This window comes from Lycium barbarum, chromosome 12, assembly GCF_019175385.1.
Source record: "Lycium barbarum isolate Lr01 chromosome 12, ASM1917538v2, whole genome shotgun sequence".
NCBI lineage: Eukaryota > Viridiplantae > Streptophyta > Magnoliopsida > Solanales > Solanaceae > Lycium > Lycium barbarum.
In genome coordinates, this window is record NC_083348.1 from 96,056,681 (window position 1) to 96,128,769 (window position 72,089).

The 72,089-nt window shown below is 35.4% G+C and overlaps 3 protein-coding genes across 5 annotated transcripts; all 3 read right to left on the reverse strand.

Moving 5' to 3' along the window:
• Positions 1-14,539: 14,539 nt before the first annotated feature.
• Positions 14,540-16,771, reverse strand: LOC132622023 (1-aminocyclopropane-1-carboxylate synthase 3). Its single transcript, XM_060336530.1, has 4 exons — positions 16,432-16,771; positions 16,189-16,320; positions 15,915-16,075; positions 14,540-15,780 (listed from the first exon to the last, which is right to left on the reverse strand). The coding sequence occupies exons 1-4, from the start codon at positions 16,576-16,578 to the stop codon at positions 14,811-14,813; spliced, it is 1,410 nt and encodes a 469-aa protein (XP_060192513.1). The 5' UTR covers positions 16,579-16,771; the 3' UTR covers positions 14,540-14,810.
• A 20,142-nt stretch (positions 16,772-36,913) lies between these two features.
• Positions 36,914-41,909, reverse strand: LOC132621596 (probable pectin methylesterase CGR2). Of its 2 annotated transcripts, XM_060335925.1 has the most exons (8): positions 41,675-41,909; positions 40,899-40,995; positions 40,602-40,756; positions 40,406-40,445; positions 40,065-40,100; positions 38,904-39,278; positions 37,976-38,031; positions 36,914-37,448 (listed from the first exon to the last, which is right to left on the reverse strand). In XM_060335925.1, exons 3-8 carry the CDS (start codon positions 40,716-40,718, stop codon positions 37,296-37,298), a joined length of 777 nt encoding a protein of 258 aa, XP_060191908.1. In that variant the 5' UTR covers positions 40,719-40,756; positions 40,899-40,995; positions 41,675-41,909; the 3' UTR covers positions 36,914-37,295. The 2 variants fall into 2 exon arrangements, with proteins under 2 accessions (XP_060191908.1, XP_060191907.1); XM_060335924.1 differs by lacking the exon at positions 40,899-40,995 and having other exon boundaries at positions 41,675-41,908.
• Positions 41,910-43,020: 1,111 nt separating this feature from the next.
• On the reverse strand, positions 43,021-51,277 carry LOC132621381 (GTP-binding protein At3g49725, chloroplastic). 2 transcript variants are annotated; one of them, XM_060335631.1, is made up of 13 exons: positions 50,867-51,277; positions 47,809-47,874; positions 47,635-47,696; positions 47,345-47,434; positions 47,107-47,219; positions 46,856-46,924; positions 45,598-45,742; positions 45,459-45,514; positions 45,287-45,337; positions 44,578-44,632; positions 44,421-44,477; positions 44,095-44,214; positions 43,021-44,014 (listed from the first exon to the last, which is right to left on the reverse strand). In XM_060335631.1, exons 1-13 carry the CDS (start codon positions 51,216-51,218, stop codon positions 43,508-43,510), a joined length of 1,743 nt encoding a protein of 580 aa, XP_060191614.1. In that variant the 5' UTR covers positions 51,219-51,277; the 3' UTR covers positions 43,021-43,507. The 2 variants fall into 2 exon arrangements, with proteins under 2 accessions (XP_060191614.1, XP_060191613.1); XM_060335630.1 differs by having other exon boundaries at positions 47,635-47,700; positions 47,810-47,874; positions 50,867-51,276.
• Between the last annotated feature and the right edge of the window lie 20,812 nt (positions 51,278-72,089).

The window sequence follows — 72,089 nt, forward strand, 5'->3', positions numbered from 1 at the left end:
GACATATCCACAAGAGCATATAACGACCTTGTCACGACCCAACCCCGTGAGCCGTGACTGATGCCCGAGCTGGACACCCTTACACATCTACTTACCGAATCGACATATCTATAACTTATTCATATCCAACAAGTATTAATCATCACAGATATTAAGGTTGTCATATACAAGCAGTCATATATATGTACCTATATATACAAGCCGTTAAGGCTGTCATTGCAAATAGTGCTGCTTAGACGCAAATCACAGACATAACCGGACAATGACGACCCATGACCCACATATATGTCTACAGGCCTCTACCAAACATAACAGAATCATATGGCGGTACAGGGCCCCGCCGTACCTCTGAATAGTCATATACACATAAATATGTACAACGGAAAGATCTATACCAAAAGTGTGGGCTCCGGATCAAAGGAGCACTCCAAAGTAGCAGAAAGGGCACCCTAGACTGGCGGATCACCACAATAAGTGTCTGTACTTACGGGCATGAAACGCAGCCCCCGAAGAAAGGGGGTCAGTACGGAAAATGTACCGAGTATGTAAGGCATGAAATACAGAACGGGGAATCATAGCCAAAAATGGAAACTCTACAGAACCACTAAAACTGTGAAAAATCATCAATACGTTTCCTTTATGAAACAAAGTAGTAAATCTCAAATCATGAATCATATACATATACATATACATACATATATATACAACGTGTCCCGGCCCTTTAGAGAGGGACTCGGTGAATAAGGTCAGGCATATCAACATCACATACCGTATGTGCATATAACATGTCCCGGCCCTTTTGTGAGGGACTCGGTGAATAGAATCATGTATGTTAACATCATGTATAGTGTATACATATAACATGTCCCGGCCCTTTACTAAGAGACTCGGTGGATAGAATCATGCATGGCAGAATCATATATCATATATACATAACGTGTCCCGACCCTCTATTGCGGGTCTCGGTGGATAAAGTCATCACATGCCATCCTGGCCGTCATCCCCGTATCATCATATCATCACATACATATACATATAACCTGTCTCGGCCCGCAAGTGAGAGGGACTCGGTGAATAATGCAGAGAAGTGCGCACGATAACATGTCCTGGCCCGGGCTCAATGAAATACAAACTGAAGCTTGCCCGAACAGAATAATGCGAAACCATATGCACATAAATCAAGACCCGACGAATAAGTTTACTTACCGATCCCTGAAGGCTCAGAAACAAGTTTCGGGTCAATCCGACTTAGTATGCGAAAGTTACGAACGTTTGAAGTACAGAACGTTCTATAAGCATTTTAGAAGCCATTTTGGATAATCGAAGTAATAATCATATCAGGTATCTTTCGGATGTCGTATAGATCAAATCAAATATAACATTTGGAGTCATATGTGCATATCAAAGTATATCAAGACATTAATTATATCACTTATCTCTTAATACTAACTAAGGAACATATCAAATAGGTCTTTGGACATCATGCCGACATCATATATCATATATATATACATATAACAGATTCATGCACACATACTCGTAGAACATCGTACATTGTATTGCTGCGGAACGTGCAGCCCAATCCATGAACGTATTATATTATTATTGCCGAGGAACGTTCGGCCCGATCCAAGATTATATGCAAAAGTTAAAACATTAATACTTACAGAATCATTTTAAGGACATGAATTCTTATACTTGGTTTATTGTCAAATTATGCAATAATCCCAACCATACTACGTATACTCGTATCAAAAGGCCAATAGAAATCGTAGACGAACTTGGAAACTTATCAAATAGAGTTTCGGAATCATGAGTACGTATCGAAACCATATGAAACGGCTTATGGAGGTCAAAGATATTAGCCACCCTAATGGCTCTAAGAACAAGAATTTCTTTGAAATCATGCATATACCTCATTTGTTCATTTCATAGAGATCATGCCAAAAGAAAGAAAGGTACGCCTTACATACCTTGCCCGCTTTCTACGCAAATCCGAATTCAAGTCTTTGGCTCCACAAGATCTACAACAACATTAATGCGCACCAAACATTAGGTATAAACACTTAAGAATACCAACACCTTTTTCTACAGAAATTTCGGCAGCATTTCTCCTGTAAATGCTACCATCCCCGAGAATCCAACTCGGCTATATCATCAACAACAAATCCGAGAATTTAACTCGGCCAAAATATCAACAACAATACCAACGATTATTCCAATAACATCAACAATCAATCTACGACATATTCTAACATTAGTAACCTTATTCTCTACATAATTCATCAACATTCCATTCAACTACCTACATTTAAACCGATATCAACACTCACGTATTCATTACTAATCCAAGATCATTCAAACACAATTCAAGGACACTTTAATCAATTTGTACAATATTCAAACAATCCTACTAACACCATATTCCACCCGAAACTTCTACAAATGCGACGAAACTACGACGACGCATTTTCTTCTTTCAAATTCATCAACAACAACAACAATTTACACTTTAACAACTCCACTTCCGCAATTACATAAAAACAATATTAAAATCACATAATTCCCTACAACAACTTTCAACCAATTTCCATGCCAACTAGAACCATTAGCCTTCCATTTGCATCACAAAGCCACAACAACATAATTAACATACTAAATAAAATTTATTCACCTTCCTCTGCCAACAACACTACACGGCTACACACACATACACCCACAACACACAAATTTCATACTTTTCACTCATTTCCACATACTACAACATATATATAAGTCTTCCATAACATAAAAAGGATAGAATTTTTACCTTTTCTTAAATTTCCCACTTGTCACAAAAGTAGTTTTCTTGCCTAAAAAATTATACCACGTTGAAGAGGGTCTTGAGCTTAGTAGGAATACAAGAAGATTACAATTTTTGGACCCAAAATTGATGGCTCAAAATTTTTTTCTCCTCTTTATTCTATGGCCGAATGGCCCTTTATTTTCTCCCAAGTTTTTGTTGTCTTGAAACTTCTTGAACTATGATGAATTTGTGGCCCTTTTTATTATTTAACATATGGGTTAATTTAACACATGGGCTTGGCCCCTTTTGTCTTGACCATGGCCGGCCACCCTATAATTTTTGGGCCTCTTTATATATATATATATATATATATATATATATATATATATATATATATATATATATATATATATATATATATATATATATATATATTTTAGCCCAATTATTTGTGGCTAATTTTTGTAATTCATGAACCCATTTTTTCCAAATTTCCAATTTTGCCCTTAGACTTCCTCCACTTTTCCGCATCAATATTTTCCATGAACAACTTATGTATTACATTGGATCAAGAATATTGCCTCGTCTCTTACTAGTCACAATTATTTCAAATTTTTCGAATGTGCAAGATTACGGGATATAACAGGCCTACACCATGGTTGTCAAGGGAAATGACCTGCAGCCGAATGAGATTGAATCAGTCTTGATCAAGAAATTCAGCGGACATTGGCTAAAGGGGCTTTAACTTGGTATTCTCTTTCACCCAAACACTCCATTGACTCATTTGCTATGCTCGCAGATATGTTTATTAAAGCACATGCTGGAGTCCGGAAGGTGCGAACGCGAAAGGTAGACATCTTTCGCATAACGCAAGGGGAGATCGAGTTGCTCCGTGACTTTGTCACCCGGTTCCAAAAGGAAAGGATGTTGCTGCCCATGGTTTCGGATGAATTAGCAGCTGAGACTTTCACTATAGGTCTCAACCCGCTGAGTTTAGATCCTTTACGAAAACTCAAGGAAAATTTGCTAGAGTTCCAGGCAACAACGTGGGAAGATGTTCATAATCAGTATATGTCGAAGATTTGCGTAGAAGATGATCAGGTAAATATATCGACATCTTCTATGGCCTAGAATCAAGGTCAACTGAACTTTAATCGGAGGCATTCCAGACACCGGTTTGAACCACACCCGTTGGGACCACAGACTGACAAAAGACAGGAGCGTTTCCAGTAATGTCTATGAACACTGGGGACTGTTGCATCAAAGCAGTGAAAACCACATCAATAAGTACCGGAAGCATCTGAAGATGGCTTCGGAACAATGAAAAAAAATTTGTGCCCAAAGGCATCATACCAGAGATAGCCCGAATTGGCTCCAGAATAAATAAAAGAAATGGGCGATGCCAGATCAACCCCGAAAAAAATAAAAGGAACCAGAATCAGGAACCAGCTAGACCCAATAGATGTCAGCCCGACTATAGTTCTCTTGCAATGTATTTTTGTTCATTTCTTGTAAACTGTTGTATATGCAAAGTTGTAAACACTTGTGTACGTTCAAGGAATGGAATGAAGCAAAACCTGCACCTTCTAAACATTCTTGTTTATATCCGAATGAAACAAAATCATTCTTAAATTTGCTCACGCTTAAAAGCAAATAAGGATTACGAATCCGAACAATTGTGCCCAAATGAATAGGAGACGTCCTCTTCATAAGCACCGAAACATAAGGTCCCTCTCTTATAAAGCCATCCAGTCCAATGGCTAAGGTTGGATGCTTTGATTCCCGGTCTTAAAGTTAGCCGGACATGTTATTTCAGACATTACCAGAACCAGAAGATTTAAATTCCTGGTCATTAACATTCCTGGCCTCCAAAGCTGAGAAGTTATAAAAGTTTTGGGTATAACTAAAAACCCAAGAGTCAAATTCAAACATTAAAAGTTTTTGGGAAAACTAAAAATCCAAGAGTCAAAACTCAAAGATTAAAAGTTGCGGGTGAACACTAAAACCTGAGATCAAGCTTTCTGTGGTGGTGGTACTTTTTCAGCACCAACTAGCCGTTGATGGTAGAATAACCAATGGCGGAGACATGAATTTCTAAGTACTGCACTCTTTTTCCCTTCGCCAGATTTTTGTCCCAATTGGGTTTTTCCGGCAAGGTTTTTAATGTGGAAGTCACGAGCGTGACTACATGACTTCCCGACAAGAAGGAGAAAATCTTCCACTTCCCGGTCACATCTCAGCGACTAACCGGAAAGTGGGGGAACTATCTGTATTGGGCAAAATCCGTAGACACCAAGTGGACGTATTAAGAGATGACACATGACAATGGTGACAAGCCAGATTCGACTCAGCAAGGCTCCGGGAAATCATACGAAGCTCCGGATAAGTAATTTGGTAACCCGCTTCCGGAGGTAGAAACTACAAGAGGCCCGGAGAAGCATGCCAACTCACCAGTCAAACGTCATTTAATATGTGACCGTTACATAAGACCCCAAGTTTCCTCCAGCCTTTATTACCCTTTATTACCTTTTATTGCAGCATCAATGTTGGTAATTGAGAGGGCATGATTTGTGGATCATGCACCCGAGAGCTCTAGTATAAATAGAAGCTCTCATTCTGTTGTAAGACATCTGAAACATTATACAACAATACAAAACATTCATATTATTCTTAGCATTCGTTTTTTCTTGCTTAATTGGTTGAGGTTATAGTGATTCACCGACCGGATAGTCTTGCTCAAAGTTTCTCGAAGACCTAGGCTATATAACTAGGTATACTTTACTTTCATTTGTCTTGTTAATTATTAATTGTTATTTCATAATTTTAATTACATTGATTCACGTGTCCTTGACCATGAGCATAAATTCAACTGTATCAATTTTTCGTGTAAACACTCCTAATCCAATGTTACTTAAGTAAATACTCAAATATTTTTGGCTGTATGCCTGTATCGAGTAGCCTCATTTATAGCTAGCTATTCAACAGGGACAATTTTGTAGATTAGGCCTAGCTTTCTTTGTCTTATCCTTCTGTAATGAACAATATATGACCCCTTAATTTTTATTGTTTAGTACGGTTTGTCAGACTAAAGTGATTACTGTCTACATCTGATGGTAGAAATTCCATATATTATCAATAATCAATTCCATTAATCAAAGGAATTCTTGTCTAGGATGTTTCAACATGTCTCCACGCAAAGCCATTTTATTAGCAGCATGCTTGTTGACTAATACTTTTCTTCGGCTTTAATGTCTTTGCTAAGTTGTAACTTTCCAATACAAAGGTTAATGCAGGGAAATTTCGTTGTTTGGAACTTTTTAACTTTTTCTCCCGCTTTGTAGCTCCTTTTTTATAGCACAAATTCTTATAATGTATTAATGTTTAGTCGACTAGCTAGAAAACAAAAAGTTTTCATCTAACTTCTGACATAAAAATGTTTTGGTTTGTTAATTTATGAATTCTCATAGTTGCTCGATGAATCAGTGTGTATAGAATCGTATCAGGTACTGAATGATTATAATTATTTCGTTTGTAAATAATACTAGGGATGATATAATAATATAGAGCCCGTTTGGATTGACTTATAAGTTGCTTATAAGCTGTTTTCAGTTTTTTTGAGTGTTTAGCTGGCCAGCTTAAAGTCATTTTGTGCTTAAAATAAGCTCAAAAAAATAATTGGGCCCATTTGACTTAGCTTATCTAAAGCAGCTTATAAGCTGAAAACAGCTTATAAGCCAAAAAAAATAAGTTAGACTACCCCAACTTATTTTTTTAGCTTATAAGTTATTTGCAACTTATAGGCATAAGCCCGTCCAAACAGGCTCATAGTCCTCCATAGTTTCCATTTTTTTTTTTTTTGGCACATGCAGATAGTCAACATGACAAAGATGGAAATAGTCCAAAAATCCTACTTGCGTTATTTAACTTATTTCAATCTTTTATTCCGTTGCCACCAACCTCATCATAGTCAGAAATATCCGGACCAAGATAGACTATAATTAGTTGCATGCATTAATGGAGAAATCTAAAAAACAAATTTATAACAATAAAATATATGGATCCCATATTATATTTATTGAAGTCTATATAATCTATAGACTATAGTGATGGGAACTTCAATTGTTTGCCGCAAATCAGGTCTGCTTTTTTCGTATTCTTAATGGCTTAATTTGGGGATCATGATTCCTTTTGAAGAATATTTCCTAATCTCGAATTGTTTGATTATATTCGAGATATATGATTTATTGATTTTGTGCTTATAGGCGTTATTAACATGGAATAATTTCAACCTCTAATTGAAATGGTTTTAGCAACACATATAGTTAGTATCTTAAAGGAAAAAATATGAAAGAAAAAGTAAAGCTTCCAAAACGCTCTATATAAATAATAAATCATTATGAGGGTGTTTGACTAATCTTATAAATTGTATAAACTAGCTTTTATAAGTACGTTTAGCTTATTTATGTGTTTGGTAACACCAAATGCTTATAAATAAAGTACATATAAGACAAATTAGTCGAAAGCCATAAGTTGGTCACTCCAAACTTATGATTTTATAGCTTATAAACACTTTTAGCTTGACTAAATCTTTTCAGTTTTATCTCTAATATCTTTTGTAGTCTCCAAAATACTCTTTTTAAAAAGTAGTAGCTTTTAATTAGCTCTTTATTCTACTAATTTCCATCATTCATCTTTTTTCATATGGATTCAAGGATATTTTCGTTAATTTTACGGAAAAAGTGCTTATCACCACAATTTTACCAAGCACACCAACTGTTTCTTCTCAATTTCATCACTTCTATCCTAACACGTAACTGTTATATATAAAATAGGCTTTAATACCTAAAAATGTTTTTCAACACTTGATATGTTTATCATCTACTATTAATTAGCTAACCCAAACGAGCTCTATGGGTGCGTGTTGTATGGAGGAAATTTTATTTTCCATATTTGGTTGGTCAAAATATTTTAGAAAATATTTTCTGTAGAAAACAAAAGAGTCTTGTAATTGAGGAAATAACTTCCGTCATGGAAGTAGGATAAATAAGTTTCATAAGTGGCATCAGTTCATTGTTTCCTCCCCACGCCCACAAATGCCCCCAACCGCCACCCCTTGACCATCCCTTACCCCACCACCCCCGAACCCCCACTCCCCACGTCATCCCACCCATAGTGTTTTGCTAGATTACATATAGATATTCTTGAGACAATATTTTTTTGCTTACTTATCAAACACTAGAAAGTAAGAAAACTCACCTGTTTTCCAAGAAAATATTTTTTTAGAAAAACAATTTCCATGGAAAACATTTTCGTTTCATACCAAATACACCCTATATATCTCTTTTTAAGAATTTAAACTTTGCATCATATTGTCACACAACAGATATGGCACCAGACTAATTATGGATACCGAGATCAAATTCCTTATCTTCACCCAAAGAAACTTGTAGAAGGCCTATATACACGTGACACGTGTCTCTTATTTGATAATTTTTTATCTATGAATATAGCTTAAAATTTAAAAAGGGAATTGTAATTATATGACAATATTGAATCCCAATGTAAATAACTAAATGTCCACCCTTTGATGGTTTTAATTTTTAAATGAATAGCTTAATTATTTTTTATAGATATAAAATTGGCATGACACAGTGATATAATATTAACCTTAGTTCCTTACTCTTTGAGTGTGTAATATAATTGAGTCTCATGAATTCCTTTTTCTTCTAACTGGTAAAGGAAAAGAAAGAGAAAGAACATTTTAGTTAGGATATATAGAAAGCTACACTTTTGTCATTAGTAAAAAGAGCAAAAAAAAAACGAATCTACTTTCGATTTTGTATCCTTTTGGAGAGTATAGACAATTACTTGTCGCGAATTAAGGCCACAAATTCAAATTAGGTGTAGAGAAATATAGCAGAAGAAAGGTAAATCGGGAAGACCTTCTGCTGACCCAAGATCGTTAACTAAGATCGGAAGATTCAACTAAAGAAGAAGAATTTATGAAAAGGAGAATTTGGTTAAAGAAGACTTTTTTGAATTGACTTGAATGACTTACAATTGGGTTTGATTAGAAATGTACAAGATCATCCCAATTTATAGTTATCTATGGATGATTCTAGATACTCTTCTAGATACATCTACAAGAAAATTCTAGCAACCTTTATCTTCTAGTAATACTCTAGAACATCTAGATATTTCTATAAGATAATTATCTAAAATGCTACACTAGACCATTTTAGATATTCTTCTAAATATCCATGATATTTATTCTTCCAAAAATTTAACTTTAATTTTTCACACTCCCCCTTAAAGTAAATTTTTGGGAGCTATCCTGAACTTGTCGTGGAAGAACTCAGACGAAGCTTGTGAGCGTGCCATGGTGAATATCTCAACAGTATTTTCTCAACACTTCTTCCTTCTTCAAATGATGATGATTTTCCGCTAATAATTGGGCCACTAAAGAAACATGAATACATCTTGATAAAATTTTCATCTCTGTTACGGTCAGACTTGACAATATTTCTTTTTGGCCTTTGCGAACCACGTGAACCATCTTCATGCTGAGATTCACATTTTTGAGTTTCCAGACTCCTCCTTTCTCTTAGGTCCTTGACAATTGTGTTATTTGGAGAAGCACCTGAATCGGTGACGATCTGACCATTAATTTCCTGCGAAGACTCAGCACCACCTTAGGATCCACTACCAGATTCCTTTTTCAGCTCCTCAATGAACTTTTTGTTAGCTTCAGAGCATCCGAGAACCATATTATCTGTCTCTCCATATGAAATTGGGTCTTCAAGGTCAACCTCTTCATTTATTTGACCGTCAGCTTCTCTATCTGCTTCCAGTATTTGATCTGAGCTAGTGATTGACTCTGATATGGCAGATGATTGATCAGAGACTTCAACTTCCACTACAACTCCCTCAATGCTTTCTCTAGAATGGTCACCATTGTCATATATAGTTTCAGAAACTTCATGCTCAGGATCTACTTCAACATTCTCCACGTCCAGAAATTTATTACTAATTTTAGGATCTGCTTCGTTGATTTCCTCGATAGCAGCTACCACGTCACTAGTCTGAACATCTTTGGAATCTGCTTGCTTTTTGTTGATGACACCAATGCCTTCCTTCTCCACGTAATGGACCGTATTATCTCTTGAATCCATGATCCAGTCTCTTTCGAAATTGAAGGAAGCCAGGGCATCTACTACTCGAGCCTCAGCTATGAAGCACCTTCTCCAGTCCTCTTCGTCTTCAGCAGTTTTCTCAACTTGAGCCATGTTGCTCTCTTTTGTTTGGCAATATCTTTTTATGTGTCCTATTTTACCACACCTGTAACATTTGAGAGTCTTCTTATAGTTATTAGTAGACTCTCTCTCCTTTTCTAGCGAGTTGAAAACACTTTGAGATCGAGAGTGTGGCGTATCTCTGAATGTTTTTCCTTTGAAGATCCTCTTGTCGACTACAAGAGCATTCACTTCCCCTTCTTTAAAACATACACTAGCCATCTGTTTGGCTAGTAGCTCCTGTGATGACAACAAATTCTCAAACTCCTCCAAGGATGGTTGTTGAGCCCATCCTTGAATTGATGTAATAAAAGGAATATATTCTGACTTCAAATCACGAATGATAATTCTTCTCATTCGTGCTTCAGAGATAGCCTCATCGGGGTTTAATAATGAGATCTCTGAACATAAGTTCTTAATCTTCAAGAAATATTCGGCAATAGAAAGATTACCTTGAGTGGTGTTCGCCAATTCATTCTCCAATATTTGAAGTCGGACTTCATCTTTCTTGTTGAACAAACGATCAAGGGTCCTCCAAATTTCATGAGCTGATTTGCACCTTATAATATGATCGAACAAGTTGTGCGAGATGGACCTCTTCAGGATGAACTCCGCCTTCGCATTAATTTGCTTCCACTTCTTGTATGCGCTGCTATTTTCAGGTCCGTCAATAGGTGGACTTGTGTCACCACCATTAACAACATCCCATAAATCCTCTCCCACATGGTATGACTCCATACATGTCTTCCATACCTTGTAGTTGAACTGATTCAATAACTCCATCCCCAGTCCATTAACACGGCCGCTTAAATCCATTTAGAGAAATCAGTTGAATCTACCACTAACCCGATCTTGAAATAAAATCCAGAAGCCAACTATGGTTGTGGCTCTGATACCATGTAGAGAAATATAGCAGAAGAAAGGTAAATCGGGAAGTCCTTCTGTTATCCAAGATCGTTAACTAAGATCGGAAGATTCAACTAATGAAGAAGAAGTTATGAAAAGGAGAATTTGGTTGAAGAAAACTTTCTTGAATTAGCTTGAATGACTTACAATTGGGTTTGATTAGAAATGTACAAGATCATCCCTATTTATAGTTATCTATGGATGATTCTAGATACTCTTCTAGATACATCTACAAGAAAATTCTAACAACCTTTATCTTCTAGTAATACTCTAGAACATCTAGATATTTGTATAAGATAATTATCTAAGATTCTACACTAGACCATTCTAGATATTCTTTTAAATATCTATGATATTTATTCTTCTAAAATATTAACTTTAATTTTTCACATTAGGCGTGTCTTAAAAAAGAGATGCCACCAGTTGATATCGAGTTAATTCTTTTACTTAATTTGTTTGTCATCTTTAGATTGTTGATGTCAATTCATTTACTTAATTTGTTTGTCATCTGATATCAATTCAAAGTAACCAGCACTATATATATATTCGTAATTTAATGAAAGTTGGACATTTCTCCAACGGGCAACTTTCAAGCTATCACATCAATAACTTTTTGCACATACATTATTGGAGACGTGCCCAACAAGGTATATCTCGAAAATATCTAGCGGAACAACCAAAAATTACTAAGAGCCCGTTTGGATTGACTTATAAGTTGCTTATAAGTTGTTTTTAATTTTTTTGAGTGTTTGGTTGGCCAATTTAAAACTATTTTGTGTATAAAATAATCCCAAAAATATAATTGGACATATTTGACTTATTTTATCTAAAACAGCTTAGAAATTAAAAACAACTTATAAGCCAAAAAAATAAGTTAGCCTACCCAATTTTTTTTTTTTTTACTTATAAGCTGTTTCCAGCTTATAAACTGCTTATTTTAATCCCATCCAAACGGGCTCTTAATCCGAACTTCCGTTTCTCTCCATAAAATGAAAGTATACTTAATAAAAAGTAAAGAAAAATAAAAAAACAGTATTAGGGGCTAATAATAGAGCTACACCTGCCACCTTAATACCGACCTACTTCTTTCAGTCATATTTTTGTAATAACAACCAGCACTACTACCTTCCTGACAATTCTTGAAAACAGTCAACAGAAAAGATATAGAGAAAAAATATTCCGAGAAGAAACTACTTTGTTAAGCAGAACCTGGAATCTTGAAGTTTTTATTCAACCACTATATTTTACTCTCCCCTATTAAAGTTTCACCTGCGGTAATCATCAAATTTGTATTTCTCTAATAGTATGTATACAAACAAAAATTTGGTCAAGCGTAACATGATTTCAAATAACGTGGTGGGTGAGAAAAATATATATATCAATTACAACTCAGCATAAAAAATAAACACAAATTTCCTGTCGTCCAGGTCCCAGGACAATAGTTTCGGTACATTTATTAATTAACGGAAGAGTTAAAAAAAAAAAATTAGGTTAAGTAAACTTTTGTCCATATGTAACTTTGCTGTTTTCAGAAGATAAAATCTAAGAATTATTGTATTAAGTACTCCATCTGTTTCAATTTATGTGAACTCATTTGATTGAGCACACAGTTTAAGAAAAAAAAGAGAATTTTTAAACTTGTAGTGTAAAATGAGGTCGCGCGCGCGCGCGCACACACACACACACACACACATATATATATATATATATATATATATATATATATATATATATATATATATATATATATATATATATATATATATATTGTGTGGCTATAAATCATTGCATAAAAGTAAATTGTTTCCAAATATAGAAATTGATCTTTTTTTTTGCACGGACTAAAAAGGAAATAGATTCACACAAATTGACAGTGGGAGTATAAAATAAGTCTCTTGTTGCTTTTTAGATTTTAAGAAAAGAAGTGATACAATTTGAAGACTAACAAAACAATAATCGTCTTCATATTAAAGGGAGTAACAAATGAATGAAATTTATTTAACTAATATACACGAATACTATAAAGAATATTTAATTTAGACTATCAATATAGTAAAACATGTTTTAATAGGTTGCCTGTCTTATTTCAGATTATATATATATATATTAATCTTAATTATTATGTATGTTACTTAAACTTATCTTTTTAGTGGTCCAATAAAACAAAAATGGCTACGATATAACTTTTATACATCAATCAACAGCGTAAAAAATTTCTCACACATTAGTGTATTTAAAGCTTTATAGAAAAGTTCTCCCATCTTTCATTCTTTTGTAAGGTTACCCATAATGTTTTTATAAAGATTACCTACCCTTGCAATTTTAGTCACTTGATGTTCAAACTTCTTTTATCCATCAATGCATAACTTTCACTCGAAAAAATGGATTTAAGTTATATATTTGAGTAATATATATTGTTAACAATGTTTTTCTACTCTCAGTGAATTTAATTTTAACAAATGATAACAAATTAGTTATCATCATTCTTGTCAGATTATCATTGTATTCCCTCCGTCCCAATTTAAGGTCTTACTTTCCTTTTTGATCTTGATCTGTTCTAAAAGAATTCTTCTTTTTATATTTAGTAAGTTGACAATTCAAATATCCTATATGACAAATTTAAACCAATTCAAATGATATTTTAGTACATTACACACATCTTTAATATTCATCAAAAAGTTACCTATAATTACTTAATAAATAAATATTTTACTAAACTCAAAAATAATTTATGAAGGCCGCAACATAAGCTAAGCTGTTGTGCTCAACTAAAGACGTGAGGATCCCAATACACATTAATCGAAAGGAGTAATTCTTTCTTGAATCAAATGATTCTCCCTCACAAGTTTAACACATTCCAAAGCCGATCTTTGTGAACCAGCTTTTGACAACACGATTTGTAAGTTCCCATTAATAGTCATTAACTACCACACTCAAACCCACAAAAAGTAGTACTAGTAGAAAGTTACAAAAGCTTAGAAACTTTGCAATTACTTGCAAGCAATCTACTTCCTCCTATGTATTGTAATTTTCAACTCTTTCACTTTCCTTTCTTTTTATCGTTTTTGTCCAAGAAGATCAGACGAGTTTAGTGTTATCTCATTGCTCTACCCAGAAAAAAGAATGATTTGGAAACCCTAAGAAATATTCCTCAAAGAAGACAATAAAAGACACATTTGTCTTCTGACTAATATTTCTACGTTGGACCCACCACCGAGAATGCTGCTTCTACGGATTGAACAACGTCGTATTTTTCTCCTACACATTCCTACGTGTATAGTATTTGTCAACAGGAAAAAAGTCGGTTGACGAAATAAAATATTACTCGGAAGTTAAGAAACCGGCCAACGTCTAACTTCTATAACGTCGGCATGATAGGACACGTTGTTTTGCCGTTAATTCCGCCTTTAGCATGTCGCATGTATAATTGCTATATTAATTTGTTTATTATCAGTACATGAGGAATCTACAAAAAAATAATGTCTAATATAGTGTATCAAAAATAGCACGTTTGAATATCAATACTCATCATCAGCATCATGTGATGTAAATAATGGACATTTCAAGAAATATTTATTAGATAATGTAATAGTTTGAACAGTTCAAGAAGATTCGATGCAAGATATCCAATCTTCGAGATGTTAATTACAAAATGATGAACAACCACTGCTCGTCCATCACATGGACAGAGTGCACCCTCTACATAAAAATACAAAAAAAAAATATATATTTTGATCATACAAAAAAAATATTCGGGGAACTCAATATCTAAATATTGAGTAAAAAATTCATCTGGAGACATGAAGGGAATGTTCACACTTGCAGGACTATCGTTCTCTTTGACGGTCATTGAAAGATAGTCGAAAAACCCACTTGGAGAATGACTTCTTCTTGTGGCTAGTTTGGTGATTCTGGTGACTAATTTGATTAATGGTATTGGTAGCAGTGGACTCGACAAAAGCCTTGATACGTCGCATGGCTAAGTTTAGCGTATCTTCGGACATGTTAGCAAAACATGCACGGAACCAGCCCGGTTCGGTACAATGGCATGATGAACCTGGAGAAATGTTAAGGCCAACATCGTACACTATCTTCTTCCATAAGTCCATTTCAGCGTCAAAAGTATTGGAGCTGAGTAGATGCCTCATGTCTACCCAGCAAAACAGACCGGCATTGCTTTCAAGGCAGTTGATACCGGCATTTTTAAGACCTTTAACAAGCATTGCATGTCGTTTCTTTAGCCTCTTCTGATTCTCAGAGATGTATTTCTTCGTGAATTTTTTGTCGGAGAGCATGCATGAAAGAAGGTACTGAGTTTGCGAAGAGACTAATCCGAAACTGGACATTTTTGTGGCCGCGGAGACAACCATATCATCGTTGGAATAAATTGCACCAACTCGAAACCCCGGGAGACCGAGATCTTTGGAGAGACTGTAAACAATGTGAACTCGTTCCCAAACTTCGGTTTTCATGTAGTTCTTTTCGATAAGAACTTCCATGACACTGACGAAGCCTGGCGAGCTAAAAACAGTCCCAGAATAGATCTCGTCGCTGATGAGGTGGATGCCTTTTGTGTCGATGAAAGAGAGAAGGAGCTCAAGCTCACTTCGGGTTAGTGTTGTGCCCAATGGGTTTGAAGGGTTGGTCACAAGAACACCTTTCACTCTAAGGTTGCGCTTTTTGGCTTCTAGATAAGCCTCTTCAAGAGCGGATTCTGTAATTCTGAAGCCATTTGAACTTGAGCAATGTATTGGCACAATCTCGGCCCCGGTTCTCCATTTGAGGTCTCTGTCGAATCTGCATTGCGCAAAGCAATAGGACCATCAGTAACGAACAAATATGGACATTAATTAGAGACAAGTACATTACGCAACGTTTGCGAAAAACACGATTTTATGAGTTTATGTCATATAAAATGAAACGCAACGTACCCAGGATAGTATGGAGTAGGAAGGAGAAAAGCGTCGCCTTGATCAGCAAGGCAAAACATAAGCGTCTCATTTGCGGAAGTTGCACCGGCTGTAAGAACGAGCTTGTTGGAATCAAAGCTAACTTTGTTTCCTCTGATTTCTGACATGAATTTTGTCATTGCCTGCATTATAATATAAAACATAACAACGTAAGATAATGATGTCACACATACGTATATATATTCATAATAATGAGAATAATTAATAGTCACAAGTTAGTGGTATGGACACGTACATTCTTGAAAGCAGGAAGGCCATGGTAATCTTGAAACAGAGCAAGTTCTTTGAATATGGATTCTCCATTTCTCTTAAACCCAGCTGCGTCTGGATTTTGTGCTAGCCATGACTCTAATAAATCAAAAGAAAGCTGCAAACAAAAAAAAAATTGTCAGAAGAATGAATGTGAAAGCCGACAATCGGAGATGGGAATTAAGTTGTAAGAACAAAACAGAATCAGGATAGTGTTATATATTCTAACCTGATTCTCTGCAAGACCCATCTGGATGATTCCTTTAGGATTCTGAATTTCATCGTATGGGTTCTTCTCGTACTCCTGCCATCCTAAGAAGTATGAAGAATCTTGTCCGTGAGAGTTACACGTGGCTTTCTCAGACAGTAGCTTCATCTTTTCTGGTATTATAAGTTTCTGGCTTTATGTATAAATATAGCCACAAAGCTTGACTAGAATATGTTAAGAACAGTTGGAAGTAACAAGTAATCGATCTGGAAATTCTTTGACAGATAGAGGACTGTTGAAAAAAGAGTTTGATTTGGAAAGAATGATCGAATTGGAGATTGTAGTTTATAGATAGAATGAGATGGAGATGTTGTTGCAATTTGCTGGCATATCCCATGGCTATATATAGGAGTTTTGTCAATCAAAGAAACAACACGTCAGCCATACTACCCATAATACTCTTTGACTCTTAAGCTCTTAAATTCCTTTTTAATTAAACAAATAACTCTTTTTTAAGTCTATGTCTAATTTGACGCGTTTAGCACCGTTGAATTTCAGTGTTTAATGTATAGTAATTTAAGGACATTTAAAGTTCCATGTTATCTAAGCGCACTAGTATACACTTACTTGGGATTTCAGCGTAGCACTAATGTCTACACTTTCCATCTAAAATTCGTTCTGTAATAGTACATTAGTTTTAAAACATTGAAAGCATAAGTATTACTGGCATCCTACTTGTATTTCCACGTTTCTAAATTAGCATATGATTATTGTGAAATTAATACTTATTATGTTATAGTTGTTTCAGTTGTGGGTGTGCTAAGAAGTCGAATGCATATAGAAGCAAGAAAATATCAAAGACAACAATTTCTAGAAGTAGAAATAAGCCCATATGAAATTTGAACCGACGTCCGACGGTGACCGTGCCATGGTCCATTTGCTCCCTGCCACTGGCCCATTATTACTGTGTGTCGGCCACTTATCTCGCCTTCCCCTGGTGGGGCTACAAAACCCAAAACTTATTTTCTTATTTCTAAAATCGTTTTACTACTTAACATTAAGTATTCTTATTATCCATCCTTCAAGTATAAAGCTAAATTCTCATCTTAATTTTTCTAAAACCTACCCCAGAGCACAAGAGACTGAGTAATTTTCTAATTTCAAGCAAGACACCACGTGACATTGAAGAATTGAAGTCAATAGTCGCCTATAGTGAAATGCGCTGTCCAGTAGTTCAGGTAAAGAAAGGAAATCTTACGTTAGTCATGCACAGCTGTATGCACTAGTTCAACTTGGTTTTGCATATATCGAGCATTCACACTGCTTATTGCGTTGAGAACCAAATTAATTGACATCCAAATAAACACATTCTTATAAATGGCTCAATTATACTTTAATTTACTCTATTAATTGGACTGATTGAATTCATATTCAACTCTTTTAAGTTTAATAAATTAAAAAAATCTGAAATTTGCCGCGGTTCCTAACAACCCGAAAGTTGGTACAATAAACTAGCGGGACGTAATTCCTAAGAATCTTTGTTTTTCAATTACAAAGCAGAATTATAAGTGCTATCCTTAGTGTTGTCTTGTTCTTTTTGCCTACTGCTGCTTTGATGTAAATGGTTGTTACTTGTTAGCCTTTGCTTAACTGTTTGGTTGCCATGCCAACACAGTGCTTGACTTTGTACAGAATGTTTAACACTTTTTGGTTATAAAGTTGTCTATTTGCCCAAAAAAAAAAAAAAAAAAATTGTAAGTACTAAATGATCAGGAATTGATATACGGACAACCACTAAAGCTCATAAATTTGTTTCACGGTAAATAAATGAATTCCGCCAGTAGTATTAGCCAACTGTTTGTTTGAAAATTACGACAAAGGTGATATGCCAATGTTAGGAAAGAGGTTCAGAGGATGACAGAATATTGAAAGAGCTTTGCTGAAATCGACACCTGTTACTTAAATTTGGAGTTTCAACCACTAAAGATCCGAAAATTTATTGCAAATGGTAAAAAAATTAATTCCGCCGGTAGTATTAGCCAACTGATTTAGCTAAAGATAATCTAAGTCAATATTTGGTGTTTTCGTCATAATCACATGGCCTGGGTGGCTAGAAGGGTCTGGTCGTATGTTGAATTCAAAGTGATCTTAAAAGATGTTGCTTTTTTGATCTTTCTGATTGCCTTAGTTAAATGTGCAGTAAAATCAAGTGAAGAGCAAAGGGAATCAGAATTTGTATCTTAATTAATAAATATAGTACGTACTACGTAGTAATAAATTTGTTCCTTAGAGGTATAGCATAGGATAAAAGGGTTGGTAATAGTGGTGCTACCGAAAGGGCGCTCCCAGATTTGGATCTCTTTTTGTCTCCTTATTACAAGTTTAAAAAATCTACAAAAGTGAAAGACAACTCATGATCCTTGCTGTAGCAATGTCCGATTCTTTATACTTTATAGGACCATTTCACTATGGAAAAACGGATTTGTGCTTCCGGTCGATGTCTTGACAAAATTAGAGGGAACACATTTAAAACTAGTGACAGAGATTCTATAAATCATGCTGATTTTTGATAAAACAATAATGGTGATTAATTCATAATAGGGTTCTCAACCACTTTCTATTAAACTAATAAAAAAGTTACTTTCAGGTGACTAGTTAGGCACTCTAGAGTCTAGACTATCCAGAAGAGGGGGAAAAAAAATGCTAAAATTTGAAATTGCAGGAATTAATTGATAAAAAATTCTATCTTTTTTAGGTGAGAAAAAGAAAATAAAAAGATAGAAACTAATCCTTGCCTTGTAGAAGAAGTAACAAGTCCTCTAAATTTTGTTCTGATTAAGTCAATGGCTCTCTCTGACCAAAAGCATATGACTTGAATAATTAATTAAGCAATGACATGTTGACATAATTGTTGAGTTTTAATTTTTATATACACGCCGTATAAAAGAATTTTTATACTCTACTCCACCAAATAATGTAAAATGACCTAATAAATAAGATAGATTATCTGGTATAACACGTTAAATACAATGAGTGTAAATTCTTTTACATTGTCCGTATATATAAGTTAATATATTCATAATTTAAATTAGGCATGCTGATTATATTGATGCCTGTATCCCATTATTGAGTTTAAGTCTGAGTTAATTGACTTATCTAGACAATTAATTAGGAATACGAAGGACGGATACGTTTATAACATGCTTCAGTTCTGCCCAACACTGAGGCGGACTAATTGGTCTTGCAAATGGTGGTCTCGATTGACTGACTCAACCTATGGATAAGCTTAATTAAGGGACAAGAAATGACACTATACCCAGCTATAACAATGGCCGGAGATTGTGTTTCCTAGGATTGACTGAGATTGTCCCGTTATGAATACAAGCTTGGTATATCTTTAGTTGAAACAGCGCATCATGTCGAAATATCTCGTCGTTTCTTTGATTCTGACTAGCTACATGTTTGATGAGCTAGCTCACATGCATCATGGTTATAACAGTTGATGCATATTTGTAAGTGAGTTGGAATTCTTGCCGGTCTACTAGCTAGCTAATCTCTGGACCACAATAGACGAGTCTTCACTTCTTGTATAGTTGTATATTTCAAGTATATTCTAATATTGAAATAAGTTGGACATGTGAATATTTGCTAAATGCATAAGATTTGAGCTTCTGTTAAAGAAGTGGATTCTAGGATTTCCCAAGATCATATAAAGGACTCCAATTTCCTCATTCCACCTTGTACGAGACTCAACAGACCCCGCACGCTCAGGACTAAATAAATATCTGAAGCGTGAATAATTTAGGGGGTTCAACATCGAGTAAACAATGAATTGGACTCGTATATCATATAAATGAAATGGATTTGGGACTTTAACTCAAGAAGTGAGGATTCCCCAAAATCATATAAAGGAGTCCAATTTCCTCATCCGACAATATGGGACTCAAAAACGTAACGTCTCACTGTGAATTACAGTTACAAAACCAACTTCGAATTAGTTTCATCTTTCAATTTAATAGTGCTAAAAAATTGATTTGTTTGATGAAATATCAATTTACAGCTGAGTGAAAGTGAAAGAAGGAGCATGAAATGATTGAGCGAGGAAACATGTGGTTTTGTTACAAAGGAGGAGTGATTAGGGCATGTGAAAGCCCTGTTTAAGTTCCCCCACAGAGCCCTTAGAGGTTAGAACACGTACATAAGAATTGAAGGGGTCCATTATATTGGAATAAGCTTAAAATGTAACTATCCATAGCCCTATAGGCTGCTCTTTGTGACAAGTAACGTGACAAATCACATTTAAGTCCACTCCTCCCATTCCTTAGCGGACTTCCTAGGTGACATTACCCATACGTGGACCATTTGTTTCTTGCCTCTAGTAACTATAGGGACCCATCCGGCCATTCTCACACACCAGGGGGGCCAATCCTCTGTCAAACTAAATATTTGCGACATACCTATATATCTATTCCAGGTATGTGTTATACTCAATGTTGAAGTATTTAAAGTCAACGATTATTGCAGTTAATTACCTAATTAATTTGCTGCTACTTAGTAAACGAAAGGATTTAACTTGTAGTTACTACTATTACATTATTAATATATTCAATTTAATCGATTGTAGGAAATTGCTTACCTTATTTTTCAACTTACTAATCTCATTGGTTGCTAAAAAGAAAAAATGATCTACTTATAAGATGTTACATACTTTTAAAGTTGTGAGGTCTTTCGAGGAAAACCGTAGAATTTGGCCCAAAGTACGATATCACACGTATTAGTGGTACTCTTGGACCGTTTTAGCCCAATATTTATTACAGATGGTTACATGTACTATATTTTAAGTGGTCTGATAGCCAAAGATGGATCCATAATTTAAAATTTATAGATTTCTAGAATGACCTCAAGTTAATATTCAATAATAATTTGACTCACAATGAAATGTTCATAGATATTTAGTTGATTTTTTGTGCAAAAGCTACTGGTGTCACTATTATTATTCCTTGTACACTCTCACTGTATAAATGTTCGAACTCCAAATTAATTAATGAAATTGGCCGCATAACTAGTAGTGCTACTCCGCTACCTAGTCAACACTAATCAAGGTTTTCTTCAGTAACCCGAATCAAATTGTTTCAAGTATCTAGCAAGCGCTGACCAGCAAATTGATCTGTCGTGCAAGTAATGTGGTTTCTTTGTCTTTCTCACTTCCACGTCCGACTAAGTCATCGTAGTACTTAGGATTAATCACACTAATTAACTGAGTTATTCTTCTAGATCTGTCTAATAATTTTTTTAAGAAAGTGTCGGAAATAGACTACCATCCATTACATACATATTGACTGATGCGGCTGCAAGTTACGTGCAGACGACTATTTATTTATTAGAGCTTAATCAGTCAGAAAATTTATATATGCTGTTCACTTTTATAGTAAAACCTCAGATCAACTCTTATGGTTTTCCACAATAAATTGTTATCTACAGATGCTGACATGCAGAATATTTTTTATTTGGACGTTGCGGAACCTTATGTGTTTGATCACGTTCAAATGAAATTCTAATAGTTGGACTTGAGTGCTACGATAACATTGCATATGTGATAACATGGTACATATGAGATATAAAATTCACACTCACGAAAGAAAATTTGGACTATTTTTGGTTGAACATGCTGCAATATAATACTCAAGTAAGTTCACAGTTCATCGCCGTGTACATGTAGTTTATTATTTGTTAGATTTTCCCGTGATTAATATTTTTAGAGAACGATGCATGCATGGGTCCATAAAGAAATACGGAGAGGTATGGGAAGCCATAATCTGAAAACAACGTCTGTTCTTGTCTCTATTTTTAGGGAGGACGGCTGGGAAAAAATAAAATATCAACAAGCTAGCTCTTTACTTCACTCGGACCAAATTGAATAATATGCATATCTCATTCCCTTGATATATTTGACAGTCCTAGCTATTTTAGAAGAAATTAGGTGTGATCAAATGGGGAATGGCCCATAAATACAGCCTACACATCTAATTTGCAGTTGATGTAGCCCACTGTATCACTTTGGTGTATAGATAATGTATATGTCTTGTATAGCTATCTATAAACATTACATATACACCTTTATACATTATATATACAGTGTGTTCTGTATAACCAAGTATATAAATATGTATAAACAATGTATCCACACTGTTATACACAAAATCTAAGGTGAAGTATGTTCTCTAGCTTCATCGATTTTTCAGTTGCTCGAATCGTGTTTTAACCAATTCCAATCGCCACCAATTTATTTCCGCATTGATATAATATAGCTGACCAGAAAGTCCTCTTTGAACTAAGAATCATCGAAAAACTGTAGCCAATGAATAATATATTACTAGGGATTGTATGTTTTACTTGGCTGTATTGATTGCCATGGGAACAAGCCCCAGAATAACAGCGAAGGTAAAGAGACTTTCGTATTTTTGACGACTCCGTTCAAAGAGAGAGAAGAGAAAGCAGAGAAGACGTGGACTGACTCTGTTATGCTCGCCGGCAAAGTTACCGGAGTTTCCATCGATGAGGTTTCTCCGCCGTGCATTTTTCGAAGAACGAGGCTACACTGGTAATAAACTAATAATTGGGCTAAAAATGTATTTGTAATTAAATCATGAAAACATGAGTTGTCAATGTCTAAGCCAATTTGACCCGCCCCATCTAATTAACATTGGGCTGTTTTGGAAAAAACATGTAGCACAAATTAACTGACGACAAACTTTATAAAAAATGTTGACGAAAAAATACTTAATTTTGTTTTCATATATTTTATATTACATATAATAATGAAAATAGGTTTTACTAGTGTGTGTTTGGTGATTAAAATAAATTATAAGAAAATAAATAAAGAAATTAAAATTTTGATAGTAATTAGGCTGGTTGAGCTATGACGCATTATTAAGCTCATCTTAATTCAGTTTCAATTCGCTCCAGGAGAAATGTTGCTCTACTATACGTATTCCATTTGTGGCGCTTGGGAACACTATGCAATTCATTTTTGGTTACGCAATGCCTAAATTTGTTGCCGTGTAGCATTTTCATTCCTCTGGAGACTATCAAACTTGTTCGAATTTCATTAGGCACGCAGCTTTGACAATTTTGATAGCCACACAGACGAGATTTAGACAGAACGGAACACATAATTGATTAAGATCCTAATTTTACCTACAAACTTGGACTATATAATGCTTGCCGTACAATATTTGAAAACTCATCATGCTATCTTTGTCCTCTCTGCTTAAGCCTTGACCCCACTAAATAGCTTAAGTCGACACAGTAACAATAGCCTGTTTTTAACGGCAGTGACCCCAGCCATAATTCTATCTAAGATGTTAGATCGGCAACTACAGGTCTTTACATTGTTTTATCCTTAAAAGTTAGAACTAAATTATAAATTATCCATATAATCTACAATGTAAATTTGTTCATATGATGTATATTTTAAAGCATGACGTTAAATCAAATTTGAGTTTGACTTCCTTACATAGACATTAAGGTAAAAAAGTCTTACACTATGAGGCCATCTAAAAGATAATTACAGATAATCAATTCATAAAAAGCGAAATTAGCAATCTGAAAATGAAAGTTAACTGGTATAACAGGTTGAAACATATCGATACTAGCTATAAAACTCCTTTATATTGTCTTACATATATAAGCTAAAATCTAATCAATTAAGAATGTTCGAGTAGTTGTGTATTTATGATATCAGGACCCATGACGAGTCTTAATCCTACAATGTTTCTTTCATACACTCTTTCTCCCTTCCATTTTATTTTATACATACGGACTTTAAGCTTGCGAGTTGCGAATAACATTTCTAAAATCTAAATAATACTAGCTTAGAAGAATTGCAAATATCGATGCCATGAAATTAATAAGCAGTAGTCCCAGCCCAGCTATGCATCGTTGGGCCCTTGGCTTAAATCCAGAATGCACACTGCCCAGTGTGGAGAATTGGGACTATTCCAGCTTAGCCTGAAAGCGATGAGAGTTTTTGTTGGAATTCACTTCAATGCTGTGTTTGTCTTTGCTGATGTCAACACCTTGACCTAGCTGTATTATTTCTCAAGGCCTAATTGCTACTTCCTACCCATCTCCTTACGCTGAAATTCGAGCTTAATATTGACTTTGTAACCTTATGGACCAATTTTGATTTTTTTTTTCTTTTAAGTCGGCACTAGTGACACTGATTGAGCGTCTCAATTTGTTTCAACGATTTGACAAATTGGTCTGTCGCAACTTGCGTGTCACTTCTACAAATCAAGATAGTATATAAAATGATATATAAAAATGGTTGGAGTAGTAAAGACAAAGTTGAAAAATGTCAAGAAGGTTTCTGTTGACTGCTGGATAAAAATGTTTTCAACAATTTGCATTAGGTTTGGTCCCAAGTTTTTAAAATGTTTTTTTGTGGTTAGAGATGTAAGGAGCTATTATGGTTAAGAGTTTGGTAAGCAAAGTATGATGGGACACTAAAATTGTTGGTGGAATAACAGGAGAAAAGAGTCCAAAATCTTTCTAGCACGGGCCCACGGGCCAAATAAGACCAAACCCAATGCAATGATTAGAAAGTCTGGTAAAACAATGTGTCCTATTGTGCCTCATGAGGGGAGGCACGTTGCTGACTTGCTGTTCTAGCTGGGGTGGGCTACCACTGTTGGAAATGTCCATTGGGCTACATGCTGAGCTAGCTAATTTGACAACTAAACTTACCTTGTAAGAATTGAACAAACAGGGCCCAATTATAATATCCAAGGCCCAGAACATGTCTAATAAATGGTTCGCTAACCATGTTCATGTGCCTCCTTGGTCCTTTGAATTCGAGTGTCAGATGCATCAGAACCAGCTCTGTAATACGAGTCTGTGACCATATATAATTAATTGGTTCAATACAAAGTAGTAATTGCCTCCAACTTTATCGTGGCAGTATCTATTTTTCAAGTTTGGACTTTTAGTTGAATCTATAAAAGAAATTATCATTGGATACCTTTGTGTAAGGCATCCATTGCGCTGAGACTTGGAGGGTGTCTCTTGGATTTAGCACTGGCAGTGTTGGTAAAATTATTTGGATCCCTATATAGGTAGCATTATGTTCTGAATTAGAGAAGAAAATTTTTAGGCTAAGGTCCCTGACAATTGACAAGTAGATATCTTGTCTGAAAAATGTTAAGAGGGTATTGGAGCAAAAGACGTATTTTGCATAAGACATTTTACATGTAAACTACAAAAAGCGAACTATTGCAATTAAAGTCTGTTGGCTGCATTTGTGGTAGATAGAACTATAGGAGTTAGGAACCATCGACATTTAATCCCTAAAAAGATTATCAATACATCTCGGTTAAGAACATAATATATTCTATTGCTATGCATCTATCTAAATTTATTTTGCAAGTGAAAAGAAGCTGATATCTCCAAGTGTAATTTGCAAACTTTAACACATTCCAATAATGAGAGTCTAATTTAGAAAGTTATATTTTAACTTAAGCATCAAAGTTGGGTGTCCACAAGGTTGCAATTTCAAGAATAGGAGCAGCTCTGGCGCCTTATCGTTCAATAAGTTATCCTTTTTTTTCAAGCACATTTAAGCAACCAATTAACAATAGGGGAGCCGGGGAGGTTCAGGATAATAAGAAGCGGAGGTTATGAATTTGGTGAAAATCGAATCTTGCACATGCAGTAAGATATAAGTAAGATAGTAATTTTACCAGTATAGTTTCTTTTGAACTGCACACCATATCTTTTTTTTCGTTTTCCTATTATTCGAAACGATCTTCACTTCATAAAATGTGGCATAAAAAGGTTTTGTTGCTCGTTATGAATTTGTTGTGCTTATTGTATGATGAACTAAAAAGGTACGCCTAGTATACACACAGAGTTCATATTCACAAACTTGATGTACTAAAAGGTGGTATACAGTATACAGCTAATAACTACAAACCTTGGAATGCTTTAATTGTTGATGGTAATCCCTTGAATAATCTTAATGCTAGAAATATAGATATTGTTGGGTGGCAACAATTGATCCATGAGCTTACTGGTTAGGCACCCGGTCTGGATTGTTTTAATGGTGTTAGTAGGTTAGAAGTACATAAATTAATTGAATATATTAGAGGCTTAGATGACATTACAGATCAGACCCCAGAAATTGATGTGCAACAACGGGTTAGGTTGTACTTGCTATGGCTTTGTGGCGGCACGATATTTCCGGATAAGTCCGGTGACTTACTTAATTTAGACTATTTGCTTGACATGCGTGACCTTAGAGCAATGAGTAGAAAAGCTTGGGGAGCGGCTGCATTGTCATATTTGTATACTTGTTTATGTCGCGCTTCGTTGAGGAAAGCCAAGGATGTGTGTGGATTCATTTCCTTATTGGAGGTACGTGACCTTTAAAATTATATAATTTTATTTGGTTGTCCTATTTGATAGTTATAAGGTTTTTATGTATTTATTTTAATTTTTTAATATAGGTTTGGGCTTGGGAGCGCATTATACCGATGCAGCCACCATGCAGGGCTCTTCCGCCACACACGGCTCTTGCACGAAGGTGGACTCATCGTAAATCCCGCGAAAATGAGGCACGTCATGTTTTACCCATATGTAGGGATGTATTGGACAACCTAATAGATGGCCAGGTATTTTATCATAATTATGGTTGTTAATGGCGTTTTGATATAATAGTTACGCTTATGTGTAATTTATTTATTTTATTATCATGTAATTTTATGTTCTTTCTATCGTAGTTTGTGTGACAGCCTTATTCAGAGGCCATCATTAATAGACTCCCTGAGTGGTGTCTGTGTGGCCGAGATATTTGGATAGCGCAAGTTCCCCTTATTTGTGGGATCTATCGAGAGTGGCACATGATAGACCGCGTTCTCAGACAGTTTGGTAGGAAGCAACATATTCCGGGTCCATGTGCTGAGATTGATCCTTTTCATTACAAACCTGACAAGCGGTATGCTATAAAAGTGGAGGATCAACAAAATTTTGCAGAAACAGACTTTTTGTGGGAAAATCGTCGACAAACGGTAATTCTGGCCGAGTATGAAACTCAAGACTCAGAGTCACTATCAGAGTATTTTGTTGGTATCGACGTCACTCGCGCACTTTCATAGGAAATCCTGCGCATAAAGTGGATAGAGGATACCAACATATGGCAGGCAGGCATGAGGCACCGGTACGTACATTACATTCCATTTGATGTTTGATGTCTTTATATGTGTCTTAGACCACTATCAAATCTTGTAATTTTTATTGTTTTTAGGCTTTAGGACATCAAGAATCGTATAGGTTGGCTCAGCAGACTATCCAAGATCCAACCAAGTCTGATGAAGTGAAGGAAATAGCAGAGATGTTTAGCCACATTAATACAGAGTCCATGGCTGCTGCCTCTCTGGGGACGATGTTGAGTTTCGCTCCCAATTATACACCACCGGCAGAGTATGTTGAGCCGCCTACTGTGCAAGTGCCTCGTCATCAACGTCCTAATGTACCAAGACCTGCGGCGCGTGGTAGAGGACGCCAATCAGGTAACAGACGGGGTCGAGGTCCCGTGGATCACCAGTTGGTTGATGAGGAAGAGGTTCGTTTTGATCAAGATATGCCTAGCTCAACGATGCCTGCAACTGATGATGCATATTACCCAATAATAGATTTTATGTCCAGCTCATCGACGTCTGCTCCCGAGGTTCAATCACCAGCGGTAATCAGAAGTGAGGGGCCTTTTCAGGCATTCGCATCGTCTGAGCCTATTAGCCTCGCAGTTATGGCCCAACAGTTTGGTGTTCAGACAAGCAGCTCTTATGGGATGATTGAGGAGCCTTTACTTGCATTCACTGGACAAAGCTCTTCAATTGGGAGGAGACTGAGTTTTACCGACGTGAGTATTCTAACCACTCAAATAGCTTGTATCTTGTTTAATGTAATGGCTACCTTATGTATCTATATTATTTATTTTGCATATTCTCTCATGGAATTTGATGTTGGATCCTCACACATTCCTGTGTCGGATGTACAGACTTTAGAGCCACAAGTTAGCTTTTAATTCAAAATTTTTGGAGACTTGTGGTTGTTATGCGGTGTTTTGTCTTGGTTGCTTTGGTTGTTTGTGTTGGTATATGGTATTGGAGGAACTCTTTGTTACAGGGGAGATGCTGCCCGATTTTACGTAGACAATCAAAGTAATTGCTAAGAAAATTTATCATACAAAAATAACTTATATTTTTTTTTATGGCATTTACAGGATGCGGGTGTGATACAAGAGGAGGTTCACCAACGTAGACTTCATTTTTGATGAATTCTCAACTTCTCTCTTGCACTCTCCATTAATTTTTACTTTTGTATTCTGTTGAACATGTATGCAACTGTTGAACGCTCTACTAATGTTGAAGCACCCACTGACGATGAGTTTGATATTCGGGGTACTACGTATCTTCCCGCTATGAACATTGGGCTTCAAAGAGGTATACTTCAACAAGAAACAATGGTAGGAGTTGGTAGCCAGTCACATAACTTTGGTTGGACTATGCAGAGCTATGATATTCCTGGACCGAGTAGTGCTCCAGATACAAGTGAATTAGGTGGCGGGAGTATAGTTCGATATCTCCCTACTCAAGTGGAGTCATTTACAGAAAGGTAAATATAAAGGGTGATTTTCCTCTGTACCCTGCTTTATTCTCTTCTCTTTTTTTTCCTTTTAGCGTTCTTCATTAGCCAAAGTACTAATGTTGTGGCTCCAACAATGATCTAAAGGGTGAAAAATGCTATTTTCTTATGAATGATAATACGAAATGTAGCTTTGGTCATTACTAGAATAGTAGTATTTTTATAATATAACTTTATTTTTATTTTTCATTTTGTAATCGGCATGTTATTTTGATTATTTTTTATTTTTTAATTTGTCCTTGGGGTTAATATAATCTTTTTAAATTTTAATTTTATTTATTTATGTAGGTGTAACAATTTTGAAGAAAACCCCGTATTGACTCAGCTCACACAAATTGTGAGCAACAACGATGTAGCTAATGATCACTCCGATAAGTCAGATAGTGATATCCCATTAGATCACACAGAAACAGACGATGATCACTCATCTGATGGTGATGGTCATTCTTATGAAGACATTACTACTCCAAGTGATGGTAACGTTAACTACCATTCTAATGCGATTCCATATTTGGACAACACAGAAGAAGGCCCGGATGATTTTTCCTTCATGAGAGATGACGGTCCAGTTCGATCTGCACTTTGGGATTGTAAAAAACCTGAATTTATCATATCAGGTTAGTATGGTGGCAATGAATATTCTTTTTATTTGTTGGACCATTTTTAAGGGGTTGATAATTTTCCTTGTACTATGCAATTAGGTATGTTATTTCAGAACAAGCAGGAAATGAAAGGCGCAGTGAGACAATATTGTCTCAAAGAAAAGAAAGAGTTCATTTGTGATCAGTCCAAAGGTAAATTTTGGAGGGTTATTTGCAAGCGTCATATGTTGGGGTGTGAGTGGATGATCCGTTTTAGAGAAATTTCAGGCAAAGCGGATCTCCACCACAGTTGTCAGACGAATGATTACAAAAAGGATCATTCCAATTTGAACAGTCACCTAATTGCTACTACGTTGATACCATATATTATGGTCGATCCATACATCAATATTAAGTCAGTTCAGCAAAAAATAAAAGGATTGCATTTGTTTACTCCTAGTTATAGAAAAGCACAAAAGGGGCGTAAGAAAGCTATTGAAATGGTATTTGGTGATTTTGAAACCTCTTTCAAGACATTTCCCCGATACATGGCTGCCTTAAAATATTTCAATCCGGGGACCGTTGTTGAGTGGGAGCACCAATCAACTACAATGCAAAGTGAACACATCTTCAAGTTTCTGTTCTGGGCTTATAAACCAAGCATCGATGGATTAAAAAGTTGCAGGACTGTCATCTCAATAGACGGTACTCATCTGTACGGTAAGTATGAGATGAAACTACTAATTGCTGTTGGAATTGATGCGAACAATAACATTTTTCCACTTGCATATGCTATTGTTGCACGTGAGAGCTTTGAGTCCTGAACGTGGTTCCTTGTGTTGTTGTGGAGACATATTGTTCGTGAGAGACAAGGAATTGGACTTATTTTTGACCGTCATCAGGGCATCTTGCAATGTGTCCAAACACATGATTGGTTACAACCACCATCCACACACCATAGGTTTTGCGTTCGGCATTTAAAAAGCAACTTCAATTAAAAGTTCCTCAGCAGTGACCTTGAGAAGCTAATGTGGTTGGCGGCTACAGAGCACCAGAAGAAGAAGTATAAAATGAGGATGGAACAAATCAAAACAATGTCATCTCCAGCGTATCTGTGGTTAAAAGCTCTTCCGGAGGAAAAATGGACATTGCATAAGGACAACGGTCATAGGTGGGGGGCTATGACAACGAATGTCTCCGAGTCTTACAACGGTTTATTGAAGAAAGCTCGTGGATTGCCCGTTACTGCCATGGTCCGTTATACGTTTAAAAATCTTATTGATCGGTTTGTTGAGAGAAGCACCCTTGCTGATTTGTTGATTGCGGATAAAAGGTTTTGGTCGCGCGCTGTTGAAAAGAAGTTTGATGAATACTAGGAGAGGTCCCTAAAACATACTGACATGCAGCAATACAATGCAACTGAAGGGGTCTTTGAAATTCTGACATTTGCACACGAAGGTAAGGGCGGAAATATCCATAAAGTCTCTGCCGAAGGGAAAAAGTGTTCGTGTGGAAAGTGGAGAAACTACCATATGCCATGTTCACATTGTTATACCCCATTTTAACCGGGTTGAAATAGAGTACAACATATTGGAGATTCCTAAATCGTTTTGTTTTAAGGAGTCGCCACCTAATTGATTTTACGGTGAATTAGGGCACCTAATTATTAACTAAGGTAAAGCTAACTAAACATCCGTTAACAGTCTGCTTAATCAGTGTGATTCTAGGTAAGGGTTCTATATTATCCTAAAGGGAAGGTGTCAGGCATCCTTTAGAATCCGTTAACTACGGATATCCGGCCAAACTTAGGTTAATTAATTAAAGTTAAAGATGTAAATGTAGCATTTAAATTTTAAGAAATTGGCTTACAATGTTGCTAATGTTTTAAAAGGAAAATATAAGCTATTTAAAATAACACTTGTAAATATTATTAAGGCTTTAAATAATAAAGCTATTTAAAATAAACTTAAGAATGTTGCTAAAGCTTTAAGTGAAAATATAATAATGCTATACAAAATAATCTTATAAATATTGCTATGGCTTTAAAAAATGCTATTTTTTAAAAAAAAATAAGATTTGCAGAATATAATAATTTGCATATAAATGAAAAAGAGTGTGGGTTGCAGCGTTTTAATATTTGAAACAACTCAAACGGCGAGATATTAATTGATTTCGCAATTTAGGAATATAGACAAGGTGCGAATTTTCTTTCTCCTTCTCATTATCTCTTATTAATTATGCTTAGCTAAAAATATGCATGATTGATTCAAACTTGAAGAATTATTTATAAAATATACTTGAATTTATATTTGTGTATTAGTGAAATTCTGAAATTCCTAAGATAGTAAGAACAAAAATGGTTCCTTTAACCCAAAATATATAGGCATGCTATTTTGCAAATCAATTATTCCAATAAAAATAAATATTATATATGCTATAAATGGTTCAACATAAAAAAACGTATGAGACTAATGGAGAGTTTCTTTTTTAAATTCTACCCATTATACTAAAAGCTAACCCACTAAATTTTACTAGAATTCATCTAAGTTAGTAAAACAAAACAAAGTAAGGGTTAGTCAAATAATACAAATTAAATGCATATAAAAAAAAATAGAAATAAATAAATAAATAGAGGTTGAAATAAAATTAAATGGGCTCAGCCCATTTTGAAGGACTACTACTGCTGCTGTTGCTGCCTATTGGGCTTTGGCCCAGGACTCATTTTTTCTATCTTTTGCGGACAGATGGCTGGACAGGGAGAGGTCATGTTGGGCTTTTGGCCCAACTCCGAATGAGGAAGAAGAGACGAGTTCCTCGGACTCGTACGCGGTGGTCATGCAAAAAGATGAAAGGAAAAGGATTAATATCTAATCAATGAATAAAGTCCAAACATAGAACATAAATTCAAAAAAATATTAGAAGATTATGTACATTATTGTGTATATTTGTGATGTAATAGCATATTAAATGTTGAATAAGTGCAGAAACGCAACATACTTCAACAAAATAATATAAGGGTATGAACGAAACAAACAAAGGTACTAACTGTCAAACCACAAAATTAGGAATAACCAATAAAGTTTCAAAGCATACCGTTTCAGTTTTGGAGGGATAGGGATATTCTAAAAAAAAATACTTGGACAAGTTTGAAACATCGAACAAATGTAAATTTATCTCAACTCAGTCAGGCTCACGCATAGATTAACAATTTAAGGATCCAATATTAAGATTCGAGAAGGTAATAACATTCTTAACAGGTTCCTTTCATACTATTCAACATACTGCTATCTTGAAAAATATAATCAGTAGTTAAACCATCTGAAAGGGTCCCTTTTAGAATTCAGACCCTTGAGAACATACTTAGCCTGACTGAAGTTTGATATTCCTAACTCTAAACTTTAAAACTTCATCCAATATTTCTTAAAAGAAAATAGACACCAAAGAGAGATACACAAAACAAAGTCCAACACAGGCAGCGTGCGGCCTTAATTATGATACCAAGAACAACCAATCTTCTAACTAAACTTCTTAATGTATTAGTTTTATAATCCTATGTTTTATATTCAAATATTGTCAACCTGTGAACATCTCTCTTTTTTTAAAAAAAAAAGATGAAAGAGTCAGCAGCCTTTCAAGGCTTTTGGATCCTAAGCATGATGAATCTTTAACTGTCAAGGCACCTAACTGATACAAATAAACCACTTGCCTGTAAACGATCCATATTCTGAAACTAAAATGATATGTTAATAATTACTGGACTTATTTTAAATCAAAGAAGATAAACAAATAACTTCCTCCCCCTTTTATCTAATATCAGGTTACAAATGTTTCTGATTCTGCGAGTATCCTGGGAAATCACAAACAGGGAAGTATAATAACTTGTTTCTCAACTCGAACTGAATACTGAATTCATATCATGGACTTTATACTTCTGAAGCAGAACCATGGGGAACATACACTAGTCTTGGTAACTCTCACAGCAAATAAATGTCATTTCAGTCTTAGCAAACTCATTTTACTATCACAGGCTCACAGGTTATACTTATCGTCAATAGAACATTATGAAGGCAGTATTGAATTCAAACAACACATCGTAGAGGAAATAATCATGTTGTATCCAGATAGGGATCACGAATGACTTTAAACTCCAATAATCGAACAGAGATATAGGCATGCTTCAAATCCCATATCAACCTAAAAGAGAATCAAACTTAACCAAACTAACACAACATGCTTAGTTAAAACATACTAGATTTAACTAACCTATCAAGCACATTTAACCAAAATTAAACTAAACAAAGACCGATATATACACACGTCTCACTATATGGAACTACTAAACATCCTTCTGAAACAAATTAAACCCATCTTGACACAGGAATATGCTTAACCCCATAGATTTAATCACGCTAACATATAACATGCTTAACTGATGCTAAAATTAATATCAACAGATAGGGACAGATAAATTTAAACTAAAATACAAGGAAGGCAAGCGAAATAAAAGGGACAGGGGATTACCTTATTCGAGTGCAGCAAAGTGGGTGCGGGGTCTTCGATTCACGCTCGAACACTATCAAAAATCCGAGCTTGAGTTCACTCGGACCCGAAACAGTAGTGAATGCGGATTCCAGCTACTGAAGAACTTGTGCTTTTATAGGAGATTCTCAGGCGGCTAAAAAAAACTTGTTCTTTTCAGAGGATTTCAGGGTTCCAGAACTTGTATTCCTTTTTTCTCCTTTTTTCTTTTTTTCGATCCCCGTTGCTCTTTATAGCTTTTGTTTTTTGTTGTTTTGTACTGAAAAAAGGAAGGAGGAGCGGGAGAGAGAGAAGTGGGGGACAAGGGTGAGTGGGGAGCGGAGAAGAAGGAGGGAAAGGGGGGAAGTGGGAGCGGCGGCGAGGGTTTTCGGGGTAAAGGGAAGAAAGGAGAGGGAAAAGGGGGTGCGGCTAGGTATGGAGGAAAATCAAGAAGACGGAGGAAAAGAAAAGAGAAAAGAGTGAAGGGGGAAACCCTTTAGGGTTTCCCCTTAATTTTGAGCGAAAATGGGCCGGACCCAGTCCATTTGTGGACTGGGTCAAATTTTGGATTGAGTATTGAAAGAAATGGCTAGAGTTAAAAAAACATAGCCTGGTCTAAAAATTGAGATAAAAAATATGGTTTAGTCCAACAATATTAGGAGTTAATCGGACTTTGATTTGGGGTCCTGTAAGTCAAAATACGGACCGAGTGCAAGAAGTAGTTTGGCTTCTAAATTTGAATAAGAGACACATGTTGATTAACGATGTACTAAGGGTGTCAGAATATCACCTAATACAGAAATATGTAATTATAAAAAGACCCGGATAAAAATTATATGATGTCGCAAATGACCGTGCAATAATAACAAATGCTATCATTAAAATGTGCGAAGTAAATGCGATGCGTATGCGGAAGTTGGTAGAACGTTGAGAAATGCAAGTTTCAATAATACTAAATAATAGCAGCAAATAAATAGCGGTAGTAATACTGCTAATAATGATAACAATAACGATAATGGTAATAATGATAATGCTGATGATAATGGTGATAAAAAATAATAATAGATATAATAATAATAGTAGATAACAAATATTGATAATTAATAACAAAATAACAATAAGAATAATGATAATAATTAATAATAATAATACTAACAATAATAATAATAATAATAATAATAATAATAATAATAATGATGATGATAATAATAATAAATAATAATTGTTGATAAAATCAATGATAATAATTAATAACAAAAATAACGCTGATAATAGTGATTAGTAATTAACAATAATAATAATAATGATAATGGAAATAACAAGAATAATAATAATTAATGACAATTAGTAATAATGATAATTTAAGAATAATAATAATAGTTATTAATAATAATAATAATAATAATAATAATAATAATAATAGTAATGATAATAATAATAGTTGTAACAGAATAATAAAACGCCGTTATTGATAAGAGACTAATAACTATAGTAAACATAATATATATTATTATTTTATTTTATTTTTTTGAAAACATTAGAAGCGCAAATATGTATTTCGGAGGAGAGGCGGGACAAAATTGGGTGTCAACACACATGCAATTAAATTTTGTGATATTCGCGGAATTCAACCAAAGACCTATGTTAGCAAGTACTACAGTTGCAGGTTTTACAAGCAAACGTACAGTGGAAATTTTTCACCGTTGGGTGATGAGGCATATTGGCCACCTTCTCCCTTCAGATTAATTGCAAACACTGAATACGAGCGAACTTCAGGAGCGCGGAGTACAACTAGAAGGAGGAATGAAATAGATATAGCTTCTGCTCGCATGGCTAGAAAGTGTAGTACGTGCAAGCAAACAGGTCACAACAAGAATCGCTACCCCGACAGAAATAAGTAGTTGTTGTTGCTTGTACGATTGTTGTTTCCTTATGTACTCTTCCAAGAATATATAACATGTCTTGTGCCGTTTAATAGTTAGTATGTAATTTAACATTTACTACTCAGTTAATGTGTGACGTTTATTTAACTTATATTTTATTTTTTTTATTTCTGTTCGCATATATAACACATTTAATTATTGCATGTGTTAAAATATTTACTTGAGTTAATCATGCTTTAAAATTTTTAAAAATCAATAAAAAAATTTTATTAAAAACATAACCGAATATGATTTAAATTTAGGCAACGTCTTACCAAGTATTTGTAAAACAAAAAAAAAAAAAAAAAAAAAAATTGTATAGCGTGGACTGATCCACGTTATACAATATATTTTGTATAACGTTTTGATATATAAATTTTTTATCATCCCCTTTTGGTAAATACCGTGTATTTTTATACCCTTTAGGCTCCGGACTCTAAATATTCTACATATTATTGAACAACATTTCAATAAATACATCTAGTGAAGCCATAGGGCATTTAACTTGAGATGAAGGGAGTCAAGGGGCCTTCTTCATTCTCTTTTTCATTTTAATTCGTCAGTTCTACAAATCTTGATTTACATGATCCTGAAGAAAGTGCTAACCGAAGAGAATTGTAGAGACGACAAATTAAAGGGTATTCAATTCTGCCGTGCAGAAGTAGTCCTGTCTAAAAATCAACACTGTCCAAATTCATTTACTGTTCATGTCATGTTCTTACAGTTCAGTAGTAGCATTTACCTTTTAAAAGATTGTAGAATAGAGCAGGGATAGATATCTGGTTCAAAGTTTTTAGATAAGATGGGCAGAAAAGTAACAGATTTTACCATACAGAGAAATTTAATGCTGGGTACAGCAACATCCTGATAATAAAGATGTAGGCAACAAATAATACAGATAACAATTCGTACCAAATACTAAACCTTTTAACTACAAGATGTGTTGGCTGTATGAAATTGATGGTAACCAAAGTTCTCAACTTTTAATTAATCTGCTTGTACATATTGAATTACTCAAAATGATGCAGGATATATTTCTTCATTCCTGCATTTTTTTCTTCCTCTTGCTGTGGGAGGTGCAAAAATGAAACTTATAAAGACCTGCTAAAAAATCACCGACAATGAAGAGATTGCTCCCCTGAATTGTGAGATGGTTGACGTGTTAATGAAATGATTTAACATGGAAAATCTGACACCTAGACTTGTATCCATCACTAGCTGCAGCCTTGTCAAACTTTTTGATTGCAGCATCGTTCTCTTGTAGGCTGGTCTGGACAAAGAAGCGTGCCCACCAAGATGAGCTCCGCATTTTTGCCTTTACATGGAAAGCCAATAGTTTGTCAGTTCTTTTAGTTATCATTTCAGAGCAGAATGGAGAAGGGGAAACAGTGATATAGAAACCATGTCTTCATAAGATCAGAGAATCTATTTGCCTCAAAACACCATCTGCCAATTTCACAATTTTCAGATTATCAAACGATCATAAACCTGGTGTTGCAGATAGTACTGCATATTGCAACATCAGTTTTCTCGTTTGCGTTTGTAATCTTACTACTTAATCTTTCAAGTTAATTCTTTGCTTAATGGTATAGAGCACCAAAACAGAAAGCTCTCGGTAACCACAGAATGCATTTCAACTTGTAAACATTTAACCTATCCTCGTCACTCAGAACGTTAAGAGTGATGTTTCTTAGATGCATTCACTACCCAAGAAGAGGAACCTTCATACTTTTGATATACTTTCTTCACTATCTATCACCAAAAAAAAAAAAGGCAACGCATGACCTACTGACAATTACCAAACCAAACAAGTGATAACTGAATGAAGAGATTGCAACTTACAGGGCGTCCAAACTTCGATAGCTCGGCAACTTTAGCTCTGGAGTGACCAGGGTAACCTAATAATTTATAACAATAGAAATATTGACATAAGTGCAAGTAAAATGAACGACAAAGTGCTTTCAATAACAATAACAATAGATGTTCTCCTCATGGTACCTAGGAGGGAAATATATTTGTCTCCCAAAAGAAATCATAATTAATCATGTGCAGTATGGCAGTGATAGAGCTAGGCATTTAACTTACATGGGGAACTGTCTTAAAGATTTCCTCAACACCGACTACCCAAATAAAAGAAGGCACTATCCGTTGTTGGCTTTATTAGAGCATTTCTTTTTTCATAAACAGAATAACTATATTTAATGTGGACGTTTGGAGCTCCAACTACGGAGGTATCGAACAAGTTCTAAAACATGGAGCTTTTTCCTCTCTTTTTTTTTTCCCCCTTAAGGTAAACCCCACCCTAGCAAATTCCCTGCCCAGGAGTCAAAAGGGCCCTGTCCCACTTGAACTCCCAACCGCTTGGTTGGAAGTAAAGTCCTCTTGCCACTGGAGCAACCTCACTTGTTAATTCTAAGGTGCCGTTTGGACAAGGTTTGAAACCCCAAATCATGCCTTTTTGGATGATTTGGGATTTCATCCCATGGTTTGAAACCATGAGATGAAATCGCATGTCCAAACGCTGATTTCATCTCATGGTTTCAAATCGCATGTCCAAACGCCTACTAAAACCAGGCTATTGTAAAACAGTAGGTATGATGATATGAATTCAATTTGTGTATAGTCCAAATATTCACTACAATAAGGTATCTTTAATGAGTAAGTATGAGGGAGAGTTGAACGTCAAACATTTGTTAGCAGCATGCCCAAGAAAAGCAATTTTAACAGTTAAGAACTTTTCATGCAATGTACCTAAAGTTTCAATAGTTACCTGTAACAATGACTAGACCATCGGCTGACACCCTTGCTAACTCTGGAATAGTCTTGTTTAGGTATCTAGGAGATAAGTAATCTACCGCATCCGACACGATAACAAGAGCAAATGATTTTGGCCTGTAGGGTAATGGGAATTTGATGTCTGCCACACGTACTATTCCTCTGCGGATAAGGTTCTTGCAGTTTGCATCAACATCCTCAACATCATAAGGTTCAACACCCCATGCTTCAGTTTCTTCTTCTTTTAATAGTTTGGACACCACAGAACAAGTATCAGGTCCAACGTGCAAAACTTTGCGCATGCTGTCACCATATGCCTGCTTTAGATAAGGTATAGCCAGCTGAAGCTCCGAAGTGCAGGTAAATTCACCTACAACCAACGAAGGACAAGCGAACTCTAAGTTCAATAAGTTGCTCTTTTTGAACAAACTGGATTCGCAAATACAGTACAAACTCATAGTGCAGAATTGCACCCTGAAGTAAGATATGCGCTCTCAACTTAGTTTAATCTGAAAAGAAATGCCATCAGACATGCTTTCACTATCTTATTCACTGTATGAATTGTTTCATTATGGAAGAAATAATATTTGCAGTTTATGTTGAAGGCAGATTGTTTGATGATGTACGAATTTATGATTGACTAAGCTCTGACATATCCTTCTGCAGGTTAGATACTCAAGAAAGATACACTTCTGTCCCCTAAGACTATGACTCCTTGCCTGATCTGCTATGACATATTGATCAGCAATATAAAATAAAGAATATGAATCGCCAGACAACTCTTACTAAATTTGGAAAGGTGCCAAACATTTTAGCATACAAAAAAGTGAGACTCTTCCCACATAGGATCCTGAAAAAGCTAACTGGTTTATAGATTATGGCTGCGTGCTATGGGCATCTGAATGAGAAATTCTTTCCACTGTTAATTGTTGGCATTAAGTTTAAGGTAAGAAGCTTTCAGATTCAAAGGCTTTGACATTGATCACTTGTGTAGTTATTTTTCTGAAACCCTGACCTCCCATATCCCCTAGCAATTCATCTTAATTATCCTCTTGAAACGGCAAAAATATTATATCATACTTGTTAAATACTGCAAAGACAGAAATAATTTAATGGCGTGATGCAGCGGAAACTACCAATACATAAGGGTGCTTACCTTCAAGCCTGCTGAGTGCTGAACTTCCAGATGTACCTATTTGGGAAAAATGACCAATCAGCCAATGTATAGAAAGCCAAGTATTATAATGCACTTGAGAAAAAAAATACTAATACATAATTGGAAATCAGGATCTTGCTACGATTGATTAAATATGAGACAATTTGAAGTATGATTTGCAAGGATAAGAATAAGAGCCGATGACATTTCTGATTGGTGCAGGAAAGACAGATTTCTCATAACTGATGCCGATGTTACCGATGGATGATCCCATGGAATTAGAAAGCAGGCAATACTTCAAAATAACTGCTTATTTTAGACCAAAAAAAAAAAAAATTTACCTGAGCCTCGATAGAAATAGCCAACAACAAGGACAGCACCCTGAAATTAGTAGATAAAAAAGCAAAGTGCATTAAATTGGAAACATAGCCCAAATTAGGAAACCAGATATTAAAACAAAGTGAATATATTTTGCTGAAATGCATCATACTTAATCGCCAGTTATAATGCCATCAGATAAGTAGTTATTGAACTTACAAGAATGAGAAGTACTGTAGGTAATAAAGGAGTAGGGCGCGATTTTGGATGAAAAATGCCCCCGAGGCTTCCACCACCAGCAAAGCGCCGTGTGGGGTTTCCGGGCCTTCTAGACATGATTGCTTTAGTTAAATGTCGAGCCCAGAATACTACACCTGAAATCAAATTAGAAAAGGAAATTTTTAAAATCCTCACTCCAGCAATAAATGTGAACATGTAGAAACAAAGTAATAATAGGAGATGCAAACAAGCTAAAGCGATACAAGCTCAAAGTTCTTGCGGTTATAGATTGTTCACCTTATTTGTGGAGTTTATCCATTGTTAACACAACCAGGGGCGGATCCACAGTATGATATGCGGGTTCACAGAAACCAGTATCTTTTGTTTAGATCATCTATATGTATTAAGAAATCTAATAAATATTTATAAATATTTGAATGTGAACACAGTTATTATTGTATATTAACTTGAGGTCATTGTAGAAACTCATAAACTTCAAATTCCGGATCCCCCTCTCAACACGACCATGTTGTTACCACCTTTAGGTCACACACACAGACTATTAAGAACCAGTATGTTGATCAAGGATCCCCAAGATAAATATACTAAACGAGCTTAACTAAATACCGATGTGTAAAGTAACACAGAAATGGAAAGCCACCCACCTTTCTTTATATTCTAGATGCGGATTGCCAAATATGTAACTACAGCCACTCTAATTTCAACAAACACAAGAACTTAATTATCCGAAAATAACCAGAGCAAAGTTTCTTAATCTTTAACGAGCTTCATAAACACCAATTATGGTTTATCTTTTTCAACTAGAGAAATTGAAATCAGTGACTAATATGCAATTCTTGAAGAAAATAAATGGACGTAATGTGGATCTACAAAAGATGCAACATTGCTAACAATTTAGAACATGGCCCTATTAAAGATTCAAGATTTATACAAACTAGGGATAATTGGGGTGACAACAAAACCAAGAAAATATTGAAACACATAGATTCATTCAAAATGAATATCAAGAAGTGAGAACAGGGAACAAATAAAGAGAGGCAAGCAAAACCAACCAAATCACGACGAGGGAGGCTTTCACAATAAGGCAAATAGGGAAGAAAGGAGAGTGTATTATTGGATCTAATGTTCAAAAAAGGTTGTTTGTTGCTTAGATTTGGATCTGTTGTGTTTTCTTGGTTTAACACAGAAACAAATGCAAGCTCCTTCGCTGTAAGTTAAGTGTAAACCAACCAAAAACTAGCCTAGCGGGACCCTGAAACACAGCAAATGTCAAACACGTAGGAGTAGGAAATGCCCTGTTTACGCGCCTTTATTGTAGAGACTGATATTAAAGTTAATATTGTCTTGTGGGTCCCTTTCTCTTGTCGATCATGTTGTCGTCGGTGATCCTACTTTATTACTTATACTTTTACACTTAACATGAACTAATTATGCTTCTATATTACTATTCTTTTTACTCTTCCGTTTCATATTTTTTAGCTTATGCACTCTCCTTAAGAAAATATTTAAGAGCATTTTTACTAATTTACTCCTGACTAAATACCTAGAAAAAGAGAAGCTTAATATTCTTAATTATGTAAATAAGGATAATTTTAGAATAATAAGATCAATTTCCTCTTGAAATCCTAAAGCACCACTTATTTTGAAACAAAATGAAAAATCTAAAAAAAATTATAAAAAGGAGGGAGTAATATTTAGAAAGTGACATCTTTCTTTAATTAGGAACTCTTTCATTTCTATTTTATCTATAATGACATGTTCTTATATTCGAAAAAATGTCATGTCATATATACTTAAAGATATTTTGGTATGTCAATTCCCCTCCGTATAAAGTGAAATTGATGAAGTATTTATCTCTAGTGCGTGTTAGGACAGTACATTGAAAAGATCCTGGAGATTAGTTCTATCTCGAGAGACCCAACGCGCATTTATTAAGGCTTACCCTTTTTTCACTTTTTGGTGTAAACTTCAACTGTTCTTAACTGAATACCAGTAGAAGCTTCATCTACGGTAATGACTAGTACAATTTTAAGTAGGTTAGGTTTTTGTACAACGTCTAAAAGGAATTGATAATGAAAATGATAGAGCTGAAAGTTCACAGAAATGGATAGATGAATCATCTGCTACGTACTTCTTTTTATCATATGTCCCGCGTCGGCAGCGTACTGGGTGATAAAGAATTTGGGGAAACAAAACTTTCAGTACTTTAGAAGTTACTACCTCAAGCTGCTAGCTGTCCCCATTAAGAATCATTTTGACTAAATACTACATCTTAATTCCTAATTAGTTAAACTTAATTGATCGGCAACATAAAGCTTTAGAATCCATTCGAACCATTCGCTTTATACATTGCAACCCATACATACTATTATTCCTCTTCCTCGAACACACTTCACTATTAATTTCCGAATCCGCTCATATTTATCTCGGGTTTCGCTACATATACAACTCGCGGCATTTGAACGTCCAACTCCACAACACACCATGAAACATGTCACGGCTCACTAGTTATAAAGTACATGATTTAACATTAAGGAAATACACATTGCTTCTTCATGGGTGTGAAAGCCGGAAGCATGTAACAGCCTGTAAACCAGTTACAATAGGCATTCGTAGTTTGATACGCAACTTTTGGTTCAGAGAATATAAACACCAGATATAGGACAACCTTAGTAGCATTCACAATGGGAGTGAACGCATCCAGAATAACCGATGACCAAAGGTAGCTCCAATCCATGTTTGAATCTTCCATGTCAAGGAGATGCATGTAGCTACTAGTCATCACAAGTCCTCCTAACTGTGTTAAAACTTCAATCCCCTTTCGTTGTGGATAAAGACAGCTGCCTTGATATGGAATGGAACGCTTCTCTTTTTCTTTATAAATACTATTGTTCAACTGCTATTCTGCTATCTTCTTCTGTGCGCGTGCGCGGTGGTCTCCATTTGCGATCAAAGATATCCTTCTCTACGGTTTTCTGGGGCTTCAATTTTTCATCAAGAAGCTCCAGCAACTCTTGCAGTCCAACACCAGTTAAGGCAGACGTCTTGACATGTGGACCAGACTCAGATCCAACAACCTCCCACTTCTTAGAGGGGTCGTTTTGCTGGACCTCTGCACTCCCACAGCCCACCGACGAACCATTATAGTCAACCCAGGAATCTTGTTCATCAACTGAGACCAACCATTCATCAGAGTAGTTACCTTGTTGATCATCTATGACCTCTCCAAGCTTGTCCGATTGCTCAAAGTCCTCATTTTCATTAGTATCGCAATCAGAGAGTTCCTCTTCACACAATTTATTGGATGCAACATCATTGTTTTCGTCTGACCCACTAGCAACTTCATCCTCATTACAATAACCATCTCCAACGAAATCCTCGTGAAGATCAATCTACAGAAATTTCAAAAAACTGAAGCAATTTAACGTCTCTGCCTGTTGTTTAAAAGAGAATCGTAGTTATTTTACTTAACCTTATTCCAAACTTCAATCATATTCTGGAGCTTCTGCTCAGGGACTCCTATCTGCCCTAGAACTTGCAACACTGCTTCCCGCTGCTCATTTACGTTTGATGCACTTGAGTCCAGAACATGCTGCAAGATATGTAATCTACAGATTAGGAACTTTATAGTTCAAGCAACTTTTCTTTTTTTTTTGATAAAGGTAACAAGTTCAAGCAACTTTTCTTCAGGTAACACATTTGCAATTCTGAGTCAAACATCATTTGGTGGAGCTCTAACGTCAGCATGTAATATATTAACAACATTGAAAATGTACTGTAATTAGAGAAAGAAGATACCACAAGGAGGTCAGCTTCAATAACCTCTTCCAATGTTGCATGGAACGCTTCTACTAGCTGCACAAAAACAAAAAAATAAAAAACCAAAGAGTCCAAGTGATTGTGAAGGTCTCTGATGCCATAACAAGAGGAGCGGGTGCTGACACTATCCACTCACCTGTGTAGGCAATTCGGAAATGAATCCCACCGTATCACTGAGGAGCACTTTCCTTCTGAATATAAAGTATTTAATCCAATGACCAAAAAAAAAGGGGTGAGCCATCATCCTTGGGAAAAGGCATAATTTGCAACTTCAATATTTTGTAAACCCAGTTTTACTTGGACATTCCATCTACGTAAGAAAAACTCAATGAACCTCCATTCCACTTTGAGAAATATCATAAACTTTCCTGTATAACAGTAGAAGTCTATTTGAATAGCTGACCAAGATAACCACATTTTTTACATTGATTGTTCAGGAACTTTGCCAACTTTTTGTCAACAGAAAAGTTAAATGAAAGTATGGAGGCGAACAGCATGAAAAAATTAAGTTAGCTGAAGTCCATCAGCATTCACTTTCAGTAATAAGCTACAAAATACAAAATTTTGCAAGATATCTCTTTCTTATTTCTCTATAGATGTTAGGTAAGACGTTAATATTGTATCCAAAAATTGAAACGGAAACTTTAATTTATTATGAAATCATAGTTTTTAAGAGTGTGAACAAACAGCAGCAGAGGTTTGTGTAATTGAAACATTAATCTTTTTTTGATATTTCTCAAACTAAATGGGATCTTTTTTTGATATTTCTCAAACTAAATGGGAGGTCCGTTTAGTTTTGCTTCACTAGATGGAAGGTCTAACGAATTCATCCAATTTCGTATTACCCTGAAGGGAGAATGACACTTCTTAACTTGGGGTCCACTGTGGCAAACAATCTGCACAATTAAGAGCCCAAATGTTAGATAGTGTCATATAACTCAGTTTGCCAGCATTAAAAGCTTAATTGACATCCAACATCAGATTCAAAGTATAGACTGGCAAGTGGTTTTACCATACCTATCATCGCAGTAGAGATGACTCTCTGAGACTGCACTAACCAAAGTGGATTTCCCCTGTTAAGGAAACAATTTAATCAATACCACGAGATTGCATTAGTATCATATTAAAGGGACTCATGTGCTTCTGATCAACCTACAGCATTAGTGTAACCAACGACAGCAACTGTAGGAATTTCTTGACCATCTGATCCTCCATGTCTCCTACGAGCAGCACGCTGCAACGCTCGCGTACGACGAACCTCTTTAATTTCAGATAACAATTGGCTCCTCCGTTCTAAAATTCTGAAACCAAAAGCAGTTGAAATAGGAATATATCATATGTATAAAGTGGCGAGTGAAATGATATTGGATCATTAACAACCAAGTGGTAACAGTAATGTAGGGAACGTATCAAGTATATAGACAACATCTACTATTGACTGAAAATAGTTCACCAATAAAAAATATGACAAATATTTCATAGTTAAACCATATATTATCACACACTATTCCTCTAGTTACTCTTCATTTTCATTTTTCTTCCGACAAGTAGTTCTGGAGAAGACGCACATGATCACTAAAAAGATGATACTCCCTCCGTCCCGATTTATGTGATGTAGTTTGATTGGGCACGGAGTTTAAGAAATGAATGAAGACTTTCGAATTTTGTGGTCTAAAACAAGTCAAAAGATATTTGTGTGGTTATAAATCATCTCGTTAAGCGTAAAGTTTAAAGTTAAATTATTGCCAAATAAGGAAATGTGTCATTCTTTTTGGGACTGACTAAAAAGGAAATTGTGTCGTATAAATTGGGACAGAGGGAGTAATATTGTACAACATTAACAACAACATACCCAGTGTGATCCCACAAGTGGGGGTCTGGGGACGGTAAGATGTACGCAGACCTTACCTTTACCTTTATGGGGTACAGAGGCTGTTTCCGATAAAGATGATCATATTGTAGCTCTTGAAAGCAGTACTCGCTTATTGAGGTACATACATGATACATCCACTCAACTTCATTTTGCTTCAAAGTCTCTACTAAAGTAAGGGTCGTATTCCATTGACTCTCAAATAACCTTTCTTTGAAACGAGATCCCTTACATAAGCTGACTCATAAACAATGCTGCGTACGCATAACATGCTCAGTCAATTATTAGCTAACTTGAAAAAAAGTTTGCTTCCCCGCTTTTTCGAAAAAAATAATAAGAACAACTATGCCTCAACAGCAAGCTAGTTGAGCTATATGAATCCTCAATGTCCATTTCACTCGATTTGAACCCGTTTCAATTCTATAACCAATAATTTAGAGTTCTCTAATACTAGAGGTTCTTTACATGTTCTACTGACAAACTGAGAGTTTTCCAACTTTATCTATCCACATAAAATGTAGAATAACAAAAGTCAGTAACAAACCTTCGCCGCTGAAGCTGCAATTCCGTCTCTCCAGCACCACTAATGAAACCACGTCCCCCACTTCCTCTCCTGCAAGTGAAAATGGCGTACTTCAGAAACTCTAGCAGCAGCAACTGGAATTTCTTAAACTTCAGCAATCATCTTAGTTACAGTAAACATATTATTGACAAGTGGACAACTCTGCCCAGAAATCAATTCGTTGAACTTCCAAATGCACCCTTCAGTAGAGATCAAGCAAGCAATATAGTTACCCTCTGGCACTAACAACTTCAGCTTCTCCACCTACGCCAAAACCATAACGTCCACCAGGACCGCGCACACGAACTAGACGACTTTTTTTGTACATAAGTGCAGCCAACTCAGCCTGTAAGTTAATGGAAAGTCAGAGAGGCTGCAAAGGTTGAAGTATTCCTTCTTTTATAGGTACAATACAAAAACTATCATTTAAGAATACATTGAACACCATAGCGAGATAGAGCAGCAGGTCACCTGTAGCTTAGCTTCTTTCGTCTGAGCATGTGCATTGAAAATCTCTATTATCAGGCCCACACGGTCCAGAACAGGTTTACCCCAAGCCCGCTGCCAGTGGAAGAACAAAACATAAACAGAAAAGGATAAGGGAAATACATTGAAAGCTTCGCTGATGGATAATTGTAGCTGTGAGATTCATTTGTGTTTGCCTTCAGAAAATGAAACATAACTAACCAGTAAAGCAGGTCAGCAACTTTTCCAATGGCTCAAGTAGTACAATGAATAAACCAACCAGTACAATGAATTACCTCTAAATTACGCTGCTGTATGCCAGAGAGAATTGCATTTACAAAAATGGCATCTACTCCTTCATGCTAACAAAATGGCAGTGACCAATATCAGTCTGATCAGCCGCTAACAGTTCCATAATGCTAGGAAAATTAATGATTTTATTAAATCGCATTCATATATTAAATCCTCTACCTGAGTTTCCAAAGAATTTACATGGCATTTAACTGTATCCACAGTCCCAGGTCCAAAAAATGTATCTGTCACATCATAGCAAGCACAATTCCCAAATCATTTCAAGAATAGGCCACAGATCAAAAAATTACCAATAGCTGGCCATCCATTCTACCAATAACTTCAGGAACATTCGCACTCTCCCCCTTAAACGACAATTCAGCTCTTATAGAGGGAAAACGTCCCAGTGCATGGCAGACATGTACTAGACAGTTCTCGATATATAACATTTCACATAGATCAAGGGGGAAATGTGAACAAGACCAGTTCCAACAATAACTCTTCTGCTTCTTTCTCTATCCCCACTACAGGGAACAGAGTCAACTTTGTTCTAATCTGAAGGTGATGGGTCCTAGGGGAGAGAGAGAGTGTGTGTGTATAGAAAATTTTCTTTCCCAGGCTGGTGCATGCATAAACATTTACCATAATGAATTCTGTACTCTCACCAGCATGATAATTTCATTTACCCGTAGTTACAGAAACACACCACAAACAACGTAAAAGGGATTAATATTTACACACATTTTCGAAGAATAAAAAACGAAACTTGGTGAGGACGAATTAGGACATCTCGAAATGACAGTGAGTCAAGCACTTACAGCGCAGTTGTTGAATCAAGCCCTTAGCTTGTTGCTTTATTAAATAGCACTATAACTGTTCAAGCCTTGTTTCCTTTATTCAGTAGCACTTTAATTGTTCGAGGTGATGGGGGCACAAAAAAGAGTTCCTTCATATAGATAAATTTTCCAAATTTCTTCTTCCCAAGGACAAGCAGCATTGCACAATGGAAGAGATCAACTGGGAAAAAGTAGAGTTCAATATAACCATCTATGATCAAACCTGTTTCAGCGATTTTACTGTATCTTTTTTTTTTTTTTTTTTTTGAGTAAGGTAACATTTGTATTTTATCCAAAAGTATCAGCATATCAACTGCTGCACAAGGTACTTTACAAGTTAAGCCACAAGCAATGGCCTGAGGGTAAAAGTCAAATTACAATTTACATATTGCCTAAAAAACCTACCAAATCTCCTATCTCCCCCACTATATCTTGTTTACACCAAAAATACAAGAGACTAAGACATTTTGTTTTAACTATCTGAATAGAATTTTCTTTGTCATCAAATTGTCTTGAGTTTCTCTCCTTCCATATTGTCCACCAAATACAAGCTGGAATGGCTTGCCACCCGTCTTCTTGTGCATTTCTTCTTCCAATTGCTTTCCAATTACATAAAAGTTCTAAAGTTGATCTTGGTAATACCCAATTCACCCCAAGTATACAAAAGAACATGTGCCACAGATGTGCAGTTGTCTCACAATGAAGAAATAAATGCTCATTTGTTTCTGCATTTTCCCTACAAAATAGACACCTTGAGCATATCTGTAGACCTCTTCTTTGTAATGCCTGTTGTGTAAGACAAGCCCTCTTCAAAACTAACCAGACAAAAGCAGAAACCTTATATGGAATTTTGACTTTCCAGATAAATTTCCAAGGCCAAATCAGTGATGGGTTCACAACCTTGTTTTTCTCCTAGTATAGTGACTTGACAGTGAAGCTCATGCATAGTTTCCAGACCGGGATGTCTGGGAGAATTTGTGGTACCAGTGAAGGAATTAGGCAAAAGGAGCAGATCTGCCACTCTCCCTATTTCCCAGTCATTCAATGCCCTTCTAAACACCAGATTCCATCCCTGTTCTGTCCACATTTGAGAGATTTTTTCATTCTTTTGGAGACTAATGATGAGTAAATCTTGGAACAAAGTTCTGAGATTACAATGACCAATCCATTGATCTTCCCAGAAAGAAGTTTTTGTCCCATCCCCCACCTTTATGCTCAAATTCCCCCTACATTCATTCCACATTCTTCTAATAGTCTTCCAAACACTACATCCAAAGGTAGCATTCACTTCATTTGTTGCCCATTGGTTCATCAACCCATATTTATGAGCTATGTAATTCTTCCAAAGAGACCTATCTTCCTTGCAAAACCTCCACAACCACTTCTATAAAAAACTCTGGTTGTGTAAACTGAGATTCTTAATCCCCAAGCCCCCATGTTGCTTATTGAGGGTCACAGTCTCCCATTCCACCAAGTTGTAACCTTTCTTTTCTTTGTTACCTTGCCACAAAAATTCCCTTCTAATTATGTTCAGCTTCTTCTCTATACCCCTAGGGATAGGGAATACAGACATCATGTAAGTAGGCAAAGCATCCAAGACTGAATTTATCAATGTCAGTCTACCCCCGAAGTGAAAGGTATTGACTCTTCCATCTTGATAATTTCTTTTCACATCTTTTGAGCACATCATTCCATATCTCCTGTGCCTTATGATTAGATTTTACTGTATCTTTTCAGTTTCAGATACTCATTTTACTAACTACATTCAATGTGACAGCTTGCTTTAATTTTAGAAAGCTTGCTCAAGTGTAGATATCCAATTTATATGAAAAACACAACGGCAAAAACACTAGAAGAGAAGAACTCTAACATTAAAGTGACTACTTTTGTTACGGCAGCTGTCTGCAAAAGTTGATTAGACACTTAATGAAAGAGCTTATATCAAGACCTGTGATTTTAAAGGTCCTCGTTCCTGGTGTTACAAGGTACATTCTAGCCAACTCTTGACACAGTCACCACATATTGCATTTCCTATTACCTACAGAATTTAATACTCGCTTCATTTCAATTTGTTTGTTTTACTTTCCTTTTTAGCTTGTTTAAAAAAGAATGTCTTTTCCCTTATTTGGCAACTCTTGAATTCTCACGTCCCACATGGCATGTTTAAAATCACAAGATTAAAGGGCATTTTGATACTTTATACATATCTTTTGTTTAAGATCACAAGATTCAAAAGTCAGTGTGAGTACATACATTGATTGGATTCCCCTAGAGAATTCATATAGTTAACTCCAACTAGTTTGGAATTGAGACGAAGCAGTAACAGTTATTGTTTTCTAGTACTGCTTGAATTCAGCTAAACATAACGAGAGAAGAGGAAAAAATGGTCAGGAAAACACACCAGCGCGAGTTGTTCGGGAAGCTGGATTTTGGACAACAAGATGAGGTGGCATTTGTTTATCAAGAAACTCAGTATCGTAAAACCCATCTCTTTGTTCCTCAAGTGAATTAGCCAGGTTCAGTGCTTCATTAAGCTTAGGCTTGAGAACCGAATCAGGCCGAAACCGAGGCTGAACAACAAATAGTCTTGGAGAACTCTTAGGGTCCGTGTTATAGTCATCTGCTGACCCATCTTGATGCTTCTGTAGAAGACACCAACTGCAAAGTGATGATAGAGAATGAAATGAATATACAAGAGGAAAGGAAAATTTGGGGGTTAAGGAAGATCGCAAGTGACAGATTGTTCTCAACATTTGAGAAGACGGTCCGTCTTACTTGGCCGTTTCCCGGTGTCATATAAGGTAAACAGTTGCCGCCACTGGAGTCATTTGCACGATTGGCCCAAAACCGAGATGGGGCCATTTGCACGATTGGCCTTATTCGGGGATGGTCTTTAATTTTTTGTTCCTCAAATTGCTCGTCTTTATTTTTTGGCCCTTCGCCTGTTACTTTGAGGTTCTGAGTTTGAACCCGGTTCAGTAAAAAAAAAAAAAAGATAAACTTATATAAATAACTATCTTATTGTCCCTTCTTACCATTCGTAGCTACCATTTATGTATTTGTGTGTATTTGACAATGTTTTCGTTGTATTTGAGTGTATATGTTCAGTTGTATCTGATGTCACATGTATTTGAACTTTATTTGAATGTATCTAATATGTATTTGGCTCATATGTCTTGTATCTCATATGTATTTGAGAGCCAAATACACATCAAATACAATATGAGCCAAATACATGTGACGAAATACACTCAGGCCAAATACATATGAAATACACTCAATTTGCAGGGTTGTCCTTCGCTGGGGGTGGTCTTTAATTTTTGGCCCTCAAATTGGTGGTCTTTAATAATTGGCCTCAGCCTTTCGCAAGGCAAAATTCTATCCATGCAAATTCTGCCTTGCATGGCCAGATTTGCAAAATTTGCAAAGGCAGCGGGCAAAAGTTAAAGACCCCCATTTTGAGGGCCAAAACTTAAAGATCACCAATTTGAAGGGCAAAAATTAAAGACCACCCCAAATGAAGGCCAATCCAGGCAAAAAAAAAACTCAGATACACTCAAAATACAAGGAGAAGAAGCTAGAAAAAATATGTAAGAAAAGTAATGTGGTTGGCTGGGTTTGAACCTGAGCGGGCAGGGGCAGAGCCACACCCAATAACCACTCAAGCCACAAAAGCTTAATGTATTTTGGTATAGCTACGAATGGTAATTTACAAAATTACTGGAGCTACTAAATATAAATAAATTAAAAGGTAGTCATTATCAATAATTACCTTTTAGATGTAGTTATGCCAAGTAATTATTCCTAAAAAAAAATAAAAAAATTCACAAGGCAGAGTCTCGTAGCAAAATTAGGTTTATTCAGGCAAAATTTGGGCCTTAAGGCAAACTTTTGGCCAAAATTAGGTCTGAAGGCAAACCTCTGCCTTAAGGCCTAACTTTTGCCCGAATAAACCTAATTTTGGGCAAATATTAGGCCTTAAGGCAGAGGTTTCGCGACAACCTTACCTTGCGATTTATTTATTTTTTACTGCACAGAGGTTCGAACTGACGAGGCCAAAGTGCATAGGAAAATTCGCTCGTATTCTGTCAAATTTTAGTATAGTTTAAGATATCATCCCACAGAGATTGGAACCACCTAGGCTACAAATGCGTATTGTCTTGGGTACTATTTGAGAGAATCAAATTGATGAAAGGAGAGGTTTTGAAATTATAAATTACTTAAAATAAAATAAACAACTTATTAGAAATTTCAAAAAGAAAAGAGTTGAGAGTTGTTGAATCCACTTGGTACAATTATAATAAAATCCCATTCTATTAAATTTACAAAAGAATAGAAAAACTTAAGTGACTTGATTTGTGTTATGAGGAATAAAGACCTCTTGTGATTAGCCCTTCAAATCACTAAACTTATTTGAAACAATCTCTCCACGAGATTTAGAACTGAAAGAAATAAGATAGAGACCCCTCAAATCATTAAATTTATTTGAGTCAATCCTCCGTGAGAATTAGGACCGAAAGAAATAAGATAACAATTTTAAACCAACAAAATTATTTGAATTAATCCCTCTGTGAGAATTAGGACTAAAAGAAATAATATTGAGATTTTTGAATCGATAAACTAGCTTGAATTAATCCCTATGTGAGAATTAGGACTAAAGGAAGTTAGATCAAATATTTGAATATCAGGACAAGAAAAAATTAAAGTAAAGATAATATTATAATATCTTACCAAGCTTCTTCAACTATCCCAACAAAAAGAAACTACTCCATTAAGGAGTATGTAAAAAAGAAATTAAAAATAAAATACTACTCCTACAACTATAAATAAAAAGAAGAGAAATAGAGCAAAGACTATTTCTTATGTCTTTCTCACGATTGGATTAGATTAGATTATTTCAATCTCTTGTAAGTCAGATGAAGTCAAAGGGCCGATACCGAGTATTTGATTATCTGAGAAAAGAAGTGATGCCTAAATAGGAAAATATAGTCTCCCCATACGAATGCATTCCTTGAAATAGTGCTCACATCCGTGACCTTACTTGACGGGTGTGAGTATGAAAGTGGCGGTCACAATCGTGGATTTCAACACTTGACGGGTGTGAGTATGAAAGTGGTGGTCACATCCATGGATTATGCAACTTCTTTCTTGATGGCAATACTTGACGGCTGTGAGTATGAAAGTGGCGGTCACACCCGTGGATTTCAACACTTGACAGGTGTGAGTATGAAAGTGGCGGTCACACCCGTGGATTTTGCAACTTCTCCCAATGTTGTCTTTATGTAATTTCCACATGTGAAATTTCACGGTCGTGAACATGGACTTACGGTTGCACCCATGAAATATTTTCTTATCTCTTTGGCATTTGCTTAATTTTCATTCTTCTGAGATAATCTTTTTCCTGCAAGATTCTGTCAGAAAATATGCGAGAATAAGATATATTATTCACGTTTTATTTTAAAACTTATTTTTTTTGTGTATAAAATTACATGAATAATTTACACCCATCACGAACGCAGAACCTCTGGGTATTTTCGGCCACTTTTTTAAGCGAAGGGCCAAATTAAAGACAACAATTTGAGGGACAGAAATTAAAGACCAGCGCCTTTGAAGGGGAATCCACCCAAAAAAAAAAAAAAAAAAAAAAGCTTTAGAAGTTGGACTGCACAACTATTTATGAAAATAACCTCCGTTTTAGAAAATTTGTTACGCAAAACTTTTGTTACTCATCGGGCACAAATGCTGACTATAAATTAGTTTTGTTATAAGGCAAAAGTTCAGGATATTTCAAGACAGTGAATATGCTCAATTAACCACAAGTTTTGCAGGATATGCAAAAGCTAGAACTTATGTCTAATGAGCAATAGAAGTTCTTCCCTATAAATTTTTCAAGCTAAGGTCATTTTTTTAAAAATTGCCTAAGCGGGGACTAAAATTCAAGACCGGACACTTTTAGGGACATCATGCGTCATTCCAGAGTTTCTATTGTTAATAAAATCTAATTTTAATTTTTCCATTCAAGTTTTATTGAAACTCAAATTCAAAGAAAATCAAGTATTCTGTCAGATAATTAATTGAGAAAATCGTCAAATGCCCCCTCAACGTTTGACCGGTTTAATTATGATGCTCCCAACCTTTATGGGCAACCTATTACCCCCCTGGACAATTTTAAAGTGAATTAATTTCACCCTAGATGGTGACGTGGCACAGAGAGTGAGAAGCAAATAAAAATATTTCTTATTATTTTTCTTTTTTTCTTTATCTTTTATCCCTTTCTTCTTCTTTGTTACACACACTTATGCAATTTCCGATGTTTTTTTTTTTTTGGTAATTCATTCCCCTTCGAGTTTCACAACTTCCAAACTAATTTTCATTAATCACAAATCAGTTTTTAGAAAAAAACAAGATGAGAAAATGAAATATCAAGAGACCCAATTAGTAATTTCATTCCATTACAAACTAATTCAAAACCCAAATCAAGAAAAACTAAAAGAAGAGATGATTTTTTAGCATTGACCATGCTCTATAGTCCAAAAAATCAACTTCGATCTTTGAGCTTTCAAAACCCAATTTTGAAAACTCAAATTTCAAAACTGAATGGAACCCAATTTTCATTCCACTACAAATTAATTCAAAACCCAATTTTGCTATGCTCAACTTCGATCTTTCAATTTTCCCTTCGAATTGATTTTTTGGACTATAGAGCATGGCAAAATTGAAAGATCGAAGAAGTTGGAACAGTTGAAAATGATCATTGGTGAAGATAAAGAGAAATAAAAAAATCAAAGGTTGTTTAGTGCTCAAGATAAATAGAAAAGTTAATTTCTTTAGCCAAGTCTTTTAAGGGTGATTTTTGGTGTGGTGGATGGTGGAAGAAGATTGATTAGGAAAAGAAACAAAAAGAAGATGAAAAATAAATAAAAAATATTTAACCGGTAAAATACACGTGTAAGGCGCGTGTATTTCAGGGGGGTAATAATTCCGTTTAAAAAATAGTAAGGGGAGTAATAGGTCACCCGTAAAGGTTGGTGCGTCATAATTAATCCGACTAAACGTGATTTTCTCATAATTAATTTTAAGTCCAAATCTTTTATATTAATATTAATATTTAATAATATATATATATATATATATATATATATATATATATATATATATATGTAATTATTAATATAAATATATGTATTTGTACACACACGTATATAAGTTTGTGTTCCAAATAAGAAAAAGTTGGAAGACATGAGCTTATAAAACCCAAAAAAAGGGATGTTTGTGGCAAGTGGGATAAACACACTTTCCCCAAAATATAACAAACTGTACATCTGCATCGCCAAATTGATACCAGAATATCTTCCGTTATAACATGTAGGAGGAACTTTCAATTTCAGATCAAGTTTCAGATGAACATCCTTGATGAAGGCACGCATCATGGGTCTGAAGCATACAAATGATACATGTTCAACAAGTTCCTGCCTTCTTAACTCTCACTCATTGTTAGAGCATATGAGATGAAATAATGACCAATAGACAAATCAATGAATATTATCCCGGACTCTAATTAATGTTGAAATTGTATCATTGGAGAATTAAAAAAATTGAACATTATTTCAACAAAAAAGAAACTGTAGTTCTTACCGAAAGTAATGAATGAAATGCCATTATATTGTACAGACTAGAAAATGTAAAGTGTCATTCCTTTTAACTGCTACCCCTTAGGTCCGCTCAAATTTATGTGACATAATTTAATTATATATGAAATTTAAATTAAAAAAATAAAACTATTGATCTTAAACATAACATAATATTTGCATGACTATAAGGGGACATTTGTTTGAAGACAAGTTATGCTGAGATTAGTTGTACTAAATTAATTATGCTGAGATTAGTTATCATGATATAATTTCTTATTGACTTCTTGGTTTGTTTTATTAAAAATTACATGCATTGCATAATTTCTAAGAAGAAGTCGTTTGTTTACAAAAATATTTCTCTACCTTATTTAGTAGAAAAGGGTTTGAGGGACCTCAGGGGTATTTTTTTTGTCATTTTAATTGCTTTATTCAGGAATAACTTATCCTGTTCTGCCATCTTGGAGGGATAATTTATCCCCGTATTATTTCTAATACTGATATAACTTATCTTGGGACAAGTAACAGAACAGGGAATAAAACAATACTAAATTTTTATCACATGAAATTATCTTAAATATAGAAATATGTCTTTTTTATTTTTTTAAAGGAATTGATAAAAAAAAAAATCTCACAAAAATAGTCATATATTTCATCCAACTGACAATGAACAATGAGTATGTCTCACTAGAGAATAAAAATCAAAGTAAACCTCTTTTTGAGTGGGAGCCTAATATCAAAATAAACTCCATTTTGTAAAACTTATTCCCGCTCTATCTCTCTCTCTCTATATAAACAAACAGATTGAAAGTTCATATTTCAAAATCTCCTCACCTAAACACTGCACTTTCAAATATCTAATCACAATTCGCCTCTCAATTGCTTCATCCTCGATTGAAACTTCTGAAAATGGCGTAAGTAGTTCTTATCTCACTCTTCACAATTCACTCCTCACGTTTTTTTTTATCCTTCTCACTATAATTTGTTTTTTAAAGTTGATTGATTTCAGAGTTGTAAAACAGAGGCACTTGCAACTGGTTGATAAAGGTAATATAATTTATTTTTGCTGCTATATTCTTAAAATTCTCCATTTTCAGCTTATCAACATATAGACATTCTTACTTTTTCTTCAAAAAGTCAACGGTAGTTAGTTCGCACTTTCGTATCGAAACTAGTTCGAATTTATCGTATCTCAAGTAGTTCATGATTCGCACTTTCGTGATTATAGTTTATAGCTCTAGTATTCTCACAGGAGATAAAAAAATTTAGCCTCAAGAAAATGCATTCCTATGTCACTATACATGAAAATTATAATTTATTTTATTAAAATGACTTGAAGATGGTACTTTTCGTACTCACTTACTGCTTTCTTTAATGTTTTGAAATTTTAGAAAATAAAAACTTTATTTATCATATTCCTAATGTCATCATACAAGAAAATCATGAAATGCTTTACTAATTAAAAATGTCAAATAATGAACATAAGGAAATAATGAAGTTTCCAAAAATTATCTGTAACTTTTTGATAAATAATGATAATTTTCAGGTGATATAATTTTGTATGAAGACCTTTTGAATTTCACTCTTTCCTGAACTGGACTTTGACTGACAACTTCGAACTGGAAGGCTGTAAATGTACTTCAGTGTGGGACTTGAACATATTTTGGAGGGAGTTGACTTGTGAGCACAAAATTGGCAATTGCCAAATTATTATTTCTACGCTCAAATATCAACAGGTTTTCCAGGTGATACTGTGTTTAGCATTGAAGTAACGTATTAGGATCAGCCAATGACTTTGTCAGATAACAATATTCCTCATCCCAATAAATAATAAGGGAACTTCCATTTGGCAGTCAAAGGAGCGAAAGGAAACAACTATGTACTGCTAAAATTAACAAGGCAGCAATTGGATTCATGTACCCATATATCGAGTAAACCTAGAGATTTAAACATGGCCGCCAGTTTAATTATAGCAAGCATCGTATTGCTAGGCCAAAGAGTGGCCGACCTGTTGCTATTTAAAATTAAAGTTTGGCCAATTCGATCGTGTCCATATTACTCCCTCCGTTCACTTTAACTTGTCAATTATATGAAAAATAAATTTTCACTTTTACTTGTTTATTTTAGCATATCAAGGAAAGTCAAACTTTTTTTTCTTCTTATTTTACCCTTAACATTAATAACTCATTTCCAAATTATTCTCCAAATCTAATTAAACTATACACCAATTAATATGGGTAGTATAGTAAAATACATACTGCATTTATTAATTCTTAAGGGCGTGCAAAGTCAAAAGTAAACCTGTTAACCGGTTAGAACCGGACCGGACCGGACCGGTAACCGGTTAACAAACCGGCCGGTTTCCGGTTAAAAAACCGGAACCGGCCACCGGTTCCGGTTTACTGGTTAAAAACCCGAAACCGGACCGGTTCAGTTCAAACATGTCCAAAACCTCTTTTTTGTTTTTGTTTTTTGTATAGTATATATATATATATTTATTAGTATATTTACATATGTTATATAAGTTTATAAGTAAAGTTTATATATTTACTGACTAACAGGCTAACAGCAAGTCAGCAATACAGCATATACGTGTATATATATATATATATATATATTAAATTATATGCTTAAGTTATACTACATATACCTAAAATATACTAAGAATATACTTATATATATCAATATACTTAGGTTATATATATATATATATATATATATATATATATATATATATATATATATATATATAAGTTATATGACTTACAACTTATATATATATGTTTAAGTTATATGTATACTATATATACTTATATATTATAACTTAAGTTATTTATAGCTTAATTTTTTTCTAAGTTTATAAATTCGTATTTTATAAATTAAGTATATTTATATTATAAGTATATTCTTAGTATATTTTAGTTATTTTTCAAGTATATAAATTTCTCGTTTTTAATTTAAGTAGATGTATATTATAAGTAAATTCTTAGTATATTTTAGGTATATTCCTAACTTAATATAAGTAAAAATATGAACACAAGTAAATAAAAGAAAGCTCAATGAGCCATATATTTTATTCATTCTTGGATAACATTTATTTGCAAGTTGTAGTTTTTTTTAACTTGCAAATAATACATGAGTTGCAAAGAAATAGTAGAATAATAAAATCACCAATTCTCAATCATTTGGTTACTTTCCCCCATATCATATTCGGCCATGGAGATATCTTCAAAGTCTTCCATTTGGTCCGCTCCACTTGCTATCAAATCTTCAATCTCTTCCTCTTCGCCTTCCTCCGCTTCTAAGTTTTGGTTGCGTCGCTCCGATCTAATCCAATCGCGAATGCACACTAGTACTTGCAAGCTAAAGCCGGATAATGAGTGTCTATGGTCTCCAATTTGTTGTCTTCCTTGGCTAAATGCGCTCTCCGAAGCCACGGTTGATACTTGAACCGTAAGGATATCTCGAGCCATTCTTGAGAGTATTGGATGACTTGCCTTATACTTCTTCCACCATGCTAAGACGTCCAATTCATCTAGTTCCTTGATATCCATATTTGGCTGCATCAAATAAAAGTTATATTCATTAAAGTTTGCATTACAAGAAGGAGTTGGATGTGAATGTAAAACTTTTAAATGCGACAAACCCCACAAGCCCTTTTTGCTACTTTGAGAAGTAGTAGGGCGTGGAGCAACAGGTGTAGCATGTTCTTCCAAATTAGAATAATGAGTAAAAACTTTTCTAAACTCGGCATCAATAGCGAGTTCGGCTTCAGCTAAAGATGGTTGAACTCCCTCTTCAATTTCTAAAAATGTATAAATTTGACCAACCAATGCTCTAGTATAAGACACTTTTAAACAAGGATTTAAAAGACAACCCAATATAAATAAAGTTGGTATGGGAAAAAAATACTTCTTAAATTTTGTTGTCATATCAAAACTAGCCGCTTGATAACTAGGTTTATATTTATACTCTTGTAAAACTCTAGTTATTTCCGCTAAGTAGGTTAAAATTCCGGTTACCATGGGATAGAATTGTTTAGAAAAAGCAAGAGTTGCATTATAAAAAAATTCTAAGAGTTCAACACATTCCTTAACATCTTCCCAATGCGTAAAATTTAACCAATCATCATTATTAATATTTGTTGTATGGGAATTCTATATTCATATGCTTGTTGTAGCATAATGAAAGTATAGTTCCACCTAGTCTCAATTTCTACTTGAATTTTTCTAGGTCTAAGGTTATTTTCCATACAACAATTCTTAAAATCTCTAAGTCTTCCCCAATTAGCATTACAAAAAAGAAACACAACCGCATCTCTAACTTTTTGAATAGAATCGTCAAAACACACAAGGCCATCTTTAACAATTAAGTTTAAAATGTGACAACTACATCTCACATGAAAAATATTTTTTAGCGGAGGGTTTAATTCTCTTTTTAAAAGACCAATCGCCTTTGTATTATTAGAAGCATTATCTAAAGCAAGACAAAGTGTTTTTCTATAAATGTTAAAAAATCTCATAATAGTAGACATTGAATCCGCTAAAAATTTTCCATCGTGATGACCTTTTCCTTCATCATATAAAAAAGCTATAATTCTTTTTTGCATAACCCAATTATCATCAACCCAATGACATGTAATAGCAAAAAAATCTAACTTGTTAAGACTAAGACCCAAATCAGCGGTAAGAGAAACATTACAATTTAAAGAATTAAATATATGGCGCAAATAAAATCTATATTTTTTATACAAATTTATAACATCCGCTCTACAAGTACTTCTAGGAATACCCTCAAATAATGGATTATAACAATGTTGAATGTAAGTAACAAACCCCAAACCCGAAGGAAAGGAAAATGGGAAACAATCATAAGCTACCATTTTAGCTATTTCTACACGAAAGGAAAATGGGAAACAATCATAAGCTACCATTTTAGCTATTTCTACACGTTTTTTTTTCTTGTCATACTTAAAATTTTTATCGGTTCGTGGGTCTATCGTCGTTTGAATACCCCCCACATTTGAACCCGTTTGCTCTCCCCAAACATCCATATGTTTCTTTCTCATATGACCATTTAGTGTACCCGTTCCACCATCCTTACTAGTTTCTTGCCTAAAAGCAAATACTTGTCTACATAGGGTACATTTAGCTATTTGGTTTTCCCTATCCTTAGTCATAAATTTCTAAATTTTAGCGGTTGGCTTACGAGTTCTAGGCGGTTTGTCTTGTGTATGTGATTGTGCAGGACATGTATCTCCTGTGAGATTTTCGGGGGCTTGTGTTTCATCGTCATCATCATCATCATCATCAATTTCATTAAAAGTGTCGGTATAATGTTGTTGCATTGCCTCATGACCTAAAAGTGAATTATTTCCATCAACATCAATACCTAAATTAGGTGTTTCTTTCACAAATGTTTTCTCATTAAGCCCACCCTTAACAATACCACTACTACCGGCACCACGTCTAAATCTCTTCGCCATTATTAAATAGAATTAATTTAAATCACAAGAAAATAAATCACAAGAAAATAAATTGCTAGAATTAAATTGCGTAAAGTAAATTGTGAAAAATAAAGATAGAGTTGGAACGAAGGTACCAAATTGCCGGACTAATACTTTGCTTTCTTGGAAAACATTTCTTTTCATATATATATATATATAACATAGAACATATCATATTGCCGAGGCGTCAGCTCCGATCCATTTAACCATATATCCCGCGTCCGGGCATCCCGCGTCCGGGACGATATCATGTACCATACTCCAACTGATCAGGTGGCTATGCGTCTATAGCGCCTTCTCTTTCCCAATCTTCCCCATATACATGTACATATACTTATAACATATAAGCAACATGCATTAGAGCCCAAAGGAAATCATGTCCGTATCGGAGTGACATAAGGTCGGTAGTCCCCGATTATCTTATGGAATAACCATGGTCACTTTGTCTCGCCTTGGAGGAACTAGTAATATAAGGCAAGACTATAAATAAAGAGTAGTATTAAGAGAAGACATATAATAAGATCACAAACCTCATAAGGTGTCAACTTGTATTCTTGAAGTCTTTAGAAAGTAGAATCACGTTCAAAGAAATAAGATTGAGGATTAGGAACTAACTCTATTTTCTCATGTTCATATCGAGTCCATAATTCGAGATTTTCAACTATGAAATCATGTTCGTCATAATCATCACAAAAATATTCTCATTAGAATAGTTACAATACTTATCGTTCGATAAACGAAACAATTAAGAAAATCCGGGAATAACGGGCCCACCTCGGGTCAAATGAGGTGGCGTACACGATTTACATACGTTACATTTCATGACGTCACTTGTGAGAGTTTTAAGGTAGTCGGGTCCTATTTGTGCAAGTTCTAGATGTTTAGGCAATTTTTCAACATTTCATACAATATTTAATTCAATTCTACTGAATGAAAAAGGGGAAACTTTGGGTGCGGATTTCGGAGAATAGAGTTGTCCCCGAGGCTCGTATCCAACTTATTACGTTTAAGACATGCCATAGAAGGAAGGGTGAATCCTTACATACCTTTTCCGATTCATACACGTTTCCAAAATCAAGTTTCAAGTTCGCCAAAATCTACAATTTGGTCACAATTACCAAATGTTAATTGTAAGGCTTTAAGATTTCAATCTTAACCAATACTTGTCTACAAAAATTTGGGCAGCATCTCCCCTATAAATACACCATCCCCAAAATTCAACTTAGCCAATTTTTTAATCAACAACAATCCGGGAATTCAACCCGGCCAAACTATCAACACAATGACAACAACCATGACTACAAAACACAATATAACACAACTAGTCTTCTTTCCAACATAATGCAATAGCTTTCGTTCCAACTTCACATTTCCAAACCAATCTCAATGTTTTTACATTCATTACTAATCAAGATCATTACAATCTAATTCGGAAGCATTTCATATCATTTCTACCAAATATTCACAAGATATACAAAATATACAAAATTTCCACCAAAACCATAATCCATCCAAAACTTCAAATCTTCAATCTACATATTCATAACATATTTCCATCTTCCAATTTCATCAACCATAATCATAATTTGCACCTTAATAATTTCATTTTCATAATTACATAAATCTACCATAAAATCACAAAACTTCTCACAACCACTTAACAACCAATCTTTCATGCCAATATGGACTATTATCCTTCCAAATTCACCAACTAACATAATAATTCACATTTAAAACTCCACTTCTATAATTACATAAAAACTTCATTAAAATCATATAATTTCCTATAACTATTCCCAATAATTTTCCATGCCAACTTGAACCATTTTCTTCCATTTCCAATATAAATTTCACCATAACCACAACTAGAATACAACATAAAATTCAACTCATATTATTTATACAACAATATACATATATGTCCACTTACATATATGCACACCCACTTTGTAAACTTCCATATTTCCATAAATTCTACTCATTTCTACATACTACAACATAAACCAACCTTCATAACATAATAAAAAGGGATTAATTCTTACCTTTTTCTACAATCTTCTTCACTTGACCAAGTTGTCAACTTGAAGAAACAAGTGTTCTTTCTTCCAAAATAATTACACCAAGTTGTAAAGGACCCTTTAATTAGTAGGAATACCACAAGAAAATAATTTTTGGAACAATATTTCAAAGGGGCAAAAATCCAAGAGCTTGGCCGTATGGCCTTATCTCTTTTGCTCTTGTTTCTTTTGTTTCTCTCTTTCTCAATTGTCTTGAAACTTCTAAATGTTTCAAGACAATTTAATTATCCTTTATATTAATTATCACATGGGAAATTTATTAATTTTGTGGGCTTGGGCCATAAGATGGCCGGCCACCCCTCTCCTTTGGGCCTTAATTCGTTTTTTATTTTTTTGGGCCAACTCGGTTGATCCCGAGTTGGGCCTAGCCCACTGACCTTTCGACCTTAAAACGTCCATATCTCCTTGTACCGATGTCACCTGGGAACCCACGACCTATGGTTGGAAAGCTAATTCAATTATCTACAACTTCTATTTCTTGGTATTTTTCCAAATTCCAAACTTATAATACCGTTTTTGCCCCTAGAAGTCAGATCACCCGAAAACGTTTTCTTAAAAATATTCGTTTGGAGGACTTCCACTTTGATTTGGCCCAAGGGTCCTTCTTGAGTTGTGTTTAACTTCACATATGTGATTCATATGATTTTTCAGATGTCCCAAAAAAAATCTCGATGTGTGGGCCCCACCTCAGCAAATAATCTGACGTTCAAAAATACGGGATATAACAGATACGGCTAGAAGCAAGCTTGATCCAAAATCAAAGAAGTATTACTTTATTGGCTATGGTGACACCGAGCTTGGTTACCGATTTTGGGATGAACAAAATCGGAAGATCATCCGAAGCAGGAATGTTGTCTTCAACGAAGAGGTACTGTACAAAGACAAGTTGCAAAAAAATTCAGAATGTCAGGACAAGGAATCGGAAATAGTCGATTTGAGGGACTTCCCGACACCTGAGCCGCAGCCAGGTACAGCCGAGGCAGAGGAACAAACAATCTGAGAAGGTGCTGATGAAAGTGCTGATTCTGAAACAAATAAGCAGACGCCAATCACAGAACTACGTAGATCATCCAGGATCAGGAAGCCGATTCACAGGTACTCTCCATCCCTCAACTACATTCTACTCACTGATAGAGGGGAGCCAGAATGTTTTGAAGAAGCAATGCAAGTCGATGAATCGACCAAGTGGGAGCTGGCAATGAAAGATGAGATGGATTCACTATCGGCAAATCATACATGGGAATTAGCCGAGTTGCCAAAGGATAAGAGGGCATTGCAAAACAAATGGGTTTATCGGATAAAGGAATAACCCAATGGAAGCAAGCGTTATAAAGCAAGGCTGGTTGCAAAGGGATTTCAACAGAAAGAAGGCATCGACTATACGGAGATCTTCTCTCCCGTAGTCAAGATGGTGACTATCAGAATTGTTCTTGGACTGGTAGCAAAGGAAAATCTACATCTGCAACAGATGGACGTGAAAACTGCATTTCTTCACGGTGATCTAGACGAGGAAATCTACATGCGACAGCCGGAGGGATTCAAAGTCAAAGGAAAGGAGAATCTGATGTGTAAACTTCAAAAGAGTCTGTACGGACTAAAACAGGCTCCAAGACAGTGGTATTTAAAGTTTGACAGCTTTATGAAGAAAGCTGATTTTTCAAGGTGCGAGGCAGATCACTGTTGTTACTTCAAGAAATTTTAAGACTCGTACATGATATTGCTACTCTATGCCGACGACATGCTAATCGTAGGAGAAAACCTACAGGAGATTGATCGGTTGAAAAAAGGGTTATCGGAAGTGTTTGCAATGAAGGATTTGGGAGCTGCAAAGCAAATCCTTGGGATGAGAATCGATCGAAGCAAGGAGAGCATCAAACTCTCACAAGAAGAATATGTGAGGAAAGTTATCAAAAGGTTCAACATGCATGATGCCAAGCCAGTCAGCACTCCCTTGGCTGGACACTTTCGGTTGTCAAAGGATCAGTCGCCGACAACCGAGGATGAGAAGAAGCAAATGGACAAGATACCTTATGCATCCGCAATCGGTAGTCTTATGTATGCAATGATATGTACAAGGCCACACATTGCACATGCAGTGGGAGTTGTCAGCCGATTTATGAGCAATCCGGGAAAGCAACACTAGGAGGCTGTGAAGTGGATATTCAGATATCTGAAAGGCAGCTCGAGTTCAGCTCTGTATTTCCGAAAATCAAAAACAGGATTGCAAGGGTATGTTGATGTTGACAACGGTGGTGATGTTGATAGCATAAAGAGCACATCCGGGTATGTTTACACCTTCGGAGGTACTGTAATCTCTTGGGTTTCCAAGTTGCAAAAGATAGTAGCTCTCTCTAGTTGTGAGGCTGAGTACGTTGCTGTGACGGAGGCCACAAAGGAAATGATGTGGCTACAATCTTTTCTACGGGAATTGGATCAGCACCACGAGGGAAGTGTGCTATATTGTGATAGCCAAAGTACCATTCATTTGGCAAAGAACCCGGTTTACCATGCTCGAACGAAGCACATACAACTCCGGTACCATTTCATTAGATCAGCTTTGGAAAATGGAGCGCTAGTGCTTGAGAAGATCGCAGGGAGTCAGAATCCAGCAGACATGCTGACAAAGGCAGTGACGATAGACAAACTGAAGCTATGCTCAGCTTCAGTTGGTCTGCACGAAGTATGAAACTAGGAAAGAGCTGTTGCATCGATCAAAGTGTGAAGACAAATTAAAATTAGTCTTCAAGTGGGAGATTTGTTGGGTCCATCCCCTTATTTTGAGGAAGAAAAACACCTCCCTTATTTTAGGGAAGAAAATACTTCCCTTGTTTTGAGGAAGAAAACATCTTCCTTGTCTTTGGAAAATTGTCAAGTGCTTGCTTGAGTCACTAATGTTATATCCCGTATTTTTTAACGTCAGATTATTTGCTGAGGTGGGACCCACACATCGAGATTTTTTTTGGGACATCTGAAAATTCATATGAATCACATATGAGAGGTTGAACACGACTCAAGAAGGACCCTTGGGCCAAATCAAAGTGGAAGTCCTCCAAACGAATATTTTTAAGAAAACGTGTTCGGGTGATCTGACTTCAAGGGGAAAAAACGGTATTATAAGTTTGGAATTTGGAAATGTACCAAGAAATAGAAGTTGTAGATAATTGAATTAGCTTTCCAACCATAGGTCGTGGGTCCCCAGGTGACGTCGGTACAAGGATATATGAACGTTTTAAGGTCGAAAGGTCAGTGGACTAGGCCCAACTCGGGACCAAACCGAGTTGGCCCAAAAAAATCAAAAAAAATAATAAGGCCCAAATTTGTGAGGCCCAACCGGCCATGGTTATGGCCCAAGCCAATATTAAATAAAATTTGGTCAATAAAAGGATGACTAAGTCATCCTTATCACAATAAGTTCTAGAGGTTTCAAGAAAAGAAGAACAAGAGAAAGAAGAGAGAAAAGCTTAAGGCCATTTCGGCCATAGAGAAAGTCCATGAGAAAAATTGATAAAAATTCTTCAAAAATCAATCCCTACCAAGTAAAGGGTGCTTAACAAGGTGGAGTTGTTGTTGGAGCAAGAAAGATTCAAAATCATACAATTTGCCAAGTTGTAGTCAAGTGAGAAGTTGAAGAAGAAAGGTGAGTTTTGATCTTTCTTTATGTGTTATGAATGGTTTATATGTGTTGTAGTATGTTAAAATGGATGAAATTCATGAAAGAGATAAAAATAGGGGTGTGGCCGTGAGGTATGGAACATGTATATGTGTGTAGAAATTGTGTTTTAATTAATTTATCTAGTGTTTGGTTGTTATTGTTGTGAATGATATGTGGAAAATGGAAGTTGAATAAATTTGGAGAGGTTGTAGTGTGTATGCTTGATGTTGGCCGTGTAGTTGTAGAGTAATATGGAAGAAAAGGAGTCAATTCTATTTGATGCTTTGGTTGTAGTTGAATTGTGGATGCTAGATTGCTAATGAATGCATAATAATCTTGTGAAGTTGAAGTAGGTGGAGGTTTGTTTTAGAAGTTATGTGAATTGAATGTAATGTTCTTGCATGCATGGAAGGTAATGTGGTTAGTATGATGTTGTTGGAATATAGATCATGAGGTTGTTATTGTTTTCATTAAAGTTAAAAAGTTTTTGGAAGAAGTAGTAAGTTGATTGAATATGGAAGTTGTTAGTATTGTTGTTGTTGGAATTGTGGTTGATATTTTGGCCGGGTTTGAATTCCCGGGATTGTTGTTGATTGAAATTAGCCAAGTTGAACTTGGTGGGATGGAGTATTTATAGGGGAAGTGTTGCCGAAATTTCGGTAGCCAAATGTTTCCTTAAGAATTCAACTCTAAGTATCCTAATAAGAGTTTTGGTAAACATGACCAATTTACAGATTTTGACGAGATTGCAACGTGAATTCGGAATAGCAAAAGAGGCGGAAAGAGGTATGTAAGGTTTCACCCTTCTTTCTATGGCATGTCTTAGACTTAATAAGTTGGGTACGCGCCTCGGGGACAACTCTCTTCCCCGGAATCCGCATCCAAAGTTTTCCACTTTTTGTTCAATAGAATTGAATTAGAAAGTGTGCAAATGATGGAAAGACCTCTTAAACCCCTAGAACTTGCATAAGTGGGACCCGATTACCCTAGGACCCTCACAAGTAATGACATGACACGTAATATATGTAAATCATATACGTCACCCCATCCGGCCCGAGGTGGGCCCGCTACTCTCGGATTTTTCCTTACAGTCTTGCTTGACTTACTTGAAGTGAATCCAAAGGGAACCTTTGATCCCGATTTCGTTACCAAATGATAAATACTATGACTCCTCTAACGAGGGCACTTCCATGACGATAATGATAACAATGATGTTAGATAAGAGAATATGCCTATGATACGTACTACCGGAGCGACTCTATGACTAAGATGACTAAGCTAAGTATCTTATGTAAACATGAAAATGATAAACTAATTTTTGAATCTTATTTATATTTCCTAGCTATGACTTTATTTTCTAAAAGATTTCAAAGTCTATGAACTGTCATCTATGATGCCCCGATTTCATTCTACGTTTACTTTAATATTATTCCCCGTTGGTAGTCTCACCTTAAAATACTCATTTCTTCAAGGTGAGACAAAGCGATCACGAGTATTCTATAATATAACCGGAGGTCACCGACCATTACGTCACTCCGATGACTACATGATTCTTCTTTGGGCTTTCCTGCGTGCCTATGAGACATATGTATATAGGATACGTAAATGCATATAAGACATGTAAATGTATGTAAGATATGTGTATATATTTTTAAAACATGCACATGACGAAAAAGCTAGAGCGCTATAGACGCTGATACATGCACATGATACACGTATATGTATATGATAAAAGCACCAGAGCGCTATAGACGCTGATGTACCTACACGACACACGTATATGTATATGATAAAAGAGCTAGAGCGCTATAGACGCTGATATATGTACATGATATATGCATGTGTATACGGGGAAAATGGAGGTAAGGGCAGAGCGTTATGAACGCATATCCACCTGATCAGTTGGCATTACATGATATGATATCGTCCCGGACGCGGGATGTGCATATTTATGGTTTAATGGATCGGCTGTCGACGCCTCGGCAATATGATATATTCTATTTTATGTATATATACATATATATGAGTAAGGAAAGCTAAGGAAGCACGGCATCTGCCCAAGGGCACTTATATGTACAGGTTATGTTTCTATCCCAGGACATGTGTTGTAGCTCTCTTATGTCATTATACATGATTCATATTTTCCGTATATTACTATTCATGCCTTACATACTCGGTACACTATTCGTACTGACGTCCCTTCTTGTGGACGCTGCGTTTCATGCCGCGCAGGTCAGCAGACAGGTGGACTTGATCCTTAGAAGCCTTACCAGCAGTGTTGACAGCGCTCCAGTTGTTCCGGAGCCCCACTTTCGTGGTACTATTTTGTGTATGTATTTTCGGGCACGACAGTACTCGACCCTTTCTATGTATAAGTGTACTGTGTCTAGAGGCTCGTAGACAGATATGTACAGTCAGTTAAGTACAGTAGGTATATGGTGTTTTGGCATGCTAATGTTGATGTATAAGTGATAACGAAGTTTATTAGTCTATGTTCAGAACGACGCCGCTAATGTTAATGTTCAAAAAAAAAATGGCTCTGTTTACATGGCTTGCTAAGAGGTAAAGGTAAAACGATAGACAAGGAGTGCTCGGTACAAGTATCGGGTACTCGTCACGGCCCCTAGACGGGTCGTGACAACTAATGACATCAATAGGTTCATCTCATACCTATAAATAGGGAAGTTTTCTCATTTGCTAGACACACCAAAAAATTGAAGAAGACAACACATCCCAAAGAGAGAAAAAAAAATCTAAGAGAAATACTCTTAGTGAAAGGCCTAAGTAAGAGAAGGTCTTCGAGAGAATTTTTAGAAAAAATTCTTGAATGTAATTGGGATTGGGGTTGTGAGGTTGAGTGTTGTAAACACTTGTAATATTTCTTCTTTAATAAGATCTGCAGCAGCAACGTGGACGTAACTCTCACATTGAGGGTGAACCACTATAAATCTGTGTGTTCTATTTATTCTTCGCTTACATCACGGCGTAAGTAGGTTCTGTCTAAGGAGGTTGGTATTTAAGTGGTCCAGCTGTGACCCTCCAATCTTTCCTGGGAACCTGCTTACAAAGGTCGGATTTGGGATTCAAATCCTAACATAATCATTTGTCAAAGTATGAAAAAACACACTAAGTTTTTTCAAACAAAACTTACTTCGGGCACCTTTTCAACCCCTAAAATAACGATCCGAACTTCTACGTATCCTTGATGTATTGAGCCTACATTATTGTACGCAGAAAAAAATATCAGGTTCTATATAAAATATTGACGTTTCGGGGTCTTCACACACGACTAATCATTGGTCAAAGTATGAAAAAACACACTAAGTGTTGCAAAAAAAAAAAAAAGTTTACCAAATTTTTTTTTTAGTGCTCGCTATAGCGCAATAAAATACTGCGCTACGCAAAAAAAAAAAAAAAAAAAAAAAAAAAAAAACTTTAGAGGTATAACGTGGACTGATCCACGTTTTACAACATATATTTGTAAAATGTGGACTGATCCACGTTTACAACATATATTTGTAAAACGTGGACTGATCCACGTTATACAAAATTATTTGTATAACGTGGATCAGTTCACGTTATATCTCTAAAGTTTTTTTTTTTTCCTGTGATCATCTGACAATGGAAAAAAAAAATTGGGGTATAATGTGGACTGCTCCACGTTATACCCGTTTTGGTATGTAAATAAAAGGCTACCCCTTTTAGTTTATACCGTGTATTTTTATACCCTTTAGGCTCCGGACTCGGCACGATTTAGTCACTTAGGTATCTAATCTTAACTTTTTAATGCGTGCTTGTTAATTATTTGAGTTCTTAGGTTTAATACTGATAAATTAATTAATTAATGAGATACGGCTTTGGATTATGGAGCAATAGAATAACATGTAGCCTGCCTAATTGATTCAGACGAGTAGATTAGATCAAACGAACTAGATAAGTGGAAAATTAGGATAAGCAAGAAAAGAATGGGTTCTATTAGTCAAGATAGTTGTGCTCTTGGGGATGATAGACGTCGAAGGTATTCTTCCATTAGTGATGTTGGAAGAACAATTTTAACTTAAAGGTTGCAAAGTTAGCGTGATAAAGAAAATATCACATTAAATTTAAAAATAGTAAATTAATAAATTCAGTTTCTTAAAAATTGTTAAAGTTAATTATGTGAATGGTGTCAAATTCTTAACATGCTACGGTATGGGAAGATTTGACCCTTAAAGTGTGGGTTCATGTCATCACGTGAATCCAATTACATTTGCTTATATCGCGTATTTATATTAAGAAAATTATAATTTTTTTTATAAATTGTGATGGTTAATGCAATTATTAATTTATGTTAACTTCAGAATACTGTAGGAATCCATAAAAATTCAAATCTGAACCTGCCTCAATGCTATACTGAAAAAAATTAACATGAAGTAAAATATTTTAGATGACGTACTATTTTCAATTTAGGACGTGGTTAAATCTTTGACAAAATTTCACCAAATGATATGATTTTATAATATAATGTTAATATTATTAAAAAGATTCATTTAATTAGATATGCAAATGTAAGATTTGGGATTATATTTTGGATTTTAAATATTGGTTCCTAGTTCCTACCAAACTCCGTTTCACGAACGGACCACAGAATCTTGGAGGTAGCTACATTAGGAGGAAGCAGGGGCCCATTGATATTATGACGCATGTCATTCTCCAATGACCCATTAATGAGAAGGGTCAATGTTCACTTTGACCTGCCTACTTATTTATTTTTCCTATAT

Coding starts and splice junctions, on each gene's coding strand:
- LOC132622023 (XM_060336530.1), bottom strand. CDS start 16,578: ATGAAGCTACTGTCTGAGAAAGCCACGTGTAACTCTCACGGACAAGAT. Junction 16,321..16,431: donor TGGGTCTTGCAGAGAATCAG/GTTAGAATATAT, acceptor TTTTGTTTGCAG/CTTTCTTTTGATTTATTAGA. Junction 16,076..16,188: donor GCCTTCCTGCTTTCAAGAAT/GTACGTGTCCAT, acceptor ATTATAATGCAG/GCAATGACAAAATTCATGTC.
- LOC132621596 (XM_060335925.1), bottom strand. CDS start 40,718: ATGTCTAGAAGGCCCGGAAACCCCACACGGCGCTTTGCTGGTGGTGGA. Junction 40,446..40,601: donor CTACAGTACTTCTCATTCTT/GTAAGTTCAATA, acceptor TACTAATTTCAG/GGTGCTGTCCTTGTTGTTGG. Junction 38,032..38,903: donor TGGTCTAGTCATTGTTACAG/GTAACTATTGAA, acceptor ATAAATTATTAG/GTTACCCTGGTCACTCCAGA.
- LOC132621381 (XM_060335630.1), bottom strand. CDS start 51,218: ATGTTGAGAACAATCTGTCACTTGCGATCTTCCTTAACCCCCAAATTT. Junction 47,875..50,866: donor TTCCCGAACAACTCGCGCTG/GTGTGTTTTCCT, acceptor ATGATGTGACAG/ATACATTTTTTGGACCTGGG. Junction 46,925..47,106: donor GAAGTTGTTAGTGCCAGAGG/GTAACTATATTG, acceptor TTTCACTTGCAG/GAGAGGAAGTGGGGGACGTG.